General features: G+C 34.6%; 1 protein-coding gene across 4 annotated transcripts; it reads right to left on the bottom strand.

Moving 5' to 3' along the window:
• Positions 1-41,115: 41,115 nt before the first annotated feature.
• LOC124952317 (fez family zinc finger protein erm-like) lies at positions 41,116-68,352 on the bottom strand. Of its 4 annotated transcripts, none has more exons than XM_047501991.1 (2): positions 68,289-68,352; positions 41,116-44,119 (listed from the first exon to the last, which is right to left on the bottom strand). In XM_047501991.1, the coding sequence occupies exon 2, from the start codon at positions 44,110-44,112 to the stop codon at positions 42,898-42,900; it is 1,215 nt and encodes a 404-aa protein (XP_047357947.1). In that variant the 5' UTR covers positions 44,113-44,119; positions 68,289-68,352; the 3' UTR covers positions 41,116-42,897. The 4 variants fall into 4 exon arrangements, 3 of the variants coding, with proteins under 3 accessions (XP_047357947.1, XP_047357946.1, XP_047357948.1); XM_047501990.1 differs by lacking the exon at positions 68,289-68,352 and adding an exon at positions 67,435-68,280; XM_047501992.1 differs by lacking the exon at positions 68,289-68,352 and adding an exon at positions 44,198-44,237.
• Positions 68,353-72,089: the final 3,737 nt, after the last annotated feature.

Genomic DNA, 72,089 nt, shown 5'->3' with positions numbered 1-72,089 from the left:
ATACAATCTTATAAATATATTACTGTCTTAATAAAATGCGAAACCAGACTTATTAATTGATTGCCAGTCTTATAAAATGCAGAATATAGACTTATTGCCTGTATCGAGTTATCGATTTACAAAATGCAAAATCTGGACTTATTATTTAATTACCTGTTGCCTTGTACGTACGCAACTACGAGAGCGTGTTATGTTGAACACATAATATTGGTTAATATTTTGCATTGCAAAATCTCGCATTTCTTGCGTTTTTCGCATCGGATCAGCGATTATAATCAACAGAGGATATCCCATTTCTTTCTAGATGTCAAAATTATAAATCTACTGAATGAAATGAAAAAAGGTACAGCACAAGGCTCCGAATATATTGGTCGTTCTTCGTAATATACTGCTCGTCAAATACCCACAATGGGAGAATCCAATTTCTTTGAAGGATCTAAAAGAAAATAAAATGTACTAGGTGACTTTAACTTGCAACGATATATTTGTAGGATTAGGAAAATATTCATGTATGTGTGTGAATGTTGAAGGACTGCTGAGAATAGTGTTTGTAAAATAGAGGCATAATCCTAGGAATATAAGTGATATAAACGATATATGAACGATAGAAATGAATGTTTATGCACGTCCGAAGATTAGGCGATTAACTTGCAACGATATATTTGTAGGATTAGGAAAATATTCATGTATGTGTGTGAATGTTGAAGGACTGCTGAGAATAGTGTTTGTAAAATAGAGGCATAATCCTAGGAATATAAGTGATATAAACGATATATGAACGATAGAAATGAATGTTTATGCACGTCCGAAGATTAGGCGATGTCTAGGACTTTGAACGTGCTTTATCTGGACTGAATTCGTAGGTCTGCGTTTTAAAAGATATACATGGATGGAAGAAAGCGAGCGAAAGAAAGAAACGATAAACAATATAAAAAAACTATGCATCAGTGCAGAGAGATCAGAGTTATGCAGAGTAGAGATCAAAGTAGTACAGAATAGAGATCAGAGTAGTATAAAATAGATTAGGATAGAGAATAGTATAACAAAGTAAAATAGAATAAAGTAGTTGAGTATTATTGAGTATTGAGTGTTGAACGAATATATAGACGAGAGAATGTATAAGGAGAGAAATACAATAGAGAAATTGTTTATATCTTTTATTTTAATAAAAACATTTATTGTTTTCCAAATACTCTGGCCTTACTCTTCTACATATTTCAAATACTTAGATACAAATATCGAGATGTTCGTGTGTAGTTATTGTGTGCCGTTAGTTGTACTATTCTTTTGTAAACACAGGATTTATATGATATTTTAAAACCCACTTTTATTTCTAATGCAGAAAAAATGCGCATGAAGGATAATTTTATTGTTATGCAAGACAATTTTCCAAAGCATACTGCGTATAATATGAGAATGTGGATATCACTACTACTAACAACTATTACTAATACTAATATATAAAAACTTCTCCATAGTTTCCAGATCTTAATGCGATAAAACACTTATGGGATTATTTATAATTTAAAATTAGAAAATACAAAATTTGTTGTAAAAAAGATCTAAAAAATGCTTTTATGGTGGAATGGAATAAGATCCCATCCAGTGTTATATCGAATTTAGTTAATTGCCTAAAAGAGTTGCTGCAATTTTAAAATCGAAAGAAAATCCTACTAAAGTATTAATTACCAGCTTATTTCAATTTTTTATTGTCAGATTAGTTTAAGTTACGTTTCTTTGATGAATTTTTTAAAATTTAGCAATTGTACGAATACTTACGATACCGCTTTCATATTTCATACTATTATTTAATATATATTTAGAATATTATAATTAGAGGGAGAGAGAGAGAGAGAAAGAGAGAGAGAACACTGTATAAGATATTTTTTATATTTTATATATTACTCATAAGATATTTTCCTCTCTTTGACACTGGAATGGACGATGCCTTCGTTGCAGTGAAAACATTTGGTCTTTCCTCTTTCGAAGGGTATTTAGGGTTAAAGTGATTCGTCCCACCACAATTATAACATCGACGCTATTGCTCGCAAGGGCATGAAAGAGATCCTCTTCTGTCCGTGGTGCTTGAGTTCATACAAGATCTCTATGTCGAGTAATCGGGTTTCTGTGTTCGTTAGATCGAAATCGGTTCGAATAGCTTGAACCTTACCTTCCCAAATCTCATATCCCGTCGTCCCACCGTATCAGTCTAGCGCCTTAATGGCACGCTTCTTACGGGCGCCTCTTGAGCTAGTTGTTCCATATCATCTCTTTTTTCCCACTATCTCTAGAAGTTGGAGGTAGTACTGCATGACTTGTAACTATTTTACTTGTGCTTCGATGTCGGAACACCAAAATGTCGCTTCGTTTTCCATTGCCCGAGTTTTCTGCGTCCGTATTTGTCTCTCTATCCCAGCTGAGTCCTCAAAATATGTAGGATATTTTTCGAAATCCTATCTGTTAGATACGGACTGACTAACTCAGCTTGCTTACTTTTGGTTAATAAGTACTTTATTAATACAAATATTATACTTAGAGTGTTACAACTTAAATTCTATAACCCTTTTCTTTTTTCCTGAGTTAATCAAGGCTTTACTTGTTACTCTTTGTTAGTCCACTCAGGACTATACGCAGTACACTTAGCTGTGCTCTTTGATCTTTCTCCTTTCGTTGGTCTACTCAAGATTTGGTCCATTCAGGACCTTCGTCGTCGTTCCTCATTTGGTCTATTCAAGACTGTCTGTGCTATTTCTAGTTTGGTCTACTCGAGACCTGGACCATTCAGAACATTCGTCATTATTCCTCTTTGAGTCTACTCAAGACCGTCCGTGATATTAACAAAGAGTGCACTAACAAAGAGTAACAAGTAAAGCCTTGATTACGTCAGGAAAAAAGGAAGTGGTTATAGTATTTAAGTTGTAATACCCTAAGTATAATATTTTTATTAATAAAGAACTTATTAACAAAGAGTAAGCGAGCCGAGTTAATAGTTAACTCAATCCGTATTTAACAGGTAGGGTTTTGAAAAATATCCTACATATATATACTTTTAACTCTCATTCCAATTCACTTCTGTGTTCTTTCATGGTTACTGTTCTTTTCTTTTGAACAGAACGTTGTTTTGTACACATCTAGACGACTTCGATAGGATTGCGTCTTAGTTACGTCTGCTTGTATTCTTTCAAAAATGTTAATGTTTTATACGTGTATCCGGATTCTGGTCTACATATAATACACCTTTTTTTCAATCAATTATCTCAAAGTTTCGATAATAATTCGCGATATCACGATATTTCAGATGATTCTCGGCAGTATTCACTCCCAACAAAGTATATATCTCACTTTTGTTAATACAGGTAAATCCTTTTTGATCGTGACTTACTTTTAAGAAAACTGTAGTTTCTTGAGACGAAAAGTCACTATACTGCACCAGGTACATCCACACAGATCAATAGAATTTTATGGAAATTGTATGCAAATCGTATTCCTTAATAATTCTTGTTTATCTGCATTATTAGGAAATTCTTTATCTAAAATCACAATAATGAACTAAAAATATGCTCACAATTTATAGTAGAAATAATATTTGAAAGCTGAAATTTTAAAAATTTCTTACTCGTAAAAATTATCTTATCAGTTGCATGGACATAATATTTGGGTACAATGTAAACTCAGAGAAATGGATTATTTTCTATCCGCATGGATGCGAGTTCGTTGAAGATATACACAGTACTCTTTTCCGTTCTTTCTTTTAAAGTATTGCGAACTGATGGTAGGGCAGGTAAGAATTTTGAAGGATGCAATATCGAATTTATTGGCTTGTTCATATATGTTCCCGGGAGAAGACATTTATAGACTACTACAAAACATTCGTAAGGATTGATATCAACAGGTGGTGAAGCTATCCTCTCCAGTTTGCCGATTATCCCTTCTACATCTCTCACATCTCCCAAGTGCTTTGTAGATATCACCGTCACGAAGGTGTGACCGTGGCGTTCATAAACTTAATATATCATTTTAAACATAAAGGTATGTACAACATATACGATAATTAGATAAATATAAATGAGTACTAAATTTTTTTATTGAACAAGATATATAATCATTATTCTATTAGAATATCGTTTATAAATGATTATAAATTACAGAGTATATAAATATGCACGAATAAGTTAGATTTGCCGACATATGGATTAATCGCAGCGGTACGCGCGTATTGGTTGCATTGATTGTGTCCAGATTGTTCTATTTCCTTTCGTAAAGTTTATTCTGCTAGAAAAAGTTGAGTATGGAGAATGGTGGTGGGAAATTGTAGGTGGTATCATAGATGATGGACGCACCGCCTTTATCCCTTTTACTATGATTATGAATTATTAGTTTTAAATCTCGCAGCTTGGCTCAGTTTGTTGTATATCATAACAAATAAATTGTATAAAATATTTCATTCAGATAGTTTACTTAAAAATTAATGATAAATTTTAAATGTTCTTGTAATTGATCGTATTATTGGGTTGGCAACTAAGTGATTGCGGATTTTGTCGTTTCCTTCTTATTTGAAATCTGGTAATCACTTAGTTGCCAACCCAATATTATGAATATTATGAATGTTGCCAACCCCTGATTCAACATGAAACATAGGAAAATAAAAATTTTAAGATACAATTTTGCCCTATTAGGTTTTTTTTTCAAAAAAATTAGTTTTCAACAAAATTTACTTCAAAAGCTGTTTGAAATGTCTCATTAAATAAAAGGATAGCAATAAATTGGTTTTTAATAGGGAATCGAGAACCTTGCCGAGAGCTGACAATAAGATGGTATGCAATATCTTATTTAGTTCCAGAAGTAAATTGAAGTTATAAACAAATCATTTATTAACAATATTACCTGTCGGTTCTAATAATGAATATCGATGCCAAATGTGTGAGGGTTTTACGTTTACAAGTTTTTATAAATATAAAGTAGTATATGAAAATGGAAAATCGAACATCATTGGTTATTGCTAATTAAGCGCAAAAAATAGAGTTAAAGATTAGATTTATGATAATGATAGTTATATTGTGGGATTAATATAAGAAACTACTTTGTGTGCAATGACGAAAGAGAAGTTAAAAAGGGAATGGGAGATAAATAAAACATTAACAGAGGTAAGAAAGACGCTTGAATCGGTAAAGGAGACCCTTTAAAAAATTCTGGATTTGGCATATTCAGAATTGTGCATTTATAAAAACAATTTTAAAGAGGACATGAGTAATAATTACAAAGGAAAGTTTTAGAGTTAGCAGATGAGAGACATCTACAAATTGTTGCTATGGAATAAAGATTATAGAGTAAAGTGTGATGGGACAACCTTGATAAAGATGCAAAAAAATTATCAAATATGGTAGAGTGTCAATAAGTGGGGAAGATAATAGAACGTGATTTGTTAGTGAAAAAAGCATAGGAATCGACAATCATAAATTTCCAATTCAGAAGAGTATTTTAGTTATAGTACAGTATCTTGAACCGATAATATTAAAACCTACAACAATGATGGTTATTAAAAAATATTTATTCATAACTTCTGGGTACATTTATCCTTTTTATTCACTCATGCTCAATGTTTTTCTCGCTAATGGTTAGGAATGCATAACTTAAGGATCGACTTAGAACAGAAATTAAACTGATGTCTTTCAGTATTTCCTAACCAAATTCTCACTATCCTATCGCAACGTTGTCAACACTTTGGAACCTTAGGACACTCTTGCATTTACCTATCATCTCTAACATAAACAATTTAGAAAGTCTCCATTATCATTATTTATAAAAATGCATTTCGACAAATTCTTCGAATCTTACGTCAGCTGGACTTCACCTCCTAATAAAGTAATATTATTATCTAATATAAAGCAAACCTTTTATCCTCGGCAAGCTTCGTAGGTGAGTGAGTCTGAGGAGAGAAAAGGAATCTGTAAAAAAAAATCTGAAATTTATCGTTTTGTAAAACCGGTCACTAATTAGCCGATAAATCTGCGATTAAATCTTAAGTCTGTATTTTGTATTCGGTGAAGCCGGTAGTTAAGTAATAAATCCATATTCAACTATCTGTAAAATCAGTTCATACGTAATAACGCTGTATTCTTCATTCTATAAAATCGATAATTAAATCAGTAATTAACCAGTATTCTGGATTTTGTAAGAGCGGTAATCAATCAATAAGTGTATGATCCATATTTTATGAAAACAAATAAATTTGTGAAATTGTATACAAAAATTAGTAAAATTTCAATCACATAAACGGTCTGTATTCGTTTACGATTTCTATTGAATGTTGTCCGACTAACTTATTGAGATAAGAAGCCACTCTTCTATACCACTTGTAGAAAAGATAAACAGTTTGAAATGTTCATCCCAATACTTAGTCTACTTTCTGGTTTTTTTCAACTTATTTAGCTATCAGATCACCTCTTAACTCATCTTATCAACCCTGTGTTTTCTTTTCTCGGCGCTTCTGATAGAATTCACATCTCTTAAGGTCAATCTCTGGTAATCCTGACTCCATGGCCTGATCAAAAACTGATCATCTTGAATTATGCCACAGGACGTAACACGTATATATAGATATATTTAGCGGTATCAAGTTCTGAAATGTTCTGACATAAGTTTTTCAGATTCTCAAGTTTAAATTTAAATATTTCTTGAACTTTTGAACCAAATGTTTCTCCAGGCTCCTCCGAAACTATATCTAGTAGTGAAAGAAAAAATGGCGAGTGTCTTTGTTTCAACATTTTTATAAGGAATATCATTATTGTACCAATCACATATCGTGATTTTTACTGTTTTTGTCTTTTGCTACTTACATAATTCTTCGATATATTTAAATATACAAAACAAGAATGCTAATAGTTATGTGTATATTAAAAAATTGTTACTGTCATAATTAAATATAATGATATTAATACAAATAAATTTAAAATAAATGTAAATTATGGAAATATTGCGACCTGAAATCACCTTATTAAAGGATACCGTTAAAATGAATTTCAAATTTGATAATAATGTAGAGAAGTTCCAAAATCTAACCATGCGTGTGAATGACGTTAAGTACGTCACGAAAGGAAGAAAAACGAGGAACCGATACGTTTGTTTGAGATGTGAGTTAAGTGACATGGACGGCGAGTAAGAATGATACATTGTGTTTTAAGAAATCGAAGTATAACAAAAGATGATATTGAGAGTCAGTTGTTGTTGGAAACTATTGCGAGCGCATCAAGAATTCTATTATTTCGTTTTTCTTTTCTATAATATAATTTAATTTTGTTTTTTATAAATATACTCTATTAATATTGACACGCATTCTCGTTTGAATCATACATTAATTAGATTATTTAATTGAAATCAAAATTTTTTTAAGGATTTGTGACGGAAGTTAAAGGGTAATTCGAAAATTATGAATTTATCGGAAAGTTTTTTTACGCAGATTAGTAGACATAATGAAATGATGCAACTTTTTAAAAATTAATTTAAGATTTCTTTCATTGTTCTTGAGATATTTTACGAAAAAAAATTTTGTATTTTCTCCGAAAGGTGATTTCATCTCTTCAAATCAACTTATGGCACGAGAAAAAATAGGATTCTGTTACAGATGACTCTAGGATAATTGATAGGAATTTATATAAACATAATAAATAACAGTTTATTAAATGTGGCACAGATATATGTGTGTATGTATGTGTAGTATAATAGGATAAATATGTGTAGAAATAGTAATAACGGTATTAAATATTAGTACCATATGTATGTGTGTATTAACAGATTTACAGCGTCATGCCATAACGGATTCGATTGAAAAGATCAGTTTCAGAAACGTCCATTTTACTGGACTCTCGAATTCAGACTACTTTTTTCTTCTCCTCGAGCGATAAAATGTTTATCACCATCCTTGTGAAAGAAATATTGGGACAATAGGGAGATAAATGAAAATGCTTTATGTGATAAATTATATAAGACGTGACGACATCGCAGAAATACTGCATCTTCATCGGAGTTTGGAGAAACGTGCCACTTATATATAATCGAAGATCTCTTCCAAGATTATATAACATAGTTTACTTGTACCCAAAGTTTCAGAAGTTTTTGAATTTCCGAGTTACTTATCTTTCCTTGACAATAAATGAGGCCGCGAACTATTCGATCGTACAGCATTGATTGATTCAGTGAATATGTCGATTTGCATTTACATCTGTTTTTTCTCTAAACTTTTCAACATCAAAAAAAATTGCTTATATCGCATTGTTATACCTAACTACATTGCTAAGCTCAATACGAGAGCTTTTCGCAGGCGCATCATTCTCAAACTTTCTAGTTCGATCATTGTAGTGTTTCGCGTTTGTTATTCCAAAATTTTACTAGACAAATTTTATTGGTACAACAGATCTGTATACACTATCATTTGTTAGGATATTTAATTATTCTCAAATTTATATCGTGATAGAATTCCTGACTTTGGTAAGTCATATTTTATTAAATTTGTAGATCTTAATTTTATTATGTATATTAAAAAATGAAATAAAGCAAACAGAAAAATATTGCATGTTAAAATGTTTTATGACGCACTGCAACTTATAAAGGTGATATAATTTATTATTTAGAAGTCAAATGAAAATTGACATCATAGAGAATAAAGGACGGATCCATATGTTTAATAAACTGTACTAGAAACAGGCTAGCAGTATCTGTTAAATTCGTTAAATTATATTTGTATTCATATTAATCACACAACATACAGAATTTGCTCTATCCTACAAATAAATGTTTCAACCTTCACTAAATCAATTATTTCGAATTAAACATATTTTTTTAGTAGTTTTTTTCTACTATCAGAAGTAACTGCAATGATCACGCATCGAGTTTTAAATGATACTTGAAATGTATTTCTCAAACGTTAAAATGTTATTTCAATTCTCTGAATTATTATCATTCGTCCCGTTAATAATTTGTTATCTATGACAATAAAATAGAGATAATTTAGCTTATTATAATTTAATGGCATTATAGTCTCATATTCATTATATTTGTTATTATATAAAGTGAATTTTTGAATTACACTAAGATACATGAAACAAATATAATTGATATATCTCATCATGAACATAACTTCGCTACTCTCTTTAGTTAATAATCATATATATTCCTATTATTTTTCTTTCCCAAACGTATATTTTCACAAATTTTTAAAACATTATCATTATGTAGCATATTATCAGTATTGTATTGGAAAAAATATACATATATTGACGTTAGTAAGGACAATATGTTGGTCTAATCTAATTAGTTTTCCTTAATCATAGACAATATTTAATTTTTATCTATATTAATAAGTCTCACAAAAACTCATTTACTATAGATTCATGTTTCGCAAATAATTGGCACGACATTCAATGTGTTAATAAAGATGTACAATGTGTTAATAAAGATGTAAAAAATAATGTTAATTTTCATTAATCCTTTACTTTCAGTAGCAATAAAATTAAATTACATTAGCAATACAATAAAAATAATTTTCCATTTATTAACATACAAACGAATACATAATCTGCGTCGTAACTTTTACTTTATCGAGTTCACACATAAACACATAAAATTTTTATGATTTTTATTATTTTTATTGAACAATCAGAATGAACAATAAAAATACATACATAAATATTTTCTTTCTTATATTAATAGCTATTATTTGCTCAATGACATACATTTCGCAAAGGAATCCCAGAGATTTAATGACAATATTTTACATTCAATCTTACTCGGACTGTTGTATATATATATATATATATATATATATATATATATATATATATATATATATATATATATAAAGAAAGTATACTTTCTTCAGGTAGATTTGCCCCGCCCTTCCTTTGTCTTTTGTTATCTACAAATCGAGTTAAGATTTGGGAGAGAAACGGGCAATAAGAAATAGAACGTAGACGAGAGAAGTAGCACGAGAGTGTAGTATAAAATTTATCCAGTGTGAATAATAAACGTAAATTGTCGTTTCTTTGTTCACAGGTAAGACTGTAAATAGTAAATAAGTAGTAATTAACAAATAAAGATTTATAACTTTGTTCACAGAGAAACTTATTTTCGTTTATCACCTCACCTTATCTATTCGAGATATTATATATATATATATATATATATATATATATAATCAATCATCTTTATAATTTCGCCAAAATCATAACTTTTACTGGAACAAAGGATTTTATACACAGTGATTTCATGCAATCATAACCTACACATAGCATCTTTTAACAATAAAAGTGTATTATAAATGTGATTATAACAAGGCTTAAAATATCTCTTCTTATAAACCACACGAAAAATATTGATACAAATAATAGGATATAGGAAACGAATAAAAAAAGACACAGATTTATCTACACGAATAATAGAATCGATTAAGTTATCATTACAATACACATTCTTGTATATTTTTAGAGCGAAGAAAGAAATCGTCCATAATAATATAAGAAAAATGAGTATTTAATTCTGTGGGAGTATTCTTAACAATTATTACATTTGGATTATAAATTTTGTTAGTCTTAATATAATTAAGATACTGAGGACAATGTAATATGAGAAAAAGTGAAGTACCAATAAAAATTTTCTTTAAAATATCAACTGTATATCAATGTGTTAATAGCAAATTGTTCTATTTCGTTAATGCATCTAAAAAGCAGGACTTCGGCCGAAATTCTCACGAATACCTTTGGTACAAGAACTCATTTTTGATCGAAATGGCACGACTTTATCACGATCTACCGTCTCAAACCAATTATAATCTATCGTGTAATAGATTATCAAACAAGATTGCCTCCGCGCAGTTTTTGGTTTCCAAGATATACTCCTGATTATATGGACCATCTCTTTCTCGATCCATTTGCTAAAACTTATTAGTTTTCGAAGATCAAAGTTGAGAAGAACCTCCTGAGATGTAGTCGAAGTATTTTCTATAATCTGATTTATATCATTTCTGTCTAACTCAATCAATGAACAACAACGTTCTTTTTAATATCGTTTGAATCGGAATAAGGATGATCACTAATAGGTATACAACAAATTGTTGCTCGTTTTGAGCGCTGATCATTCGAATAATAATTCTCAGTATCACAGGATTGTTAACGATTCTCGACAAGATTTATCTCTGAAATCCATTTTTTGCAAGTTAAAGAAAATTCTTCTTGATTGTGACTTACTTCTACGAAATCTATTCCTTCGTTGGAGCAAAACGTCACAATCCTATCAGATACGTCAAAACGGATAAGTAAAATTCTTATATGGAAAAAGTATTCCTTCATAATCACTCTTAAGACAGTCTTCCTGTGACATCACAAAAATTAATTAAAAATATCCTCGTTTAGACACACCAAAAAATCAAAGAAACACAAATTGTCTATCATCCGAATGATAATAACCGGTAACAACGGGTGGTGAGATTACTCCCTCCGATTGATCCTGAATATCTTATATTTTATACCATATGATTCTACTCTACAGATATTAATGCCACAGCGGTTTGACCGCGGCATTCATGTAATTAAGATATCGTTTTAAGTATACATATGTGTATATATAAGACAATTAGATAGACATTATGAGAAGAAAAACGATCATTATTCTACTAGAATATCGTTTATAAGTAATACATTATAAATAATACAAATATGAATGAAAGAAAGAAATTCTTCCACATATAGATCGATCACAGTACTCGCGTATGTAGATCGTGACGCATACATAGTTTTTTTCTGGAGTGGGAGATTATAGGTGGTATTTTAGACGCACCTCTTCTATTTCTTCTATTACGAATTTATCTTATTAATTTTCAATCTCTACAGATGGTTGAATTCAAGATCAAATGTCATAAAAAAACTTTATAAAATATTTCATGTTTTTATAAACAAAATGTTAAAGATTCTTGTAATTGATTCTATTATTATAAACGTACTGATTCCACATGAAACATAAGTAAATAATTTAGAATGCAATTTTCACATAGTAGATTACATTTTTGAAAAAATTGATGCTTGAAAAAATTATTTTAGATGTTAGATTCCATTAAATAAGAAAATAGCAATAAATTGAATTTTAGAAATGGGTCGAGAAACTTGCCGAAAACTAACATTAAGATTGTATGTAATGTTATATTTAGTTTCAGAAGTAAATAGAAATTATGAACAAATCATTCATTCAAACACACTTCACGTCGTATCTGCCAACAATGAAACCTGCTTAACTGCCAGCGAATATTCTTATATGTCAATTTAAAATTACATAAAAGTATGTAATTTTAAATAACCGAGATGAAATGCGTAGGCATATGTAAAAATATATTGAAAGTAAAAAAAATCATTTCTAATACTTTTGAAAATTAATTTTAATCAATACACCTATATTTTAGACTTTTTCATTATTTTTTAATAAATGTTACTCTTTCTCATTTAAAATTAATTGAAGGTCAATAAGTTCGTATTATTGAATTTTTCTTTTTACGAGGTACATATATCACTGTGGTAATAGGAATATCTCTATCAATTTAACGAAGCATTTTTGAGGCTGTAAAATCCTGAAAAAATTGATTTGAACCAAATTTTATTGTAATCAACATATTTTCTGTCATATTTTCGTATTAGTATTATTAATTAATTGTGTTATTAATTAAATAACTTCCATTTTTTTACATTTGTTAATAACCGTTCAAAAAACAAAAACATTTCAGATACGACTGTTTAGTGGCTTATTTATTATTAATGGTAGTCCGTACTTGTATTTATTGATTGTATTTATGTATACTATTGTATACAGAAAGAGAAAAATGAAGAAGAGATGGAGAAACGATTTAAATTAGAAATAATAGATATTTATATTACTTCGCAAGTTTTTTTTCTTTTCTTTATAATAAAAATATTTTACTATTTATTGATTGTATTCATGTATACTATTGTATACAGAAAGAGAAAAATGAAGAAGAGATGGAGAAACGGTTTAAATAAGAAATAATAGATATTTATATTACTTCGCGAGTTTTTTTCTTTTCTTTATAGTAAAAGTATTTAATACTCCATTAAAATTTTGGAAAAATTTTTAACAACTATATATATCAAGAAAAAATTTAATTAAAAGACTTTTATATTTATGAATATTTTCATATAATACACTGCATTTAACCATATGTTTTACCAGTTAATAAATGGACTCGTTCAGAAGAATCCGTATTGAAAAGAGACGTTATTAAATTTTCGATGAATAAAACGAATACCGAATCATCCAAATGGAAATTCTCTATATGCACGTGAAGAAAGGAAACATTCCTGTCTCTATGGTCGTTCTCTTTATATGTGCAACTACACTAGTTTAATTTTGGAAATAAGTTTATTTATTGCATTCAACTGATTACAAATCCTATAAGAATTTCAATTAGATATTTTTGAATTAAGATAATCAGCATTTCTGTTTGATATACAAAATTGGTACTTTAATAGAGATTAATAATGAACATATAAATCAAAAAACTTTTTGAAATATCTTCCATTACACTTTTTATTGTATCGAGAGTATGAGGAGTACTTTGTGGTCGTGTTTAAAAATATATTGATGATATGTGACATATGAATTATGTACATTTGTATTGATTTTCACTATATTTATGTACATATATTTGTTCATCATGTATATCTTGCATCAGTATTCATCTATATCCTCTATATTTTGAACTGGAGTATTCTGTTTTTCGTATGGGTGAAATTTTCAGCAGAACTTCAACAGAAATCCAGTGTAAATCAGAAAAATATTAGTTTCATACGTTTGCTGAATAATAAAAATAATAATAAAAAAAAGCAATAGAAATTTTATTCATTTTTGTTCTAAATACTTGATATACTTAAGAACAATTAATAAAGCACAGAAAAAATTACAAAATATTGCTTATATAAAGAATGAGTATACAAGTATATATACGATAAATTTTATTTTTTTTTATTTTATATAATACAAATTTTATTAGTTTGGATTATTACTTCTTAAATGTTGCGAGAGGTTTTATTTTTCCTATTTATATATTATTAAACCATGAATATTTCTAACACATAATTGTAAAATATTTATGTAATAGAATAATGGATAATAGGTATGTATGTAAGATACGATAAGATATATGTGTATGATATTTGGTATATATATATATATATATATATATATATATATATATATATATATATATATATGGGATGGAAGATTCCAGTGTTAACTAGTTAGCTGTGCATATGTAACACATGATATAAGTAAGTCTATCGACAATTGATATAAGTAACACAGGCAGTGGAAAGTGAAGCGACGTTTCGATGTTCTGACACCGAAGCATAAGTGAAAGGAACACTGCAACTTCTGGAGATGATGGGAAGAATAAGCCGTGGTATGGAATAGCTAGCTCAAGAGATACCTATAAGAAGCGAGTTATTAAGGAGAGGGAACGTCAACTCTTCGCTGAAAGAGATCATAGAGATGTTAGATTATTATGAATGACGAGGTATGGGAAGGAAAGCTTCAAGCTATTCGAATCGATTTCGATCTAACGGATACAGAAGCCCGATTACACAACTTAGAAATCTTGTACGAAGTCAAGCACCACGACAGAAGAGGATCTCCTTCATGCCTTTGCGAACATCACACTGCGGGAAGAAATGACTGCGGTGGGACAAAGAAGAGATTCAGAGAGAACCACTACTCCAAATTCTCAAAAGCGCAGCGGAGGGGAGCGTCGAGGATACAACCGTCGAACAGAGGCGATTGCGGCAAAAACAAAGATAGAGCGACGATATTATAATTGTGGTCAGGTGAATCATGTTGACTCCTCCGAAAGAGGAAGGACCAATTTCGCTGCAACAAACGTGACCATCGATCGTTCCAATGGCCAAAGATGAGAAGACACACGATCCTTTTTTGCTAACGATGAAGGTGACTATTGAAGGACGAAAGATCAGGAAGCAGCTCAGCATCGCGGGATATCAAATATCAGCCATCATGAACACAAAAAGTGACATCACTGTTATGAGCAAAACACAGTACGCCAAGCTGAGATCATCACCTTTGAAGAGTTACGATCAAGAGATTTGGCATAAACATGAGAACGATGCTGGAAGAATTCCGCACCTCAATAGAAATGGACGATGAAAACTTCCCAATGACTATCCATGTGTCAGATAAGTTGACAGCTGATGATCCGTTGTTAAGCTTTAATTTTCTGAGTAACGTACGATACGAGATAAGAGACGACAGCGCTATATTCGACTAAAAGAAGATGTCGGAAGAACGAATTCCAGAAGTCTTAATAATCAACGTACAATGAAATGAAGTACATTTATCGTACATTTCCGATTTGGTCAAAGGAGAGAGGATCAAAGACGTCTACGATTTCGACAAAGATGAGAATCAAATGGAATCTATTTTTGGTGGTGTTATATCTTATAGAGCGGAAGTTGAAAAAGGCTGTGAGAAAATGAAAAAATTAGCGTCGAAGATGAAAAGTGCATTGCAGGAATTCCAAAATAAGGGTCAGGATCATCAACATCAGCACCAACAATAACAAAAACGTCAACAGATCAAAGGATCTATGAGTGAGTCTATAAAGAGAGATAGAGAGAAAGAGAGAGAGAGAGAGAGAGAGAGAGAGAGAGAGAGGGAAGGAGGGAGAGAGATAGAAAGGGAGAGGAAGGGACAGAAACAGAGAGAGACAGAGAGAGACAGGAATAGAAGCAGCAAGAGGAGGAAAAGGAAGAGGAATAGATTGATAATCGTCGAACAGCAGAAAATATCAATATCAAAGACGGTATCGGTTGTATACCAAGGACAATAAAAAATTAGAATCTGAGATATCTGAACATTCATCGGTGGTCGACGAGAGAAATCAGCGAACACAAAACAGCGATGACGATACTAATAATTAATTTAAACCTATCTTAGAATTAAACAATCTACATCTTGATGTATTTTTGACCAGAAAAGTATACTAGCCTAACAAGAGGAAGCAGCCACAATTCAGTAATTACAAGAAAAAAAAACTTACGACAGGAAGCAAACGAGTTTTCGTCCGTACTAAACACACGACGGTGTGTGTAAGATAAGGATACATTGTAATTATTATTATACTCGGAGTATAATGAATATGTGAGATAGATAATAAGCGATTACAAAGTGTAACGTGTAATGTGAAACAACATGTTGGCAAAGTGATGACAGGTGATTAAAGAAGACATTAGACGAACGTGAAAAAAGAGAACATTCGAGGACGATTGTATGTGCAGAAGAAGTGTGGGATGGAAGGTGCCAGAGCTAGTTGATCATGTGTGTGTGCATGTGTGAGGTAAGCTGATTGGTAGTTAAGAAGAGCGTGATTTGTCTTTTGGAAGGAACGTTTGTTTATGGAAAGAAATGAAGTTAATTTAAGAGAGCAAGTGAATGAGTGAACAATTATACGAGTATTGCGTACTGTTTTGAGTGGATCAACAAGAATAACGAAAAGAATAATACAGAGAAAAGAGTAATGAGTAATGTCTTGAGTAGGACAGAGTATGAGAAAAGGGCTATAGTTTCCAAGTTGTTACATCCTAGTTATAGTATCTTTGACAATAAAGTTCGTATTAACTAAAAGTGAGTAATTCGACTTAGTCAGTCCAGGTAGGTTTTCAAAAAATATCGATTCAATATATATACACTTGTATATACACACATATATATATATATATATATATATATATACATATATATACATACATATATCGAATATGAGCACACGTACAGACCTTCGGATATTCATGGTGCTATCTACTAAGGATCATATAGCATTATTGAGAATATCTATTTTTGTGATATTGTTGGTGAATATCTAAGAAAATGCTTTGATAAAAAGAAATACGTTTCTTACGTTTCTCATGATTCCCACCATTTTAGACATTATTAATCAAGCAAGTATTCTTCGATAATATGGTAAGACAGACGATAAATGAGCAGTAAAATTATATTTCTAAACAAAGCAAGCCTTGGTTATCTGAAATCTACCTTAAAGATATCAATTCAATATTCAGATATCAATATGGTTACCAGAACAAAGAAACATACATGAAATTATTTAATCATTTTCAATCAGCTATTCTAACATGCTCACGACCAATAGGCATAATTTCTTCCATTTCCATAGTTTTTTACTTGAACTCCTTCGTTTCTCTTTCTCTTTTTCTTTCGTAAATTAAATATGGTCTTCGTGGATAGTTCGAAAGAAATCATGATTAATTATATCAACACATTTCGAGCTAAAAACAGTAAGACATCCGTATTTTAATAGCACTACTGATCATCCCTCAATCAGAGATAGCCGATACAACTAAAGACACACAACAAAGAAACACGAACATATTAACATTTGTATTTAAATATTTCAAATATATCGTTACAAGTAAAATTCACGAAGTGCCTTTTGTAACGCATCTACCTCACGATTTCCACAGAATCTTTAAAAAAAATTGCATTTTAATTTGCAATTTTAATTTGAAATTTAAAATAAACTTTCCAATTAATTTACGGTAACGCGGCGAGCGGAATTTTGCGGAGAACAACCGACAGATTCCGGACTATGTGTAGCTATCCTTTTTCATCGCGACCTCTGAATACAATGTATGTGTGTTTGTGTGTGCGTTCATGCGTGCATAGTAAGTTATTTTATTTAACTTCTTACGAATATATCACTTCTTTCCTAATGAAAGAATTAATAAAACATTTATTTTACATTTATTTTAGATTTTGTACTTTAATTAAATAATAATATATGGCCCAATTTTGCATTTTACGATTGATTAATGTATCCAAAGTTTTTTATTTTGATTCCAATCATATTTTATTTTTAATAAAAATTGTATACATCCACGTTAACCGATCTAAAATTATCCTGGCTTTTTCGATTAAAAAGCAGTGTTTTGCTAGAACAAACCAATATTCTGATCGCGAAGATTGAATCTTTTGATTCACGTCGAAAACTTCGAATGGATACATATACGCTTCTCTTTTTGATTTTTTTTACGACTACACGTTAACTGACTGTGTTTTAGAATTTTGTTTACATTTAAGGTTTCTATTCGATTTATTTTAACAAAGAAAACGAAGTTAATCTTACTTACATTATTATAGTTTGAATGCATTAGAATTCATTCAGTAATGCAGAATTAATTAAAGATTTTTCCTATTATAAATAAAATTTAAATGTTCGTGTGTTTTAAAGTTAAAAAATAGTTCTCGATGAATTCTGTACAAAATTTTGGACATTTTGTATATTGTTTTTTTATATTTTAATGTATAAAGAGTATCATAAAATACTAAATAATTCGTCTGTATTTTGGTGTTTAAATATATTAAAAATGAATATATTAAAAATTTCCATTCGTTTCTTGCTATTCCTTTTTATCAGCAAACGAAAATACGGTAAATATCGCTTTTTATATCTTGCTGCATTGCTTACAATGTGGTTCTTTACATTTCCATCGACACATGACCGCTCATCTAATACAAATGACGTATAAAGAAAAGTACGAAACGTTTTTTTATTTTCGTCTGCTACCATTTCTCCTTGTTTTACTACCTTATGATTTGTTTCCATACCATTTCTTACTCACGATCAGACAAAGCTAATTTGTCTTTACTATTATAATATAAAATGTATTAATACGTTGCCGCAAATGACGGCTATAGCCGTCCAATTTTTGGCGATATGTAGGCAAATGACGACTACAGCAGTCTTACACATGATGACTGACGTTCAATTTCCTATGGCAGTCATAAACAATTGAAAAAAAATGTGTTTCTGAGCGCGATCGTCAAATTAAAAGTGTTCGGCAACGTGTTAAAAAATATCTAGATATAAGTAATATTTAAGTAAATTTTTATTAGTATTATTATTATTGTATTATATTATTGTTATTATTTTTATCAGTAATAGTATTAATAGTAGTAGTATTAATAATAACAGTATTAAAACCACGTAAAAAAAGTGCTAAGAGTTCTACTTTATAGGTAATGTGGAAATGAACTCATTTTTTAATTTGTATTAAAATAATATAATATATAAATATTCAGTAGTTATTTTTAAGAAAATATTCGACAAATTCTTATTTTTTGTCGCAGATTTATATATTAATTCTTATATGTGTCAATTATATTTATTATTTTCTATGCATTTATCGTAAAACAAATGCGTATCGACATCGTATCTACCATGCATGGTATCCTTAAAGGAAGATATACATATATCTGAAACTGAAAAGTGTGAGTTCACAGCTACTAAACTACTTACCCTACCTAACGAAATCAATTATTATGTATGTGTGAAAGCGGAATAATTACAAGCTTATACACCGATACGATCATATAGTGGAGCAGTCTTTCCTGCTTGATTCGTAGTTCATATTTTGTCCATATCTGTCGCTGAAGTCACACATGCTTCGAACAAAAGATAATGAACAGCCTTAAAAATATATTGTCGGCATTTCAAATTACTTTATTGAGGGAATATCGGTATTTCAGATTTCTTTGTTGATTAATGTCGGTATTTCAGATTGCTCTCTTAATATGTTATCAATATATCAGATTATTCTATTAATTATCCAGATTATTCGATTATTTTATAATGACTATATCTTCAAATAATTTTTTTGATTAATGTCGGTATGTTAGATTATTTGTTGATATGATATCAATATTGTAGATTCTTCACTCTAGTAAATTAATAGATGGCGCTATACGGTGATAATGAATGTATGGATTTATTCAGAAAACGTAACTACTGGGAATAACTGTTAGTTTACGATGATTAATACTATTCATACAACATAGGTCAATGTACTGAGTAATTAAATTTAAATTTTTTAAATAAATATTAATATCGATAACTTACCAAATAAAAGATCTAACCATAAAGTTTTTTCATATAAAGAAGTTTATTATCATTAAATCGTTATATTAATGGAATTAATATTGTGAATTATTGATGAATTAACTCACAGACACAGTGTTGTAAATCATGGAATCGTTTTATCTATAGACACGTTGCAAATTATTGACATACTATATAATCATTTATTCATATCATTTATCGTTTAGATTTATTTTTAAATGATAATAAAAAAAATGACAAATTCAAAAAGTATATCTGTTTTCTTCATCCCATGAATTAAAAAATATTTTTATTAGAATATATATAAGTAGCTTAAAATCGATTTCGCAAAGATTTCATCCGTAGTCTCTTATTCAAACAAGTCGGTTGTCGGTATAAACTTAGGGGTTGAAATATTCGGTAATAGGGGTTGGCTGAAAGTTTATATCGGAAAGTAGTTACATATTTAGGTTGAAGAGAAAGAGAGAAAGAGAGAGAGAGAGAGAGAGAGAAAGAGAGAGAAAGAGAGAGAGAGAGATGAAGAGAGAGAAAGAAAAAAAAGAGATAGAGACTCGAGAGCGGGCTCTCGAGATTGAAGAGGAAAGAGAGCTGGACTTACGTAGGGGTGAGGGTACGCTTTCAATTTACGTGATGGTCGCCATGGCTTTTGCAGGATAACGGTAATCTTTCAAGTTTGGAAGAGACGAGTAAATTTTATCATAGTCTTACGGCGTCGTCTGCTACTGATGATAATAATGGTGATGGTAGTGTTGGTGGCGGCGCTTGCAAAAAACGTAGATGAACAGAGAAATCTTGAACCAAAGGGGCAACTCAACCTTTCATATTCATGTTTGCACTGGTGGGTGAAGTCAGGAGGAACGGTCGTAGAGGTCCGCAAGGACGGAAGTAAGTATACATTCGGGTTTGACTACTACCATGAGCATTTTATCATTGCTATTGTCGTTACCTCTGCTCCTGCTGCTGCTTCTGCTACCATCACTACTACTACATCTACCTAGAAACCTTCCAACCTTCCAACCTACCAACCTTTTCAAGGCGTAATTAAATGGCGCCGGTGGTCTCTTTCGCAAGCGTGTGCGTGTCGTTCGGCTTTTCTCTCGGATCTTCTTCTCTTCTCTTCTCCTCTTTTCTCCTATCCTTTTCTTTCTTGCGTTACAATCTCGTCTCATTCGGTTGGACGAGGAAAAGTGCGTTTAATTTCATTTTAATCAAAGTGTCGACGCAGTACTTTCACTACCACTTAAGAATCGACAGACAGATAAGATCTCATCGTTTTTCTTGGAACAACGTTTTTTTTCCAACGTCACCGACTTGTCCAACTCGTTGAGAGAACTGCACCGAACGTAACAAGTAATATAATAACAAACGTAAGCCGTTTACTTAGCGTCGGATATTCGCTAACCATTTAACTATTCTCTTTAATCACGTTTGTTACCTTTATCTAAAAAACAATCTAAACGATTTTCCAGAGAACAGATTGCTTCCGTCTGAACTGTGATGTGTTTATAAATCATATAAAGGACAAAAATAAGTACAGAGACTGTCTATTAGCTGGTAAAAAAAATTCTGAAGAAAATTTGTTAATGAATATCGTCGTGCATCAGACATCTTCGTTCATCGTTGTTTCTCTATTAAAGAAGAAAAATTTGATATTTATTAAAGAGAGAAAGAAAGAGAGAGAGAAAGAGAGAGAAAGAGAGAAAGAGAGAGAGAGAGAGAGAAAGAAAAGAGAAAGAGATAAAGGGATACAAATAAAGTTCGTACTTTTACTTTGCCTCCATCGTTGATCTCGAAACATTAAAAGAAAGGTCCGCGCGTCGTTAATGCAAAAATGCAAAGGTATACAATACGACGGGATCATTATTTGAAAAGTGTACAGTTGAGCCTTCGGCTTTCACGAGAGTTCCGATGGCCGATGTTGTTTGAGTAATAAAGAGAGAAAGGTTTGTAGGGGCTGTGAGGACCTCGGCTTGCTTTCGTAGTCGAGCCTTTTCTTTGATCAACTCACCGGCATCCCCCGACTAAACGCGCGCTGATCTCCCATGAATATGGAGAACCTACAGGCCGAGCGAACTTTCAACGGGGGCCACGCCATCTAATTGTCGTCCCTTAAGTCGGACCCAGGTGTGATTACGTCTTTCTCTCTCTCTCTCTCTCTCTCTCTCTCTCTTTCCTTTTTTCTTTTTTCATTTTTCTTTTCTTTTTCCTTTTCTTTTCTTTTTCATTCCTTACTTTTGTTTCCAGAAAATAATGACTTTTTTTCGTTAAGTATTTCACATGAGGTTCATTACCAGATGAATATACAAGAATACGTAAAAAGAGTGTTCGTAGGAATTTGAAGAAATCTGCTTTCTAGAAAATTTTTAAGTCTTTCTTATTACTCTGTGCTTATTGAAAAAAATTGTAGGTATGAATTTTACATTTGAAAAGCCGATATTGAATATTTGATACAGGCATACATACATAGAATATAACACGATGATTCGTCGAATTTCGTCGAATTTCGTTTGAGCCAAGTTCGATCGAATCGATACGAGAACTTTCCTGTTTTTATATATGTTCGATAGTACGATTTTCTTTTATGTTTTTCCGAGTCAATTTAAATACCACACAACACATTTTAAATCGAAAATAAATAAATGTTGCTTAGAAAAAAATCACATTTCTTTCTATTTTTCAACATTCTTCTTATGAAACAGACGAGGTTTCAAAAAATCTCAAAGTCACCGTCCAAATTTCCATAAGTAGAGACAGTAATGTTCGTTTTGATGAGCCAAAGACGAAATTGAAAAAGAAAAAAAAAAAAAGAAAAGGAAGGAAAAAGGAAAAAAAGAAAGGATGCAGCGTTCTTTTACATGGCAGCTTTGACGGTGGGCCACTCGACTTTCTCCTTCTTAGTGAAGTGGTTCGAGGTGGAATGCGAAGGACAATTGCGCATTGCGGGCGTCATTCCTTTGCCGACGATGACGATGTAACGCGACGAGTAGTAATGCCGAGGAGAATGAGGAAGAGTGGTCGCGGGTCTCTGTTGAATCCAAGTCCAAGTGGGTGAAAGAGGGTATAGTATGATAGGTATATAGGGTGATGAATTTAAACTAGAACAATCAAATATTTTATTGGTATAGTTTATATATAAATAAAACGTATCTATAATTTTTATATCAGTATAATATATTCTAAAATGATAAGAAACGATTGTTATCGTAGACGTGTTTTCGTATTTCTATTATACAAATACTTTCGTCTCTGATTGTAGGTAGATACGAAAACATCGAGACATTCCTATTTAAATGTTCCACCCTATATATAGAATGCACGTATGTACGGGTATCGGGGGTAGTTTCCAGAGATTTGCCGGCACAGATCAAAGCTCAGAAAGGGAGGTGAGGAGGTGGTGGTGACCGAGAGAGTGAGCTTACCTCGAATCACGTCGCTATACTCATGCAATCCCTCTCGCTCGCGCTCTTTCGTAAGCATTCGCTTACACTCCAGCTCGCTCAAGTGGCATCGACTCTCGAGAATCGAGAAAGGAATAAAGAACGAGCGCGGCATCATGCGTAAAACGATGCCACTGCAAACAATCCCTCGATTTATTTAGGTATAACAATCTGTCCTACCCTTCGTCTCTTCGAGAGTCTACCGTTGAAGAAATAAGAGGAAGAAGAGGAGGAGAAGGAAGAGAAGGTGAAGGAGAAGAAATGAGGAAAGTGGAGAAGGGGGAGTTCCTAGTCTTTCAACAATTCGTACCATTATCGTATAAGAGCTGATTAACCAACTGACCGAACGATACTTTCCTTTCATTCTCTTCTTCTTCTTTTTCTTATCTTCTTATTATTTTATTATCTTACTGAAGGATTTATCAAACGTTTCTTGAAATGATTTCATATATATCGTCTTCGTTATTTTATCCCTCGGAAATCTCCTAACTTGCTTGCACCGGAACAAGGGTTGTCCTACGATTAGCTGTTAACACTATAATAGGTGACACGACGTGGATATGAGGTAGGCAGGCAGAGCCCTTCGTAGGGATCTCAAAGGCCATTGTCTTTCGATAGGGTATCCTTCTCCATCAACACATTGTACCATCGAGGACGATATCGAAAGTGGTATAGTTTTGATTTAATCGACACGTCAAATAGTTCTTTCTCTTTTCAAGATATTTATAAGAGGGATAAGAGAAAAGAATTCGAGGAGAGTTATAGCGATTAATGATGAAATTTTCGAAGGATTGTTATTAGTTCTAGAAGCAGACGCGAATAATTCGAAAGGGAGATTTTTACTCACCTGTAAATTAAACGTCTCCAATGGAGTGGATTTGAGGCGAATTTTCTTCTTTTACCTTTCCTACGAAATAAATCAAGTCGTTGTCGTAGTCGCCGTCGTTGTCGTCGTTGAATGAATAATTCTTACTTGACCGAAGATATCCAGGCTCAATTTGAGTAAAGATGAAAAGAAAAGTATCGCTCGTTTTAGTTCTCTAATTGCAACGCTGAGTTAAGTGAAAAAAAAAGAAAAAGAAGATAATAAAAATATTTTCTCTTTGTACATTGGTAACATTAAACAAAAACATTATTTCTCTGTCACTTCGGCTAAGAGAAGAAGCGAACTTTCATCTTTCTCTTTCTTGCCGTATCTCACCGAAGGGTGTCAACCAGAGTTCTGAAGGATCTCTTAGCTTCCCTAGTGAAGTGTCAGATAGAGAAAACAATAAATCAGCGTAATACTTTGGTGGATAATCAGCCAATCGCTAGAGTCGCTTGCGATGTCGACGTTACTTGGTGCATGGTAATGGTGTTGCTGGTAGTGGTGGTGATAGTAGAAGTGATGGTGGTTCGTGATCCTCTTAAGGATCGGCTTTTCAAGAGTGAGCGAAGCTCGTTATCACGCCTTAATCCGCGGAATCCTTTCAACTTACCATCGCCGTGCCTCGATTCTCTTTCTACTACTCTCTTGGAGAAGAATTCTTTTTCAACGATATCTGTTAGTCCGGATATTCCCTACTCCTACCACTGCTCCATTTCTCCTTTTCCTTCTCTCAATCTGTCTCTGCAAGATCGCCATGAAGCGTATTAACGTCGATCAGAGAATCGAGAGGCTCGTTTACTTTGAAACTCCAAGATTTTATTCCAACGCATCCTCTTCTTTTTCTTTTGATATTCGTACAGTAGCAAAAGAAGACTCCGCCTATGTATAGGTATATATCTATATATGTATACACACGTACGTACACGACACGCACACGCACACGCACACGCACACATGTATGTACGCATGTATATAAGAACGTAGACGCTTATCGCGAGACACGGGGTTTGATTCGATCTTGCTTACCTTCCTCGTGCGAACAATCTTATCGGACGCGGGAAAAAGGGAAATTGTTATTCTTTTCGTTAAAGCCATGCTCTAGCGAGAGTGTTTCCTTATAGTCTGTTTTCTCTCTATGGCTCCTGGTAGGTAGATAGGCAGGTACTTTGTATGCGTTCTACTTTGAAGAGAGGCGGAGAACACATCCTTTGCCTTTGCTCGACCAACAGAGGTTAAAATGGAGGCTGTGGTGCGAAGAAACCACACGAAGAGGAATGGAAGGGGATGTACAGTACGTTGCTCTGTACTGGTAGTAACGCCTGGAGGGTAGACAGAAAGAGAAGAAGATGTATAGAGAAAAAGAGAGAGAGAGAGAGAGAGAGAGAGAGAGAGAGAGAGAGAGAGAGAGAGAGAGAGAAAGCGAGAATGAGATGAGAGAGGGGAGCTTGAAACGAGAAGGGATAGTAGGAAAATGGATGGAGGATGTGCATGGGGGATGAAACCACGGGGTTGGCTAGATGGATGGGCTGGAGAATGGTTGGCTGCTTGGCCAGTAGGTTCCTCATTACCGAGAACGCTCTATTCACACCTTGTCTCCTCGAAATCTAGGGGCAATAGCGAACAACGTTCGAGCCTGAACTCGAAAACTACTTTTTAGTCTCTACGATCAAATACAATGATTTCTCTTTTAAACGTAAATACGAATGTATAAAAAATGTAAAAATCATTTTGAATTTATTTTCATCTATATAATTTATCACTATTTCGGCAAGATTTGTTTTTATTATTTTTTTTCTCTTTATTCTTTATTTTTTTTTTTTTTTTTTTATATGGACAAGAAAACAAAAAAATTTGAATTCTTTTAATATCGAAAATTTGGATTATTTTCTCAGATATAATCTACTGTTATTGTTATTTTACATTTCTCAATTTTTCGGTAATTCTTTCTGATTATAAGAAAACGGTTATTTCCTTTTCTTTTTCTTTAAACATAAATAAAAATGTTCAAAGTGTACGAATCACATTGAATTTAAATTTATCGATAATCAATCACGGTTTAAGAAATATTTTAAGTTTCTTTTTATAATAGATAAAACTGTAACGAGATTTTAATCATTAATATAATATCGAATATTTAAATAATTTTCACAAATTAGAACTTATCACTATAATCTTATATTTTTTGATTTATCAATAGTTTCTTCGATTTAATGATCTCAAAAAAGTCATTGGAAAATCATTTGATCATTCGTACGTAGGATCAGAGCCATCACTAGTTAAAAGCTTTCGACACCCGACGCAACTTTACCATTTCGCACCAGCCTTCTTCTACCCTGTTTGACGAACCAACGTCTGAACGGTTCTCACTTTCAACGGGAGTATTTTGTGCACCACCTTAAGACAATGCCAAGGTTTTCAATTATTTGCGTACTTCGTCTCGCGATGTCAAGTAATCAACGTAGAAATCCTTTCTCTCGTAATCCAAACAGTTAATCGACTTAGTTAAGTTTTTAACGTATTAAGACATATGTAAATATATATATACACACTGTATTGATTCATAAATAATACTATCATCATAAATAACAAATTTATTACAATAAAAAAGCATATTTATGTAGATACCAACCCTATAAATACGATATTATGTAATTAGAATTTTTAAGTTTATCATTTTGCAATTCGTTAATAAATAAGTTTAAATGCTTTTGTAAGTAAGAAGTTAATTACAATAAAAAAGTATTTATTTATGTATGTACCATTTCGATAAATACAATATTTTACAATCAAAATTTGTATATATTGTATATTTGTTATAAGTAAGGAATTTATTAGAATAAAATCACAATTATTCATAAATTATATATATTTTTTCATTATTCGTGGCTATTAAAGTATCGATTAAATCATTTTCGATAGTCGATAGTATAATTAATGTTACGCGTGTAAAAGCGTACGTAAGTCATTGCTCGCTTCATACCCCATTTCTCTCACGCCCGGTAGTTTGAAACTAGGAGGGTTCCTCCTCCATGGGGTCGTCGATTCGTGGTCATCTGAACGAAAAGAGGGGTCCGACTGAGCAAAGTAACCAGATGAGCGTAAAGCGTGTGTGCCAGAAGGCAAACATTGACATATGCCTCCGTTAAATCTAACCGCGAAACTCAAATCGAAGCTTTCGACTTTCCTTGCGTTCTATCTTGTTAAACGAGAAAGAGAGAGAGAGAGAGAGAGAGAGGGAGAGAGAGAAGACAAACTTTCTATGAAATTATGCTCGGAAAATAATTTAGAGTGAGTTCTCGTTAATACGATTCGAGATGAAATTAAACATAATTGCTAGTTAAATAACAGATTTTTTATGTTGTTCTCGAAATAGTTATCTATCTAGAAATGTGAAAAAGAAAAATGAAAAATGTTAGATGGATCGCTGACTATAAAGTTGTGGGTTGGTTACAATTTATACCAAAATCTAGTAAGTAAATTCTCCTTTAATACCTAAAGAGCAAAGGCAAAGTATTAGTGGTATTAGAGCAAGATAATCCGTGTATACTTTAAGCCTTGTGACGGTATCCCAAGCAAATCTTCTTGTTGTTGTCATTTGTCGTTCAGGATAGTCGGTACTTTTGGAAATGGAGCCTGTAAAAAGGGTTGTACCGTGAAACGAACCTAAATCGGATCGAACTATTCATCCCCGATGGAAGATATAATAATACATACCGTCGAAGACCCCTCGAAATTTCTCGTTTTCTCTCGGTTATTATTATCGGTATAGTGAAATCGTTCGAGCATAAAACATTTCATGTAAATCAAAACATCTAATAATCTACCAGAAGAAAAGATTTTCTTGAGATTCTCGATATCTATAAGAACGATATTATATGAACCCTCCTAATTCGATTCACATACGATCTCTTACGATTTTCTCGGACGTATCATATTATTTAGTTTATTGACTGGAAGAATCCAATAATAGAAGCACTCGAGTGAGTAGTGGATACGCGTAGGTGACTCGATAGAGATGTGCACCCTATTATTCTTCACGTGCCTCCAAACGATAGTAATCTTACAGATACATTGAATTCTATCGGGAAAAATATTCGAAATAATATAAATTCTAAACAATAATCGAGATAACAATCAATGTTAAACTAAAAGCAAGTTTAGTTTAAAAGTTAAGTCTCGATTCTCGTTGGAAGAGATAAAGGTCCCGAGTTAAAGGTCGGCTCATGTCTGGCATGAAACGCGAGCAGACGTTTACGAACTTGTGTTTGGAAAGACTGTCGGCCCTTGTCATCGTCATCGAGGATCCACGCCGTAGGGAATCACCCTCAGTTTCCTACGAGCATTACACCGGAGAATTCATGTAGTATACTATATATATCTATATATCTTCGAGCACTTCTATAACGTCGAGAGATTTCACGTTGGAACGTTGATCTCTTCTCTAACCCGACGACACATGGTTCGTCGCAACTCACGCACGTATGTATCTAAATACGCACGTTCTCGAGAACCACAGGAAAATCGTTCGGCCGTAATCTTTACCCACGGTAGCGCATCGCCTAAGCTCAGCTTAACCGTTTACGGACCGTTCGCGTTCCATTGGCATGGCGCTTTCGAAATCCCTCGTTGGACCTTTGACGCGAACGGGCGAGAAACTTTCAAAGAGAAAAAAAGAGAAAGAGATTTCGAATAAGCAGCATCATTTTCCTCTTTTCGATTTATTTTCGACCACTTCAAAATTCACCGGTGATAATAATAATAATAATAATAATAATAATAATAATAATAATAATAATAATAATAATAATAATAATAATAATAATCATAATTTCGATCATATTATCAATCATAGGAATCATATTATAAAACAGTCATATACCTGTACATTACAACTATACTCGAACACATACAGACAGCTGGAAAAATCAGTAAATCTTGATAACAAAAAATTTCCTGAATGCATCATATTCAATAGCTATAGAGAAAATATGCTTGACTACGGTCCGCATGATTTTCCATTGTTAACCATACACAAGGAAAATACTAAAAATAAAAATAATAATAATAATAATAAGAATTATACTGAAACATAACATTAAATACGGATAAAACAATCGCCTATAACAGACCAGATATCACTTTTTAGAAGAAAATATACAAAATAACGTATCTGATTGATATAGCGGCTTCAAATGACATGAACATACAACAAAAAAATATAACGAAAAGAGAGAGAAATACACACCACTTGTAATAGAAATAGAAAGAATATGGTAATAACGCAAAGTATACGTAATATTATTAATAATATCCACAACAAGCATCATACCTCACGCTTTCTCTACATATAAAACAAATAAGACTGAAAAAGCACATACATCAAGAAATACAAAAGATAACTATACACTCAAAACGTGTAATATCTATAATTCGTGCTTTTCTAAGATAAGATGAAGGAAATCTGAAAGTCTTGGCAGAAATAAAATAAAAAATCTCTATGAACGAGAGATCAAAAAATATAATAATAATAACAATAATATATTTGAAAATCATTTATACCTTAAACACAGCCGCACACACGGCGTGTCCTTTAAAATGGAATTTTTCGAGCCCGAGATTCGTTATCGAGGTGTTGATTGATAAATGGAGAATGGCAAAAGAGAGAGAGAGAGAAAGAGAGAGAGGGAGAAGGGGGTGAAATTCATACGCGGTGTTTATGAAGCATCGATACCTGTCACGCGGTACACTCCGCGTTCTATTTTATTTTCATAGGGTTCCTTTTTTACTTTCGAGCGCGGCCATGTCACTCAAGCGCACGTTTTCCGCACTCTTTAATCGCGGACAATCGGCCCTGTCACGGCAATATCACTGCGCCGGAATTAATCGAGATTGAAAAAGTTCGATCTCGCTTTTGACGTAGATATGTACTATACCTACCTATAGAGACGCGAGTTCTCGAGACGACGTAATATTGATTCGTAATCGACGAAGAAGTGGGTCATCGTTCTTGTTTGATGATCTCACTTAAAAAAAATTATATCCCAAATGGATGTTTAAAGGTGAACATTACGAAATTATTTATCGAACGAAAAAATTTCGATAATTGACTACGTGCTAACGTTGAGAGGATAAGAAAAAAAAAATGATCAGCAACCATTAAAAATAAGACACGTTTTATATCAGCAAAGTGGCAAGCTGTTTCTAACTAAAAATGGTCTTGTGTATAACAAAAGTTAACGCTTCAAAGTATCCTCATCCTTCGTTGCGATTGAATCATTTCTCTCTCTCTTTCTCTCTCTCTCTTTCTCTCTCTCTCTCTCTCTCTCTTTCTCTCTCTCTACTCTGTCTCTTTCTCTCTCTCTCTCTCTCTCTCTCTCTCCTCTGTCTCTTTCTCTCTCTTTGTATAAACAAACCCACATGTATCCAATGTATAAAATAGCTCACAATACCATCATTATGATGTTTGGAAAAGTGCGCAGGAGCATGGGTTTTTCAGTTTGTTCGAAAGATTTCCTATCTATACCTTCCTTTTTTTCTATCTTACAAGAGATTTAAATGGATAAAAGAACTCATCTATGAAAGGACTAACAATTATCATCAAATATTTAAACGTTTAACTTCTTTTTACATATCTACCTTAGATTATCATTAAAATCAATACCTTTCTAAGGATATTGTTAAAATATATTAGTTTTTTTTTATTTATTTATTTATTTCTTTCTTTCAATTTTTTTAATAAACGAAAACATTTCAGGTTTTTGTATTAAAATAGTGAAAGACGACGAGAGGAAACTCGCAGTTTTAATTCTGTTGCCAGTACACATACACATAAACATACACATACACAAGCAGACTTACTCACTCGCTAACATATACATACATACGCAGAGCGTACCCCTCTAGAATTGGCGAGATTTAGTGTCTGCACCCCCGGATCCACCCCCGATTCCTCCTCCGTTAGAAGAGAAGCCCGTCGGGCGTGTCACGCATGCTGTATTGTCGTATTGTCGGGTGCAATCTCGCTAAGCGTTTCACGCCGGCACAGAATCCCTCGAACGCGTTAACCTGTCCACCCACGTCACGTACATCGAGTGAGCGAGCAAGCGAGCGAGTTTCAGCTCTGCTTTTAGGAATATAGTGGGTACGTGGTACACCGCCCTCCCTAGAAACAACACACCCTTCTACACCCACTGATTCTTGTCTTACTACGTGCTCCCGCAATCGACGATAAACCCTACGTTTTTTTTCTTTCTTTCTTTCTTTCTTTCTTCTTTCTTTCTTTCTTCTCTCTTTCTCTCTTTTCTCTCTCTCTCTCTCTCTCTCTCTCTCTTTCTCTCTTTGTCTTTTTCTTCTTCTTTCTTTTCATCCTCCGTTCTGGCTTCACCAGTCTGTCTTGTGTCTATGCAAACATTTGCTGCCCCTCTTCTACGTACCACCCCTTTACACTCTCTCTCTCTCTTTCTTTCTCTCTTTCTCTTTCTTTCTCTCTCTCTCTCCATCTCTCTCATACTCTTTCCTCTTTTTTTCCTTCCTACCATTTCTCTCGCTCTTTCGTTTTTATTCCTGAAAAGATCCACAGCTTGGCACCGGGGGCGAGCGTTTACATGAGTAGGTACGCCTCCGATGTTCATCAGCGTCGATGTAGCTACCGTAGAAACGTTCTCGATGTGACAATGAGAAAGAGAGAGGGACACGTATTTAAGATTGAGACTCTTAGGATTATTGTGCGCTCGTGGAATCGTTTAAAACGTCGTGTGCCGGCCGCTTAGAGTCCCGCGAATTGAGGGAACGATTACGGTGTAATTTCATTTATGTCTTCTTCTTCTTCCTTTTTTTATATAAAGTTGACTATTATGAGACAATATGAATTTCTTTATTAGTAAATATTAGATTTTACGGACTTTGACCGTGCATACACATTTTGAATCCATTGAAACCATTTTATTTACTTTTCTTCATAATAATATTATCTGATTTAATTGAAAATGAATTATAAATTAATATACATATTGGGATCATTAGATCGATCAAAGTTAATATAAATTGCTTAAAAATAATTTTTATAATTTATCTAACTTAAAGAATAAAATTTTTTAAATCCATCAAATTGATGTGGTTCCTCAAATCAATTGTTAATTATGTTTTAATTATGATTATTTTTCTTTCGGATGAGATGTCTTTTAAGCGGACTTGTCGAGCATTGTCAAGGTTGATTGAAGTAAATCGGTACGCCTTGTATATAATGTATATATGTACATACGTGTCACTCGCAGGAAGCACTAAATACCGATCGACGGTCTTCGCCCAATTCACCCCTTCGATCTTCACTGATCTCCCTACGAAGCGACGCTTATCCCTATTAAATTAAACTGCACCCTAACTCGACCGTATTTTGTACATTGATAAAAAAATAGAAATAAAGAGAGAGAGAGAGAGAGAGAGAGAGAGAGAGAGGAAGAGAAAGAAACACCTTTGGTTTTTTTTCTCAAAATTAATATATAGCTATTCTCGATCATCAGAAAGATTTAGCAATGATTAGCAAAGAAAATTCGAATAGATAAATCGATAGAATTTTGAAACGATGAATATGCTCTGCACTTGTTCGTTGTATTGTAGTTTCTCATACAACTCAATAAGATCTTTCGGTTCATTTTGGTCCATCCGTTTTAACAAAACCGATCTCAAAAGTTCGCTCGCTACTGCGGAGAGATGAAGAAAACGTGGCCTAACGTGAACGAGCCGAACTAAACAGATAATCGTTAATCTATTAGATTATTATGGGAATTAGCGAAACGAACCGTGACACAATTTATTGCTCGTAATCTCAGCTACCGTCTCCATTGTCATCCTACGCGTTTCCTTACACGAGTTGCGTTGAATTACCACGTCATTGTTGTTATATACCTACCGGCAGAGTCCTTTAATCCTGAAGTCTATGTTGAAGTCTTTGTAGAGGTAGCTAGAATAAGGAGGAAGAAGAAGTAGAAGAGAAACACGTCGTCGGCATCCTTTATAATTCTAGGTCTTTCTCAATGATCGTAAAGCAACAAAGTTCTTTCTAGCTTACTGGCTATGCTTTGTGGATATTTGTATAGTAGCTAACCTCATTCACGAAAGGAAACTCTTAGCAACGATACTACCAATTCAAATGCATCAGGTATCCCGTACTTATCTTACTTCTCTTAATTGATGTTAAAACCCAAAAGGTCTTCGAACTCAACAATGCTCTGATTTAACCCTTTTCTACATCTTTTTCGTTCGTTTGTATATTCGTTTCAGTTATTTCTTTTCACTTTTGTTTATTGTGATTCATATATAAAGTATAGAGAAATACTAACGTGATTGTCATTACATATGTATGTGAGTGTATATATGTATATATCTGTATATATGTGTAAATATATACATCATATATATATATATATATATATATATATATATATATGTATATACATGCATATAAATATACATATGTATATCTGCGTATTTACGAATATATTGTATATATATATACATACATAGATACGTCGGATATAAAGTTTTCGAAATATTTATATTCATTCGCGAATGATCTTCTTTTTCTCCTTTTTCATCTTTTTCTTCTTCTTTTTTTCATCTTTTTTTTCTTCTTCTTCTTTTTCATCTTTTTCTTCTTCTTGGAAGACCGACGTAATAATGACGATCGTTAGCGATTTTTGAATATAACGGAAGAAAGAGAAGGGAAAAGAGAACACGTCTGGGATGATGAATCCTGGCTTCCTGGATCGTTGCTCGGCCCATTGAAGAAGATTTCCAGGATGTTCGCTCGAACTAGAGGCAGGTATGCACCCACGGACAGACACAATGGCGACTGTTGTTGGTCGGTCTGCTCGTAACATCTCAATGGGAGCCTTATTATCGCCACTGTCGAAACAAGTTTTCGAAACACATTCGTTCGTCATTCATTCGTCTGGCGAACGTTTCATAATGCCGCCTCCGCTGATGAGGAGAAAAGAAAAGAAAAGAGAAAAATAGTTGGCAGAGGGAGCGGGTAGGTGAGTGGAGGTAGAGCATGAGGGGTGAAGTATATCCAGACGAGACCATGATGTCTCGTAAATACGTAATTTCCATGTCGACGAAATAATTGAATCGTGCTAAGTCGTAGTAGGTAGCTCTATGTATAATCTGCCAGACATTATTCCCTAAAACCAGATGAGAATTGTTGACGCCTTGCGTCATAACGAATTACCTATGTATCGTCGATTTCCATGTTACGCTGTATATAAGCAAAAAAGATTTACGAAATCGTTCTATTCATTCGTTGACGACCGGCCAGTAACGCACGTAAGCTTTCCGTGAACAACGTCGAATTCGAATTTTCGCGAATATTATGACTGATTCAAGCAAAAACGCTTTATGGTCGAAAAGTTATGGAAATAATTCACAAATTCGTTCGTCATGTTAAATTCGATTTACCAACGTTATTTCTATATTATATTTCGTACAACAATGGTGGATTTACGCAAAGGTGTTGGAGACGATCACTACATGTTCTGTAAGACAGGAACTCCCACATGACAATGTAAATTTATATTATATTATATAATAAATTTAATTTAGTATCTGGTTAATAGTACATAATTTCTATTTCTATATTTGATAATATAATCGAATGTAAGTAGTATTTATGCATAATTGATTTATTTTAATGTAACGCCAACAATTTGAAACTTCCCAGACTTCTTGAAGACTAAATCGTCCAGTGATTGCTGTTGTTATTTATTTTTGTTTCTTTAGATTTAACGTGTTTGATCCTATCTGTTCACTACATCGCAAATGAAGTTTGATTGATTTGAAGATCGTACGATCTATCGGAGAACAAAATTTCCAAAGAATCGAAAGGTGAACTCTTGAAATTATCGAGTAGAACGATTATAACGTACCCTGGAAGAATACTCTGTATGCTCTAAAATTTCACACGTTCATCGACTTTTGAAAATTATTTTCTTCCTGTCTTCGTGGAATGTAAACATGAAAGCAGGATAATTGGCATTTCAGACGAAAATGTACAATTCTTTGGGGCACGAATTTACGTCCAGCCACGTTCGTTCATTCGTTCGTTCGTTCGTTCGCGTATTCTCTTGCATCGAAACACATCGGGATGACGATTAATTATTCGGCCCTTCTCTATCTTCCCCTTTTCGTTCCAACGACGTCCATTCCTTCTCCCAGTTCGTCACTCGTCGCGAGACTATTTCCGGTTCGACGATCTTTATGTCTTCACGTTGTTGATAGCTCTATTGGTGGTGGTAATGGCGACGATGTCGGTACGGATGATAAAGGGGTAGCCGGTTAATTATCCAACCTGAAAGTAGACTAAAGAGAGTACTGGGGTTGCCTGGTGTTCGTGCATTCACGGTGATTGGAAAGAGAAAAAGTGAGAGAGAGAGAGAGAGAGAGAGAGAGAGAGAGAGATTCAGCTCATAAACACTTGGAGTGTGATGTGATGGTGTTGTGCACACACATCAAAGCTCTTCTCGTTGAAGTAGAGAAGAGTGAGAAAGGGGTGGTAAAGGGATATATAAAGGGGTGGGTTAGGGGAGAAGTTAACCACGTACCAACCACAGCTTCGCTGTTCCTGTTCTTTGGCAAAACTGAAGAGACGAGTTTGTTTGTCGCTTTGTTTGATTTTACATTCACGGAGATAGCTTTCACTTACGCACCGCATACCAAGATTAAACAGATTCGAAAATGTCTCCGGCACCCTCGGCGATCTCTTCTGTTGGCACGTAACTCTTTTGATGATGTTCAAGAGTTACCGTAGCGCCCCACGAGCGAAAGTACCCAAGATACGTACGTGATCTCGCACCGACCTGTTCCTTCACATTGGCTCTTTTCTATCCTGACCCGAATCTCCTGACATTTCATTGACCTATTTCCTCTTCCTATCTTTTTATCTTTATTTTCGATTCTATCTATATACGATTTTGCTTTCAGCAGGAAATCGCGGTCGACTTTTGGGGAGATTTGTCAGAGAGACGAACTCTTATCTTATCTGTTATCTCTTTCTTTCAAAATACAATAAAAAGAATATCACTTCAGTTCAAAGACACATTGCGTGGAGAATTATCCGTATTCGTTTCGTATAATGAGATTTAAACTAGACTACGAAGTTCTCATAGCGGATTGTTAAAAATTCTTACTGAACACAAGTAAACTATCGTTCACGTTGATACATACCGAGGTGTATCATCTATAGGTATCAAGGATACGACCTTTCCCGATAGTGATTATTGTTGGGAGCAGCCCCTTCGTGCTTCCATTTGATTCGCGTCAAGGTAGAAGCCAGAGACGGGTAATGGGGAAAGATGGGTTTGTCGAGGAGGCAAAGTAGGAGGTGTAAGAGGAGGTGGAGCATTGCTGAATCGATGTCGTCGAGAAGCGAGCAAGCGAGAATCGGTAATCGAGAAAGAAAGAGTGAGTGTGTGTAAGAGAGAGAGAGAAAGAGAGAGAGAGAGAGAGAGAGAGAGAGAGAGAGAAATAAAGAGTATCATGGAATGAAAAATGGAATCCTTCACATTCGCTGTAGTCGCACCAAAAGAAAAAGGGGCTGGAGAAGGGATGGAAAAAGAGAGTGGTGGTGGTAAAAAAAGACGTAGCAAAGCCGTAAGCGAGGGAGACGTCATTATAATACGTAGTACACGCCGTGCTTTTCTCCTTCGTTTCTCTCCTCGTTAGGTTCGCATGCAAGAACTCGCACACCACTCAAACACTTTCTTCTTCTCTTTCTCCTTTTTCTCCAACCTATTCCTCTCTCTTCTCTTCACTCTACGAACGTTTCTTCTAACTTTGAACTCTCCGCTTCTATCTGTCTTTTTCTTTTTCTCTCTCTTTTCTCTCTCTCTCTCTCTCTCTCTCTCTCTGTTTCTCTCTCTCTCTCTCTCTCTCTCTCTCTCTCTCTCTCTCTCTCTCTCTCTCTCTCTCTCTCTCTCTCTCTCTCTCTCTCTCTCTGTCTCTGTTTCTGCCTCTCTTTGTCTCCCTAGTTCTTTCTTTTTCTCTCTTTCTCTATGTTGTGTCATCCAATTTGTTCCCTCATCCTAACACAATAAACTTTGATTATCATGTTCTTCGTACTTCTATCTCGAATGAGGAAAAAGCGTAATTATAATATCGCATTCCCGTTCCTCGTTATTTTCAGATTGCAAACTTTCCGAGATTTTGTTGAAACTCTCGTTGAATTTCTTCTTCTTTTTTTTCTTCTTCTTCCTCGTTGGATATTTTTAATCACCGACTATCATCATCGTTACCATCGTACGTTCCAAATATGTGCCTCGGAAACAAGTAGAAAGGAAAAACGAACGAGAAAAATATTTATTTATAATAAATATCCATGTAGCTTCGTTCCTGACGACTTACCGACAATTTTCTATTCTCCCTTTGACATTATATGTTAACGTACAGAAGTATTCCGTTTAGCCAAATAACTCGAAACGAACGAACCGAATCATCATTCAGTCTCTGCCCCATACTAGCCGGCTTTTACCAAGGCGTCGAACCGTGCATAACGATCGTTCTGAACACAATGACTATCTTCGGATGGAGAAACATCCCTTAGTTGACACCTGATCCCTTCTTCGCTGATTCTCAAAAATGTCCTATTCAATCGGTCTCTTAAGCAAGTACTTATATCTCTATTAAATAATAACAAGATTTCAAAGATTTTATTGAATTTTGCATTCATTTTTTTCGTTTTCTTCTTTTTTCGTTTCTAATATAACGGTAATCTTTGATTAATAAGCAATGTAGATAGATAGATGATGAAGATAGATAAATAGAATAAGATAGATGACGATAATCTATAGTAACTTTTATACTCGCGGATCGTTTCACAGAAACAGAATTATTTTATATTCCATGTAAGCCGTGATAAAAAAAAAAGAAAAGAAAAAATCACGTTCGACCAGATCGACGAGAGAGGATTGAGGAATATGGTAGAAGGACACAATGGCGGGTATGCCATTACGCTAGCGTGAGCACCTCGATAGCGGCATTCTATCGAGGGATGAAGAGGGTAATGAAGAGGTGTTGAACCGTATCCCATAAACCCTCGTCGCCGCGAGAAGCAAGGGTCTCCTCGCATAATAACTTACAGTTCGCTCATCAGTTACGGGTTTTAACCAATTACGAGGATATTAACGGGCAGGAACCTCGGGAACGAGGGAGGATCGAGACACGTTCGAACAAAACATACTATGGGATGTGTTGCCTCTGTCGCGCTTGGCAACCAATCATTTGTCGCAAATTTCTCTTCTCTTTTCTCTAGGGATAGTATTCATTCGTGATTATTATGTATTATTCCATCTATCTTAGTAGTGATTGAGATATTACATCTACATACATATATAATTTGATATTAAAATGAAGTTTTTGTTTGTGACATCTATTAGTTACGTAAACAACATTTTTATACATCTGTGAAAGTTGATAAAATCAATAACGTCGATATTACGTTACATGATTGATATATCAGGGATTTTGTACGTACGAATGTATAGAATTTATGTACATAGATACATACCTCTCGAGAGTATTTTGTTTGATTTTGTTTGTCGAAAAGGAAGAAGAATTTCATTTGTTTTCTCTCCGTTATACTATCCCCATATGGCTCCACATATATGTATGTGTGTATGTTACACCCGTTAGTAAATTGAACGGAAATCTCGACGATTTTGAAACTACTCTCTCGGTTCAGCAAGTTTACATACGCATAGGTATAGATTTACAACTCTATTCGATTCGATCGTTAATCAGGATTTTGTAATTTGTTGGTTTTTTTTTAATTTGCATAATTTATAATGTTAATTTGATTCATCCTCGTAAAGTTGTCGTTTTTATTAATTTACGATAGGTGCACCTTCTCCGCAAAAAATTGAAGCAAGTTATACGTGTGAGAATTAATCGACTCTCTTTTGAGATTTTTCCCTTCGTTTGAGATATCGAAAAGAAGATGCGCTTCAAAGGATTTCACGTTTCTTCGCATCCAACATAAACTTAGCTGTTTGCTTTCATCGTCGAACGAATTCACAAAGCGGAATCGCGCTAGAGCGAGTTCACATCGAGAGTTACCGAAAGAAGGGAAACGAAAAGAAAAAAAAATTTTTGCACGTAACTTTTCGGACCTTCGTCGTTCGACCTAACCTTGTCAATTCGGTAAGCAGCGTGACGCCGTCTCCAGGTGTTAATAATCCACCCCTAATTGTCCCAGTTCGTCGAGGATAATTCCTATTAAACGTCGACTAAATACTTGTTTGTACACAACCCCTGCTGCTAGCAAGGGAAAACTTTTACACTTTCGTTTCCTCCGAAGCCGAAGATGGACTTCCTGCTGTTTCGAAAAGGAGGCAAGCAACCTTAGTAAAATTCTTTTAGAAAGAATTATAGCTCGTAAAAATTCTTTCTTTTCATGAGGACAACGATGGTATTTCGATGATTCGTTTAACACAATTTCATTAAATCTTTTAGTATCATTTTTCCTTTCTCTCTCTCTCTCTCTCTCTCTCTCTGCTTTTTTATTTTCTTTTACTTTTTTGTCATTTTTATCCTTACATCAAAAATCAAAGTTAACAAAGCTCTAATAATATCTAATCTAATCCCTGTTGGATCAAATTTAATATATAGATATAATATAATAATCGATGAGATTTAATTGTCGGGATAACGATGAAAAATTTTGAATCGATTCGAAGAGATCGCAACGTTGTGTCGTTGTGCTGACCTCTGGAAAAGAGAAATCTCTCTCATTGACACGTAGTAGCTCGAGCGACGCTCTCTAGAGGGTGCGCTGTAACAAGCGACACCCATTTGATAAGGGACACATCGAGGGATAGGAGTGGATGAGCTTGGATTTAATGGATAGAGGACAGATTCTGAAGATACATCAGAAGGTCCGTACGATATCTCTCGCAAATATCAAGAGAGAAGCACGTCATCCTCTCTTTCCTCCGACCCTCGATGTTTCAACCATCCTCTTGTCCTATCGGCCTCTCTCTTTCTCTCTCTCTCTCTCTCTCTCTCTCTCTTCCTCCCTCTTTCTCTCATGATACATCTCATTGGCTTGTTCGGCCACACAGAGAGATCGCATCGTGTCTAATGGTAGATGATATGTCTCGTTCGCTTTGTCCACTGTTCGTCTTCGCTATGTATACATTTATATATACATAATACATACTATATATACATGTGTATTTATATATATATATATATATATATAAACAGATAGATAGAGATATATGTATACTATGCAGATAGCTATTTATATACCTACCTATATACTTCGGTTTCCAACCCTATGAAGAAAAGATCGATTCGAGTAGAGCAATAGACGATGTGCTTAAGGGTTCTTTCGTTCTCGCCTATCGCAAGATAAAGAATCGAGCTCGAGCCTGATGATGCTCCCGAGAGATTACTCGTTACCCCTCTCAGCTGATTTTATGTTTTCCTCTTCGTTCTTGTCTTGATCGATATATTATGTATGACCGACGCGAAATAACCCGTTCGATATATCGATATATCGATTAATATTCCATTATTACTTTATATTGGTGCTCCAGCAAATTGGATAATCGACTGATTTCTTTGTTTCCATTAGCATATAAATTTTAACCACTCCATATTCCTGATTATACATAGGTACATACGAGATAATTAGTAGATATTTGCTTTGAGTTTGATAATCGAATCTATTGACTTTACATGAACGATTGCCAAACTGAGAAACGTTGGAATTTTGTTCTCTGGGATTATCGGGAAGTGAATTTTCGGGACATGTGTCGATATCATTAAAATTTATTGCATTGGATAGATTCATATTTACAACAGGGAACACATACATATGCATTTTCATCTACACTTTATCGATTATCTACATACATTATTTCTTTTTTTGTTTTAGATTTCTTTTTTGTTCCTTTCTTCTTCTTCTTCTTCATCATCATCATCATCATATTTAATAAATCTCGTTGACAACATCTGCAATATTCATCTAATTCGTAAGGTATAAACGCGTACATACATTCATTTTCGCGATCTTCTTTGCTAAGTTCGACACAATATTGATGATCAAATTAATAGAAAACAGAGATAAAGAAGAAAAAACGAATTAGACGAAGTATGCGTATTTGATTTTGAATAGAACGTTTCTTTGCTGTTATGTATGTTATGTATGTATGTATGAATATGTAAGTAATATCGGAAGACGTAAATAAAAATGCATAAATAGGAGAACTAGGTACACGATCTCGTCGTAATCATAATAATACTCTCTCGTCTTGATTCTATTGCAAAGCCGTTGTAATCGTGTAATCACAGTGGCCGTAACGATCGCGACGTAATTCTACGTAATGATTACAACGATCGATATAATAAAGGACCAACATTTCATTTGCTATCTACGATCGACTTAAAACTACTATCACACCGATTTATACAGTTCTCTAAATGATAAATATCTATATGCGATCAATGGTTTAAGTTGTTCCATATGTTCATTGAAACTTTGTTTACTTTATTTAATCTTCTCTTGAGATCCATATGAATTAATTAATCGTTTCGAACGATTCTTTAAAATCGTCTCACCGACGATGTCTACGTATTAATTACAAATTATATACTTATAATCGTTTTCACGTTTCTCTCTCTCTCTCTCTCTCTCTCTCTCTCTCTCTCTCTCTTTCTCTCTCTCTCTCTTCCTCTTTCTTTTTCTCTCAGTCAATCACTCACATACACATGTACATCTATTGCATATCATACCATGTATTTAATTTGCACATACAAATATTTACAAGTATTTACACCTACGTGTAGTCATCGATAAGAAGCGTACTGATCGAATCATCCATTGATTTGCTCGATATATCAGTTTGAACGCTCGTAGTGCTCGATCTTTGTCTGTTGTATGTAAAAAAAGTCCATACACCTTTGATTAATCGTTTATGTATTCAACACTGATCTCTTTTTCTCGATTAGCAATGTTTCTCTAATCTTGAAGAAATTCGAATGATGATATCATCATGTACAATGTTAGGTCAACAATACATGAAACGTTATTCACCGAGCAAGAACGAGAGGACAATTTTCGAGGGCTAACGTTCGATCGAAATCTGTCAGTAACGATAAACGTTTTGGATTTTTTTTCTCGCGGGAATTACATAGATGTATTAGCCGAAACAGGTGTAGATGTTCCCATTGGACTGCTGAACTCGAGTAGATTCAACGGAGTGTGTATGATACGTTGCGGACATAATTCGCCTTTGACAAAAATGTCGAGAGCAATAGGCATCCTTCGGTAATCGGGATTTCAATGACATTTCATTTCGTAAGTCTTCGATGAATTCGAGAAAACGGGAAAACGTATTTGTTTTTGTTTCTTTTTTCTTTTCTTTATTTTCTTTTTGAACGATCAAATATCGTCGAAGAGAGCTTTAAGATTTGTCATTTCAGTCATGGTCACACATTGGTTGTCGTTTGATCCGTTTTCACTTTGAAGGTTGGGCCAATTGAGCGATGTCTCCGGCGTAACAAGGAGGAGCCAACATCAATGGGCATTGAGTTTTCCTCGGGTAAGGAATGTTCTCACTATGTCACAACATCTTAGTGAGATAATTGGTCGAATTTGGAGGTGGTAGAAGGAATGGACTGACGAAGGGACGTCCATCCGGTGGCTGATGCATCGACGCGTATCCTGGTTGTTGATTATGACTTTGACTCGAAGTACCAAGTCCAGCGAGTACGGGTAAACCAGTATCGTGAAGTTTCCTCATGTGTTTTTTCAAATCAAAATTCCTGCAAAAGCCCTTGCCACATATCTTACATGAGAAAGGTTTCTTATCATTATGCGTATGCATGTGAAAAGTGAGATTGTAGATCTGATGGAATGCCTTGTTGCATACAGTACATTTGTATGCCTTCTCGTCACTATGCGTCAACTTGTGGTTCTTGTAATTTCCTTTCTGATGGAATCCTTTGCCGCAGAACTCGCATATAAACGGCTTGTAATTAGCGTGTATACGAGTGTGAGTATTCAACGTGGAACTCCTGTTAAATGCTTTACCGCATGTCTGACACTTGTGCGGTTTTTCAGCAGTGTGTATGATCTTGTGCCTGCAAAGAGTACTCGCTTGACGAAATCCTTTACCACATATCTTGCATACGAATGGCCGAGCTCCTGTGTGTACGGGCATGTGCCGGGTAAGATTGTAATGTGCATTGAAGACTTTGCCACACTCGGAACATGTGAAAGTCTTTTGCTTGTTCGTACCGTTTAGCTCATTCCGCGGCGCCGGACTTTTCTTTCCACGTTGACTTTCCGGTGAGATCGTCATTAGGCTTAGCCTCGAGGAAATAGAAGTGTCTTGAACAGAACTGGGTGGTGGGGAGGTTTGTGGAACGCTTTGAGTTGTCGCTGGTGAACTTGGAAAGGCCCTTAACAATGGACTCGGATGATAGTAGAGGAGGGGATAAAGATTTTGATGCCTCAACGTTGGCACGTATTTCTTGAAGGCCGACTCTAGATGGGCTGAATAACGCTGGGTAAGCGCCGGAATATGCGATGCCTGATGAAGTATACCAGGTGGAGTCGTCGTAGGAGTCGCCGTCGTTGTCGATGGCGGTGGTACGACCGCTGCTTGAACTGTTTGAGCTACGTTCGCTTGCTCGGTTAGACGTTTGTCCGGTTCCATAATCTTCGCTATGGAGAAGGTCAAGTTCCGAGAGGGTGGTGGCGAGCTCACCTTCTCCGGTGGCAGACTGGTCGGTGTCTCCGTCGCCATCGTGTTGCCCGTCGAGAATGGTTGCATGATATGTCTGAAACGTAAAGAACGACACATTAGATTTTCCTTCGAAAAATTTCAAAGTGACGATCATAACAATAATCGAAATTACAATCGAAGGCACGTTTCGTGAAGCTAATTCAACTAGTGTTTCTCGAGCGAGGACGTACTGAAGTGTGCCAGGCATTGACGGTCGAGTAAATAGGAGAGAGAGAGAGAGAGAGAGAGAGAGAGAGAGAGAGAGAAAGAGAGGGAGAGAGAGAGAGAGAGAGAGAGGGAGAGAGAGAGAGAGAGACAGGAATAGCGAAATCACGACGATCAATTAGATGACTTCGAGGATCGTCGTTTATTATTCGTGCGATTTACCCTATGCAGCCAACACGGACCCATTCGTGAAAGCACATGCGCGCGCGAGTTCTCGCACACGTACAGACGCATTACCAGCATAGCCCACATGTCGGCGAATCCGAGTGAAACATGTGGTACCGCTATTATATCCACTCAATTGGCCCTCGTGTTGACATAAAAAAAGAACGCTCCGCATTGAACGATGGGGGCTGGCAAACGTCGAGCAGCTTCGCGTCACAAAGGAATCCTCGCGTACGTTGTTTCGCACTCTACGTTGCCTTTACGTGTTTCGTGATAGACATTACCTCTAGCTACTCCTTCTCATCTCCTTTCTACGAATTCCTTTTCGCCATTTATATTTTTTCAAAATGCTCGTGATTGTCACGATTCATTCTTATTATACTCCTTCTTACTTTTTTCTTTCTTTTTTTTATTTGCAAAAAATTACAGTTAAACTATTTATTCGTAGAATATAGTATATGAAGCTGTATAAATGCACAGCTAAACGAGCCATTAAGTATGTGAATCGTTAGAGGGGATAAAAGGTGGGGGATGAATAGCAAGGCTGAATGAGATGCGAAATGGTCAGCACAGTTGAAGAGCAAGCTTTCCGGGAGCAAGGTTTGCACATCGAAAAGTAGAAATGTTTGCTCCCTCGGATGACGAGTTACTTTTGGACTTGGAATGACGGCTAGAATTGGTTCGGGTTCTTGCCGTTGGTTTCCATGAAATAGTCGCTACTCCGCATCACTGTGACGACTGTTGAATCTTCAATACGAAATTTATGATATACGAGAGCAAGGGTTGTCGAGTAATCAGAGCATGCTGGATATATACTGGAGAGTTATTCATCCGAGTTATTAATTCCCTCGTTCCTTTTTCATCGAGTTTTTGTCATACTACGACATAAAATTAAACAATGAAGATGATAGAAAAAAATTCATACATATAGGATATGTATGAATGATTTAATCGATCAAATGATTTTACGATTGTAAGATCAAACTGTTAGAACGGAGACAAATCGATTAATATTCTTCAATATCGCTGTTGATTTTCGATGAAATTTTAGATGACGATATCTAATACGATAAAGTAGCAAAGCCCTAATTAATTTTGAAACGTTTGAAATCTCGCCATCTTCGCTTTGGTGCGACTTTCGAGAAAGTAGGAAACTGGTGTCAGGGTGGAATGCGACGGGTATGACCCTCCGTCAAGCCCCGCCCATTTGTCGGGTACCTACCTTCGATTGTCCCTGGAGGCAAAGGCAGCCCTAATAACCGTGGGGGTCGATAAGTGGAAAAGCGAGGCCGTTGTGAGAGAGGAGAGAGATTTGAGGAGGGAAAACGGCTACCTCGCACCCCCGAAACGCCCCTATGACCTATAGCTAAAGAGAGGGAGAGAGAGAGAGAGAGAAAGAGAGTGAGATAGAAAGAGAGAGAAAAAGAGAGAGAGAGAGAGAGAGAGAGAGAGAGAGAACATAGCGTTGGCCGCCATGGAACGGCAAACCACCACTGTCCAAAATTTAATATCGACAAAGGCCACAATTATTCCACACTCCAATCCCTTTTTTACAACGGATAAAAGTTCAACACATGTCTTTTTTTTCTTTCCCTTCCTTCATCATCGAGAAAAATTTCTCGAGAATATTTTCTTGATTCGATATTTTTTAACAGTTAGTAAAAATATTTCTACTTCGTAGACGAACTAGATTTATAAACATACATCTTTTCTATATTATTTTTATTATAGTTCTATTCTATTTATTTTTAATGTCTCCTTTTTATGTCTTTTAATCGATCTCCTTTTTTTTCACTTTTTTTCTTTCATAAATGCACATGCTTCCGTACATACATTGTAATAGTTTTCTGTCTTTGCGCTTGAATATTTATTCATTGGAACACTATATGTTCCTTCTCTGAAAGTCTATTCGTTGTTATTAAAATCAACAGACATGTGTATATTATCTTTTTCACTGGTTTCAATAAAATTTCAGTATAAACTTTTAGCATATTCGTCTGGCCGTAAGCTATCCTCTATAGGTATAGTTATTCGGTTTCCGTCTGTGGTCGTTGTCCTCTTCTTTTCGTAAGAGAGAGAGAGAGAGAGAAAGAAATAAAGAGAGAGAGAGAGAGAGAGAAAGAGAGAGAGAGAAGAGTAAAAAGCATAGGGTAAAGCCGCACAAGGTTGGTAGTAGTGGGGTAAAACGATAGACGATTGGCTAGCGTAGGTATCGGTCGCGCGAACGCGCGTGGAGGAATGGACTGGAAGGAGAATGAGGGGGGGAGTGGTAGCTACAAGAGATATGGTGGGGGCTGGCATTGTTACAGTGCTTAACGAACGGCCAACGTAATCAGTATCGCTCCCCGTTCTCGCGGTACGCAGCCACCCAGCAATTCTACCAATTTATTTCAATCTCAGCGAAAGCATGGCCGACGCTCGAACAGGGACCATTTTGTTTTCTTAATTCGAGCCGATTCGATCGTGCGACCCACGCGACCGACTTTATCCGTTTCCCAACCTGAATATTTTTAAGTATTTCTTTTGTATTTATTTTACTTTTTTAATTGGACTATCTGTGTATTTATAGTTGGACTATTACTATATTTTTAATAATACGTTTGAAAATAATTATAATGATTTGTAATATTTTATGAAAAATTTTAATATCTATAAGAATTTGAATCTATTACTATTTCTATGCTGAATTATCCTTAAAAATTTATCCATGGGAAATGTAATTCTCGTAATTCAGCTTAATCGTTATTAAAACGAACTGAACATTTATCTAAGATATACCGAAGATACGATAATAGAAAACGATATTAGGTAGGTATCTCGATATAAAAAAAATTAAACGAAATCGAGAACGAAACATCTGTTTTAACGTATATTTTATGATTGGCATTAAATGTACAAAGTTTACCGAGATTTGATTACAAATCACCGCGCTAAGAATCAAATCAGTTTCAATAGATTATTAAGGAAAATTCGAACGGATATCTTGGAACTTAAAGAAAATCGAAGGAGCTCGAAAGAACTTGAAATGGCTTTGTAAATTTACTCGTCGCGTTGCCAACTCGCTAATTACCTTTCCCCATTCCTTATCCTCGCCCAACGATAGACACTTCATTCTCTTAGTCCATTTATTTTCGATCGGAATCGAGGATAATTGAAAGCACGGAAAGAGAGAGACTGAGAGAAAGATAGATAGATAAAAAGAGAAAGAGAAAGAGAGAAGGAGAGAGAGAGAAAGAGAGAGAGAGAAAGAGAAAGAGAAAGAGAGAAAATAGAAAGTCTAGACCGTAAACGAAACCTTATCGATATCTTTACTAGTAATGAGTTAGAACAAATTCGTTTGGATAATAATCGATTGTACGATTCTAACGATGCTAAGGAAACGAATTTTTATGTTTTGAATGTTTAAAGAAAACCTTCGATTTGTTTTTAGACCAATTTAAGTAGATGTCGGAAAGTTTACGTACGCTATGTGGAAAATACAACTACATTTTAAAATTACTGATGATGAATAATTCGACATAGATATGACAAACAGAAGTACCTATTACCTTTTTGAAATTTCGAAAGGAGAAGGTAGTTGAAATTTCGAGGAGAAGGGATAGTTGGTTAAAGGATTTGCGTGTGTAGAATGCATCAATCACGGTTTCCTCTTACGTGTGTACCTCGGCATGCGTTCGGACGCCTATCGCTCTTCTGCCTTAAGTGGCGATAAGGAAAATAAGGCACACCAGAGAATAGTACCTTCGTAGGTTGTTTAACTTTTTCGTGCCGTCTACGATCGGTCTTTCCGAAACTCTAAAATTTGAAATTTGTAAGTAGGTAATTGTATATAAGTAGATATTTGTATTATTTCAAATTATGCATGAAATTTTAAAAGTTTTTTTCGAATCAACATCTTTAGAAATCTAAACGTTGACATTCGTAAAATAACTAGGTAAAGTATTTTTTTTTTTGTTCTTTCTTTTTCATAATTAATTTGACTATTTTTCATTTTCCTTTTCTTATCTTTCACAGTCGATTTCTCAAAATATAAGTAAACGTCGATCACAGCCAATCCAAAAGAGACGTTTAGGATGGCCGACATTGTCCTCGTTTCTTGATCGGCCCTATTAGCCTTGCCCTCACCATTGTTCCATCTCCGACAATCGGCCTTTCGTGATACGTCGTGTGAATGCTTGACATATAATTAGCATTTGGGGTAAGAAAAGCCTCGACTGAGGATGACGGGAGACACAATACACAGCCCCACTTGCTTTTCCTAAGTCCCATAACTCAACCATGTCGCATCACCCTCGTCCTGTTTTCTTCGATCAACGAATACTTGGACGATGATGCGTTAAGCCGATTCTAGATTATTATTCAGTCGGAATTAATGATCGAAGAAAAATTCTTTTAAACTTCGTTTAGAATCTCATTGCGCCTATGGCTATCGATAACATTAACTCATTAACATTTTTATATTATTAATTTTTAACCTGTAAAGGTTATCATCGATAAAATATCATTCAAAAAAAAACAATGTAAATTACGGAACGAAGTGAATAAAGTATAATAAATTAATTCGTCCTAACTATATATATTTGTATAATTACTCAAAATATGAATTTTCATTATTTTCATCTAATATTAAAATAATGAGAAAAACTTTGAATTTGATTGACAACATCAATATCATTTTGATAAAATGATTGCTTTTAAATAATGTCGTGTTAACACGAAATATTTAACTTGAGGTCCAAGAGAAAGGAGAATTGAAGACTCTGAGAAATCGTCGTAACAGCAGTTCAACTAATAACGAGCATGGGTTTGCAAAATGGCAACGAGTCCTGCTGAGCTCGATATATCTCGAATTCACATATTACTGAACAGAGTTAGCGGGAGGTTCACAGCTGCGCAGTCCGCAGGGGGTTTCTCCATTCCTCTCTTGCCAGTTTTAACCCCGGTACCGTGCCACCTTGAGCTCTCTCGTTATCACCGCTTCTTTCCTTTCCTTTCTCCTCTTTAACACGAGCCACCCTTGAGTTTTACTAGCATGTCGTACCCAATAAAAAAGCATGTTCTACGAGCTAAGTTCTATTTAGCATCATTCGACGAAACAAATTCGAGTTTATTCTGATACCTCAGACGTTTACTTTTACAGGTCATTTCGCACTGGTCGATAATTTAATTCGAGATATCTTTATTTATAATACTTATTTTTATTTATTACTAAATTATTATTAAGTTTTTAATGAAATTTCCGCATTCAAAATTAGACGTTAAATAGTCGTTTCAACAAATTCGTTGACTTTCTATATTTAACCCAATTTTTTGTCATATCTCGTACTTAATGTGAAAATTTTTATTTGTATAATCGTATTATATTAAGTATAAATTATAAAAAATATAAATTAAAAAAAAATAACAATTAAGAATTTGTTACGACAAAATAAAATAAAACTGAAATAATATAGATATACTTGTAAGTAGATAAATGTATAAATCTACTATAACTACTAACGAAAAGATATTTTCTTGAAAAATTTGAGATCGTTCTCATTCGAGAATAGAAGTCGTATTCACTTCCTAAGAACAACGGGGGTTGCCGACGGCCGACAATTTTTTTTATTCTTCAGCGACATACCCCAAACCTTGTCGAAAGGTAGACAGGACGCGTGTGCCTTTTACCATACGTGCGTCCAGAAACAGCGGGCGTCTCTGCGTGCCGTCTGCGAGCGTTCATTTCGCATTTTCAGCATACATAGTTCGCGTTTAGACACAAAGGGCCGCGGGTAACTCGAGATCGTTTGCCCTTCGCCAAACATAATAACGATCGCCAACGATGACGAGATCGTATTTTATATATATATATATATATATATGTATATGTATATATATAAATGGTAAAATAATGAGTGGGATAAAAGTCATAAAAACAATCGTAGCTGCCATTGTCATGAACCTTTCAATTCCCATTCTGGTACGTTTTGAGCTTTTGAAGAGACGAAAAAAAACTTATGGGAATCGTTTCTATGTAGATAGATACGAAATTAAATCAGAAACTAAGAAGAGGGCAACTGAATTTTTGTAATATTGACATTTATGTTGATCGATTTAAACAAACTAATTTTTTTGTATAAAAATCAACATTTGTTTTACATCCAACGATCTAACGAGTTTCCTATCCTTGATTTTCTTACTCGAACCATCTTCTCTTTCTTGATATATGAATCGAATAGATAAAATGAGAATAAACATTTTAAACATTTTTCATTTAAAAATTAAACGTTTCTTCTATCTTTAACGGTCTAAGGAGTTCCTTTCTTGATTTCCATATTCGAAAGGCCTTCTTAATGGATGAATCGCATCATAAGAATGATGATATACATATCAATCTTGTTTTCAAAACTTTTAATATAAAAATTAAAAAACTTTTAATATAAAATAAACTTTTAATATAAAAATTAATAGTTATTGTAGATCTAACGATTTAACGAGTTACTCTTTTTTCAATCTTCTTTCTCAAGCGATCGTTTCTTTCTTGATATATGAAACGAATAAAAAAAAAACAAGAATAGTTAGGCTTAGATTCGTAACGTCCGGTTTTAATCGGCAAGCAGGCTGTTGGCACGAATCTATTTTCTTGATCGTCCCCACCCATCGTGATAGACAATGAGCATAACAAACGGGGTAGGTTTCTCCCTTTCTCGGGGTGTAGAAAAAAGAAGACGTAAAGAACACCCTCGCCTTGAATTTGGCCGGTGTGGCGGGCGTGCGCGTCAACACGCTTCCGCCTAGGTTCCATTCACTCCTTGATCTCGATTCGAGCAGCGAAAGAAAGAAGAATAGCTTGAAAACTCGATACCGGCTTGCTGCACGGACAATGAGCTTGGCCTCGCCTTGAGAAGGGTGGCGCGAGCAAGCGGAAGTCTCGCGTGCCATTTGCCTCTCCTTGTACGTTTACGTACGGCATACTTATCCATGTCCTCAGAAATCATCGCGAGATGAATGGAGGAACCGACTCGAGTGGCGCGTGCCCAGACGATCGGATTCGAGGATATCGGATCGCGGTAAACGATCAGATCGAAGAAAAAAAAGCTGAAGGAAAAAGAAGGAGACCAGCTGACGAAAACGGAATTTTCTTTGAGTTTCTTTCTTCAGACATAAATTCGTTACTTTAAATGATACGTTTTATTCATCAGAATTGCTTATCGCAAAATCGAATACAATGGATTCCAGTATTCGTATTATACGATTCTTATAAATCAGGACTCCTCAAATATTTTTCATTCACGACCTTCTTTTCGTTCCAAAAAATATTTACACGATCCCTGATAAATAAGTATGTATGCATATAAAGTGAATAAACAAATCAACACCTAGGATTTATTATATTTTATATTGAATTAATTTTTAATCATTAGTTGTTTCGAAACTTTTTATTATTGCTAAATTTTTCGTGATCTCCCATATGGTTCATGATAAGTTAAATAATTTTGATATATGTAAATCATACATTTTACATATTGCAGTATAAATATATGTATTATGAATACGTATGAATGATACGTTTATGAATACGTGCTGAAACTCTTTACATACGTTTGATAAATCTGATCTAAAATCTATTTCTATCATAGTTAGAATTTATAAAGGACATGTACGCCAAGTTAAACAAATTCTATTGATAGTAGGATACACAATACATACACTCTGGAAAAATACGAGTAAAAATAAATATATATATGTGCGTGCTATATTTGGGACTCCAGAGATTTGGCTAAATGTAAATTAACTAGATAGCATCAGTTGTGTAATGTGTGTGTATGCATTTATAGGCATAAAATCCAACTTGATTCTTTTTCCTTTTCTACCGTATAGGTAGTTTCGTTCTCCTTCGTTGTTCTACAGAAAATTATTTCTTTCCGAATAATTTGTATTCTTTTGCGATTTTTTTTTTTTCATCTTTTTCCTTTCTTACATTGTGGATGGTCGTCCTTTGCTTATAATCTCGTTCAGAATATCTCAAGTATAGAGATTATGTGATAATTTTGTATATACACACGTACTCATTATTTTATATTATTAAGTAAGTTATTGCATTATTGTGACATGAAAAAGTAATTTTAATATACTAATACGTATGTACATAGATAAATAGAATACTACACATATCATTGTATATCCCTCTTTCGAACGATGCAACTTTGTCCTCGAGATATACTTTCGTGTCATAAAAAACAATGAAAATATTTATTTATAAAGTGATCAAATTAAATTAGGTATCTGTATATCGTGTTTTACGAACACGTCACAATTTTTGCATTGTGTTTTATAAATCCATTTTATATTGATATCTTCTATACGTTGTTTGAGGTCAAGTGATAAAAATCATCTCGTGTCTTGAAACGATTACAAAGAAACGACGACTTCTCAGATGTATTAGTAGAAAAGGATATACGAGATAGTCGCATGCAAATCACGTCACAACTATTGGTTTCTTATCAGATATCAGTTATGTGCTCGATTTAGGGTACGTGCAGTCTATTACATCTGCGATCTATTGATAAGCACGTCAAATCCGCCAACAACATATTCCTCGACGAACGAACCATGCCATTCCAAGAAAGATAAAAAAAGAGAGAGAGAGAGAAAGAAAAAGCAAGAGAACAAGCAGTCCCTTGCGAGGGTAAAGCGCTTTGAACACGAACATCTTTCGATGATTGAAGTAACTTTAAAAGAAGTAACATAGATTCATCACCTTCGACTTTTGCTAAGAAAATAAAAATTGAAAGAGAAATATACTTTCATTTCGAAAAATAATTCGATCTCTGATATAAACAATGTTAAGAAAAGAAGTTTCAAGGAAAATAAAAGCATACTAAATTTTTAAACTAAAGGAGACATTGATCACCGCGAGGGCGACACTCAAAAGTTGGTCGGTACGTCTTGCCCGTCACTTAATCTTTCTGTCCCTTTTCTAAAATAAGTGGGTATCCGCTCCAGTAGCATTCCGTTGGGGCAACGCGTTGGAAAGAACTGGTCCGACGACTGCCATCTGCCACCCCCAATCCCTCGAGGCTTTCTGCAGATCTTGGTATAGAGAGAGAGAGAGAGAGAGAGAGAGAGAGAGAGAGAGAGAGAGAGAGAGAGAGAGAGAGAGAAAGAAAAGGAGAAAGAGAGAAGTATAAAGAGAGACAGAGAACTCTCGCGAGTGGTTGGGACGTTTGAATGCCCTTAACCATCTCCTGGTTACCCCCGTGAAACTTTCTCGTTCTCCGTATTCTCTCTTCCTTTCTTACTATCTCTCTCTCTTTCTCTCTCTTTCTCTCTCTTTCTCTCTCTTTCTATCTGGAACCGTCTTTATTCCAATGCAGACCGTCATACAGCGCTTTTCATCGAAGATTAAATAGGATATTACGCATTAAATGTCGCAACTTGCCCCCGTGGTTCCAACCCCCTTTTCGTCTTTAGCAACGTTCACCTTTAGTGTGCTAGGATGAAGACCTCAGTCGTAAGCGAATGATGATTTCTCGAAGAGATTTATAGAGGCGTAAAATCCAACTTCATTCTTTCTTGCCTTCTTTTCTAACTTATAGGAACTTTCATTCTCCTTCATTATTCCATAGAAAATTATTTCTTTCCGAATAATTTGTATTCTTTTGCGATTCTTTTTTTTCTTTCTTCTTTTTTACATTATCGATAGTCGCCCTTCGTTTATAACTCGTTCGAAATATCTCAAGGATAGAGATTATAATATAAGTTTAAGATTATTTTATAATTTTGTAATGAACTTATATCTGAAGCTTTTAGAAATATTGGAAAAAAAATCTCGTAGATGAGATACGAGAGAAAAATAAAAGAAAAAAGAAATTATTTATCGGGTGAGTTAATCATTCCTTCTTTCCCATACTTCACTAAAGTTCTTCGAAATTTTGAAATCGTCTACATAGTCGAGAGCAAGAGAGCAAAAGAGACAGCTGGCAAAGCGTTCACGTTGAATTCCATTTGAATAATTTCATCGGTAGGGAGCGTGCCAAAGCGTTCGGCGAATCTTCTCTTGGAACGAAGCAGCCGATTGGTCCATCTTCGTGGATAGACACGTGGCCGGAAGTTGGTGTACCTTCCAAGCGTTTCCGCTCGCTGATGAATAATACCGTCTACTCCTCCCACCGTGAAGTTTGCCTTTAGCGATCAGCCTTTTGTTCGTTCTTGCTCTTTCTCTCTTCTCTTAACCGTCTACGAATAAAACGTGTATGCATGTATGTGTGTGTGTGTGTATGTGTGATATAGGGATGGTCACGTTTTTGAAAGGTCAAAGAACGAGGTAGAATAGAAAAAAAAGCAGAAAAGAAAAGAAATACTCGATCAACAAAATTCGATGAGTTTGCGAATTTGAGCGTCTTCCTATAAGTAAAAGTACGACTTTCGTAGTAGGTACGACGTTTCCTTTGTGGTTCAAATTGAATCCGCTGAACTCTAGAATGGGAGTCCGAAGAGAAATCGGTGACTATCAAAAGAGAAAGATAGATAGAGAGAGAGAGAGAGAGAGAGAGAGAGAGAGAGAGAGAGAGGAAAGAGGGAGATCGATCGTGTAATCAAAATGACCACTCGACAATTTATGTGATAAATGTGACGAGGGATCGAAGAAGAAGAGAGGTAGTGGTCGCTGATGTGATGCTGGTGGAGGTGAAAAGTTTATTTAAGACCAAATCATCCTTCCTCGATTAAGGTAAGAGAGTGCGTGTGGCGTGAGAAGTCGACGACGACGATGCCGACGACGACGACGACGTCAACGACGTCGATGGAGAAGTAAGGGAAGGTTGGGCGTCGTAGAAGGCCTGGCGATGGTACGTGTTATTGCTTGTATTGTGGTAGAACCCCTCGATTCAATGGTGTAAGGGTGGCTTTTACTTGACAAACTCTCCCCGGAGAATTCGACCTTCTCGCGGCCCTTAAACGGAACGAAGGAGTCGCTTTCTCGCACACCAATAGCAAGAGGAAGGAAGAGGAAGGATGAGGACTGGCTCACGTGAAAACTACTTGTTGGGCAATACGGTTGCCAAAATCGTCGAATTATAGCTGAAAACACTCAATAACCGTCTTACTTTTATTTCCAGTTAACGACAAAAAAGATATCGTGATATCGGTGGTTTTTAACCTAATGTTTTTAACAAGTACGATAAATTCGATCGTTCGATCATAATTAAAAATTTTTCACCATAATTCACTATAATATCGTAATTAAGATTGCATTGACGATTAACTCTAAAAAAATCTTGAAAATTTTTTCGTTTGTTTATATTTTTTTTTTATTTTATATATCTATATCTATCTATATCTATATGTATTAAGAATGCGTCAGAGGGATGAATGGGATCATAAATATTTTTCCCAGCACTCGTTTTCCGCTTCGCGCCTTTGCTCTTAGGAACCTCATAAAAACCGAAATTTCCCTTCAGGCTGATTCCATGCTCGCACAGGAATTACCCCTCAAGTCGTTCCGTCTTGTCGCCTAATTGCGGACGTTCACGCATGTTGCGTTACGAGCACGCATACACGTAAATATACATGCATACAGATATATGTATATACTATGAGGACGGCCACAGGAGTTTGTAGCTATATCGCCTTATATCAATCTTCCTAAGTGAGCAATGCATATGCTTGCGCTTCACGCTGGAAAGTTTCTCTGCCTTGCGAGTTTTTAAGAACAAAGGTAAAAAGTGTGGCGGGGGTGTAGTTCTATAGTGTATTGCCACTGGGCAGTATTCTTTTTTATGCATATATATGCATATATATGCACACGGCGCGAGCACCGGCCGGATATAACCACCTGCCTGTCTCGTGAATGCGAGTTCGCGCGCGCGCATTCACGATCACGTTCACCTTTAAGAACGGCCTTTTAAAATCCAACGGGGGAGTAGCTGGCAAATTTATTGCCCGAAGGTGCCACAACGGGCGTTTATGATGCCGGTGCGAGTTAACGATACTAATTAGACGCTAACAAAACAGGAACGGACTTTATTTATAATCTCTTCTTATCTTTTATTTTTCTTTTCTTTTTTGCTCTTCTTTATTTTTTTCTTTCTTTTATTGTTTTATTTTTTTTAATAAAATTATTCCATCTATTTGATTATGCAAGTAGAAAAAAATAAATAAAAAGGGAAGAAAGAAAAAAGAAAGAAATAAAAAACGTCAAGACGTATCAATCACTCTCGATTTTAAAGACTATATTATTAACAATCTCGTCTAATCTCTTGATTTCCTTCCACGAGGATATCGAGCACTAGTTAATACTTGTCATTTTCCGCTCTTCGTTGTTAAAGGAGATACGCGGGAAAGCAAATAAGGTGGGAGAATGCAAGGAGCATTATCCGAGTTTTGAATAAGCACTCGGTTCTTGAGCAACCAATCTTATCTGATGGCGAGAGCTGATTGATATCGTCGTACAGCTTCGAAGGGTGGTTCGAGCCTCTCGTCCGCCATATAAACCACCCCCATTGGCTTTATGAAACGCACGGGTAAGATAGACCTGAGAAAAAGAGAGAGAAAGAGAGAGAGGGTGGAACCGAACGTTTAATGCCTTCGAGGTAGATACACATTTAATCATAATCTAATATTTAAAAGGTAATTTCACGGGCTGTTTACTTCGTGTAATCCAGCCCCTCCCCCACCCTCAGTACATGTACGCTTTTCTTCCCCTTTCGTGCGTTCGTATTCGTTCAAGCACGGCGAACTATGGGAATCGCATTTTCATGAATAGAATCACTTCCTGCCGCGATGCGTCCGCCATCGTTTCTATTCGCTTATCCAGCCGTGCGAACTTTCTACCACCTAACTCTTTACTTCCAAAACGTTTAAACATTCATTCGTTCATTCGTTCGATCAGTCAAGGAAATTGTTTGGGGTTTTGTTTTTTATGGGATTGAAGGGTGTATTCTGGAAGTTGTTAAAATTGAAGGGTTCTCATCATTTTGGTACCTGGAAGAGCCAGCTAGCTAATTGCCAGTATCTCATCAAGAGAGAGAGAGAGAGAGAGAGAGAGAGAGAGAGAGAGAGAGAGAGAGAGACAGTGTTCAAACGTCCACGTGGCGTGCTAATGAAAAAGCTAATATATTCGTTTAGCCCTCGTAAACAAGAGCGAGCGTCGTTATTATCGCGGCGAGAGGTCATTGCGATTAATCGCTCTCGCCGTTGATTCATTCCGCTTAATTTATACGTAAATTATACCCAGTCGCCCTTTCGGTGCTGCTCACAGTGAATAAGCATGAACTTCCGGTCTACCGTGCACCTCTGCTTACGTTTCTCTCTCTGTTACATTTATAACTCCTGGCGAGCTTCGGTTAGAAGCATACTTTTCCCTATCTCGCGACTCGCACGACAGGACCCAGGAGAGATCTTCGTTGATCGATAACGAAATAAAAGGGAGAGAGAAAAGTCAGACAGGAGATCGATCGTTCTTTCATCGAACGGGATCTACGAGAGTTGATAATTCGAAGAAAAAAGGAGAGACAACAAATCGAGAGCACATTGGTATCGAGATAAACAGCGATAAGATATAAGTATATGAGATTTGTGTAATTAGTTTCTTGCAAATACCATGATAATGGCATAATACAGGATGGCCACTGAAAAACATATATTTGTAAAAGTTATTTTTGTTTTATATTATTCAGTCTTTCAGTGACCAACCTGTACATATCTAAGTATCTATGTATGTAAGCATTTATAAAGCGAAATTTGCGTGTCAACGAACAAACACTTCCATCATACGTTTATACGTACTCTAGCATATACGCATATATGTAGGTACTTACGTACGTACTTGCGTATTTGTACACCTATAACGTAACTCACGTATGTAGGTAGATCGATAGAACTCGTATAATTAATGATTGTGTATCTAGTCTCGGCTTCATGACGTTCAACATAATACGCCACAACGAGATTAAAACAAAAATAAATCCCGTTCTTCTTCGTTAAGACGCAACACGAAGAGGACGACAGACATGCAAGATACTTCATGGAGAAAAGAAACGTCCTGTCTACAACTTTCGATCATAGTCTATCTAAGAGATTAAAATGGCAAATCGACGACACGTTCCCTCTTTTTTCTTTTCTCGTTTATATATCTACTTATCTATGTATATATCTAAGTATGTATATAGAAAAGAGTTTTTCATATGTAGGCACACAGCGAAGTGGTAGGTTAATTAAAATAATCGAGATAACACGAATAAGCATCGAGTAATTAGTAGTCTCGTGGCGAATGAGATAACACGATCTTCGAATCGGCCCCGAGGACTTTCCGACCGTGAAAGGAATTTCACGCTGTAATTATCGTACCTACGTCTTGAATTTTACACGTTAATTATTTCTTCTTTTTTCTTTTTTTTCTATTTTTTTTTCCTTTTCTTTAGTTTCATTCTATTCGAAATAATACTAAATAGTATTATATATAGGAATTATCTTTGTTAAGGAAGATAATTATATATTTATTTTTATCAATAAATTCTCTTCTTATTAAAGATGATACCTAATGTATGTGTCAGAAAAGTAATCATTTTTATTAGAATAATTAGTTTCCAATAAAAGATCATTGAAAATTTTATGTTGAATTTTAAGGATTATACCAAACATCATTGTAGATAAAACGGCTTTAATGTATGTTAAGCTGGCTTTCCTCCGCGCTTATTAGTCACGGCATGCTTGAGCCACATGCAACGTCGAAATGGCCATCGTGTAATACGTCATAATTTCCATAGCGTGACTGAACACTCCTACAACGCCCCGAATCCGATTTCTTGTTGGCACCTATACGTAGAAATATATACATGTGCGTTTATGTATGCGTGTGTGCCTGTGTGCGTATATATGTGTGCATGTATAAGTGCGCGCGCGCATGTGTGTTTGTGTATATATTTTTCATTTCTTTAACGGAAATAGTTTGTATAAACGCGAGTACTCGACAGGAAAAGATCGAGAATCATAAACGGAGAAATAAATTATCGGAGTACCCAGTAGGAACGCTTGACCAGGAACGATGCGCGTTCACCTGCCCGAAACTCGCATATTTTTCCAATAAAAGTGGATTCATGAATTAGGTGTACCCTATTTAACTCAAGACAACTCGATATATTTCATTCAATTAATGATTAAAGTTTTTATTTGTAGTTTTATTATTCGTACGATACAATTCAATTAGTTATTAAGTTCTCTTCTTCATGAAATTTATCCTCTTTCCGTATATCTTACCATTTCAAAATTAATTCAAATAAGATAAGTGATAATAATTAATTCAAATAAGATAAATGAATAATTTTAGAGAATATTATATCGATGATTCACTACGTGTCTGCGAATAATATAATTCAATGATTCACACCGTATTTATGAAGTAGTATGCTAATAATTCATAATCTGTGAAGTGATATTCGTCAATGATAAACTCGTACATTGATCAACTATTCCATAGACACACTTCAAATTATTTAATCATTTTATTCGTAGAAACAAATAAGAATCAAAAATTCCAAAAATTAATTTGACTTTTTTACTTTATCAAAGTAATATCTTCATGCAAATTGTAACAAAATAGAAAAATTCCTTCGAATAATAATAATAATCACAATAATAATAATAAGAATGTCTAATAATAATAATAGTAAACGAATTACAAAGACGTCGATTCGAGAAATCGAGAACGTCAAAAATAATCGATAATAATGTGATGTTTGTGAAGCGATCGAATTGACTTGTTCATAGAATGATTCTCATGGAATTGAGTCTTTATTGACCGGTCAAATCGAGAATAATTAATTTTATATGCGATGGGTGTGTTACGTGGCGCATCGCCGAGGGCCCGATAAAACCCCGTTGACCCTCTGCCACAGGAGCATGCGAACCATTTTGTAATAATACGCAAACGTACGGCGCAAAATCGGATTAAGTTCACTTCAACGATATTTTCTACTCCCTTCAAAATATGCCTATTACAAGGTACGATGTTATTCAGGTAATAATTCATACAATTTTGAAGGACCTTACATGAATTTATCGATCATTTTAAAGTCTGAGATACTTGACCTTTAAAAAGAAATATTTAAATATAAAAATTAAATATGTATCAAATATCTAAAAAACGAAAAATCATTATACAATATGATAATACATAATTATTAGATACAATAATATTGAAATCTTACGTGAATATATCGATCGAGTATAGACAGATAATGTATTGAAAATAAAATATCTGTCGATATTAAAAATAATAAAAATAAAAAGAAAAAAAATATCATTAGAGAATGGGATAAATTTATATAGAATTAATAATATAATTATAATTAATACGATTTTCAAGGATTTTAAATGGATAAGTCGAAAAAAAGATTTTTATACTCTATCTGAGATAAATTATTGAAAATAAAATACATGTGGATACTAAAAAGAAAAAAAAAGATAAATCATTATACAATTGAATAACACGTATATCTCGTAAACCGATAGACGTATCTTATTTGAAAACGATGAATAGGTATCTGTATACTCAAAAGGCATCGTTGATGTGGCAGCTTAAAAGAATTATTCGATGCTAATCGTCATCGAGTAGGAAAGCTAATTTTTTAAAGAGCACAGCGAAAAAGGGGGTGCGAACAGACGAAGCAACCCACTCACATCTTCTTTTTCTTTCTCCCTCTTCCTCTCTCTTTCCCTCTCCCCCCCCCCTCTCTCTCTGTCTTTCTTTTTCAACTCGATCGTACACGCAAACGAAGAGAGGAGCTTCACAACCGACTCGTATTTCTCGCCCTCCAACAAGATATCAACCACCTTCGACCCCATCCTCGCTTCGACGAGCTTCTACACGCTCGCATACACGCGCTTTCTCGTTTGAACCGGCAACCACCCCCGCCATTGCTCGGTCGGGCCGGTGCAAACGTTGTAACGCCGCAAGTGCTATCTGACTAACCATCGCTGATTCTAGCCGACGACGGTTTAGGGGAGAAGCTCAGGGAAGAAAGAACATGCAGAAAGGGTAGACTAAAAGTCACAAGGATAAAACTGTACGCAAAACTAAACGATATCTACTTTGTGTACCTACGTATATGTTTATATACATTTTAAATTGCTATGGCTATTTTATCATTTTGATATTATATTTTGAAAGTCTTTCAAAATTTATCACGTAGATATCTTATCACGTAGATTTATTGTATAATTTTTCTCATATTTATAATCTTATAATATTAGACAATATATATATATATATATATATATATATATATATATATATATATATATATATATATAATTCCGGGTGAGATAGCCTTGCGGGTGAGACAACTCGGTCGTATATTTTGTAGAAATATTCCGATTTTCAAACATGTTTAGTAGTAGAACTGTCATTTATTAAACAACTATACTCTTTATTTCTTTTCAATTAAGAAATTAAATACTCTCAAAAATGATCAACTTATTCTTTAAATAATTTACTAATAATTTACCAAAAAACAATAACGTTTTCTAAATGCGGTGCATTAATTATGTTTATAATTATACAATGAGATATTGTTATAATATTATTAAAAAAATAAGTTGGTCTCTCACTATCACTCTCAATTTTTTCGGGAATAATTAATCCATCGTAAAATTATACGTTTTTACGTTCTTATGACTTAAACTTAGCTACTTACGGAGATGGTGGATATTAATTTTTTGTATTAATCATTCTTAACGACAAAAGTCTATTATATGCTTTGTTAAATGAAGAACAACCAAAACAGCATGTGCTTTATGTACCTAAGGAAGATACAAAAAAGAAAATAAAGAACTAGAACCTATATCAACTGATTGTTCATAAGCAATTAATAAAAAGACTCTTGCAACCCAGACGCAACCTAGACAATGCTAAATAAAATTAACCCAATCTTCAAGTACGTCGTCGAGTGTAGTTCAACAATTAGGAAACATAGGAGACATTTCAAGACAAAAGTAACAAAACTATTAAAAATTCATGCAAATCCAAACGTAAACGTCTTACATACAGAAAATATATCTTCGAATGAAAATTGTTCAGATTTTGTAACCTAAAAGAGTCTAAAGAAAGTTTTGAGGAAAAAAATAACACTGAATGCGTTGGGCGTAAAAAGCAGTACAGCTGTACGTTGAAACAAGATAAATGGATTCAATGTGTGAGATGTAATAAAAGATTTCACAAAGAATATTCAATGTTTTTGTCTTTTGATCTCAGTAGAGAAATTGTATGCAACCAAAAGAAATAATTTTTCTTTCTGTTATGTTTAAAATATTGTTCAAAATTATGTCTAAAATTTTTGTTTATTTGGATCATAATACTCTGAATCATGAGACATCTCATCTGGACAATTCGAATAAAATGTCCTTTTATATGGATTAATTTCTTAATCTAAAATTATTTTTTAATTTCCTCTTAATTTTAATATACATATATATAAATATAATTTTTTCATGTATACACTTTTACAAATATAATTTTTATCTTTGAATATCAATTAAATTGACAATTTTCTGAAATTTTGAAAAAAAAGTGGGCCATCGCTATGTATATACACGAAGTACATAATAATATAATATAATATATATTACATATATTGTAATATATATGTATATAAATATATATATATAGGTTTATATATAAGTATAATATAATGTATATCGATCACTAAACTATTCTGAAAATTATACTTGTTCAAACGTCCTTCTTTCGTGTTATTTTACGGTCGAAACGATCACGATAAAAAAGTGAGGGAGAGAAAGAGAGAGAAAGAAAGAGAGAGAGAGATAGAGTGAGAGAGAGAAAGAGAGAGAGATAGAGGGAGACAGACAGACAGAGAGAGAGAGAGAGAGAGAGAGAGAGAGAGAGAGAAGAAATGGGCCCGGGGTCATGAACGAATATATCGACGATCATGATGCAACGTTCGATTCGAGGATAGTGCACGGTCTCCTCAAATATTAGCGGAGGATCGCGGGCTTCCCTTTGAACGAAAATCCCCGAAACTTCAATAGCGAATAATCGGAGACAGCTGGCTCGATGCGAAATCAAGTAGCGTAATAATACCTGGGTCTCCGACATTCAAACAGATAAAGGAAGAGAGAAAGAGAAAGAAAGAGAAAGAGAGAGAGAGAGAGAGAGAAAGAGAGAGAGAGAAAGGAAAACGGTGAGGACGAAGAAAATGAGGGTGGTACTGTTCGCTTCGAAAAATCTTTTCTTTTCAAAAAGATATCGCGACGTATATATATGTACATACATACATACAATGTGAAAGATCTAGAATATAAATTTGGAATAACTTTTATGAGAAAAATTCATATGAAAAAAATTCGGAAGAAGAAAGAATTTCTAAGAATTTTTTAATATCTAGCAACATATAAAAAAATTTTTCACATTTACATAAAACGTATAATTTCAAAGTTATTCGAAATGTATGTGTTAAGTATCTCAACTTATAAGTATAAATATTATATTATAAAATATACGACAACTTATAATTCTTGAAAAAGGAAGAGAAAGAGAGAGAGAGAAAGAGAATGTTATTATTTTATACTTCAATAACACTTTTTTATTCCAGTTTTTACCAAGAGACGAATCCAATGCGTAACATAAAATGCCGTGTTTCTTTTTTTCATTTCCTCTTTTTCTTGTCTTTTTGTTTTTCTTTGACAAATAAACATCGTAAGATTGGAACAAAATTGAGATGATCCATATCATCGCCGTTTGACAATCCTGTGATCATTAATAATGAATTTACTATAAAGGGAAGCTATAGACGTTATTTATATGAAAAAGGCAATTCGTTCGATATGACGTACTAATAAAATTTAGGTTTAAATTTGACTTTTAAAAGTAAGAAACAGCTTTTCATTACAACCGGCTGCGTAAGCCAATAAATCGATATCTCGTTTTTGGAAACGCATGGCCATATCTCTGAACGGAGAGTCGAGAGCCGTCGGCAATTAATGTCCCAGTTCTTTCTTAACTGTTCCCTCTTTTGCTTCTTCTCTTAACGTTGACGCCTTACAAATAAAAGATACAACCTGAGCGATAACGCATGGTAATCGCGTGACTCCTTCAGAAAATTAACACGCGCTCGTCAGCCGGCGCGTAGATTCGTCAGGTGCCCTCGTAACGTTCCCTGACAAATTTGACGCCTCCTCGTTACCCGTCGCTAACGTCCGCTACGATATTTTTTTCCTGTCGTTCTCGAATATTTATACTCTCCTTCCCTCTCTCTTTCTTTCTCTCTTTCTTTCTTGATTACAAATCGGTCGATTTGTCAAACTTGATTTCAAAACTGGAACGAGCTATGAAAGATTCTTCTCCATATTTTCGCTTATCCATAGATACCTACCATATATAATAATACCTATACTATATAGGTATAATAAATATTGTTTGTCCAAAATTGTCAGGAAAGAGTTTTTGAGACGTTAATGAGATTAGAACTATTAAAAAGTAAATGACAGAATTTGAAAAAAAAGAAAGGAAACATTGATAAAGATTTGATTAAATATTTCGTTTCATTATAATACATTAAATTAAAGGTTTTTAGTTAAACGTGTTATATGTAGATAATTTCCATATATACATATTTGCATAATTTAATACATACACATGTATTTATATATGCGAGCGGAGATGCGGTACAAACATTCTAGACAACTCATCTATTATTATGGATCACTTATTCTATTTATCTAGTTAATTATATACCTAAATGTCTACATAATGTTAATTACTTGATTTCCTCTCCCCCCTCTTTAAATCTCTCAGAATGAATATAGTTTTAAGAAAATGTAACAATATTTTTCTTCGAGTATTATATCTATCCATCGCAGTGAAACAAAGAATAAAAAACGGAATCGTTCGGTTCGTTCGAGGGAGCATCGTTGGTGAACGAGACCTTATTGGGATATTAATCGTTGTACCAGGCGAACGCCCTGTCCCCAAGTGTTTGCACGAGCTTTCAAGAGGCTGCAACACCCAAGCCATCTTGCAACTAAGGCCTCCTGCCAACCCCTTCCCTCCTCCTTCTCTTCCTTCTTTGAAACGCATCGAAACACTACAAGAGAACCCCTTCTTCGAACCGTTCCCTCTCCTTGCCCTTTTTTTCTTTTTTTTCGAGCAGGCAACACTCGAAAGACCTACTACCCTGAGCTTAGTATACTGCTTGACAATGACAACTACAACGACTACGACGAATATACCGAATACTACTCGGATACTTTCCGACGTACTCGACGACAGCCATTCTTCGAATATGCATACATATAACAATATATGTACATATATATATATATATATATATATATATATCTATGTATATGTATGTATATATACCTGTGTATATGTATGTACGCATATATACATATACACGTAGTTGTTGTTCTATATACGTATGTATGTGTACATATAATATATAGAAAATGTATCGGTGTGAAGGTAGTTCAAAACTTGCTAGGCGTATGCTCGATGAATCCTTCAAAATAATGGTTCGTCGATGGGCATCGTGTTTATAAAACATCGCCAAGCCGAACTAATTGTTCGCTAATTTCCAGTGCCACTACAGAACCGCCGTTCCATTAACGATCCTCCAAGCACCGTTCCAAGTATACCTACATACATATGTTGAGCATTTCTCCTAAAGAGAAAGAGAGAGAGAGAGAGAGAGAGAGAGAGAGAAAGAGAAAGAGAGAGAAAGAGAAAGAGACAGAAAGAGAGCGATGAGGATGGAAGTTCCTTTCTATTTTAAACGTTCCCTTTTTATTTTTGTTTATTTTTTTTTTTTGTCTTTCTTATTTTTATATTATATTGTTATAAGATTTCGTTAAGAAAAAGAAACAGAAACGTGAGATATATAACGTTCTGCCAATTATTTATATTAACCAACAGAATGTAATTATGTTTTATATATATGGTATTTTTATTATTTATAATGAAGTTGACGCATCCGTTAATATTAGTCTTAATGGTTATAACTATACTTTTAATTAGAGAGAGAAAGATGTATTAACGAATAGTTCCCTGTCGATTCTTTTAAAAGTCTATTCATTTTATTGGCAAAGGATGAAGAACTCTTTGGACCATTCGACTTTGCCAAACGCGTCGGGTGATTTAATCCCTTTTCTCGATTTACGGATAAAAGGAAAGGCTCTGTTATCCCTGTTATATCCAATTAAGAAATCTGGCTAATTTTGCTAAGCTGATGATCTCATAATTCTCATTTAATTCTTCTTACGGTAGCTTTGTGTCTGAAGATTCGTAATGGCTAACCTTCTTATTTAGCTATTGGCTTATGGCCGTCGATTCTTCAGAGAAGTTATCATTCTCTTTTGACGTGTCCGTACAATGGGAAAAATTATAAAAGTATAATATGAAGAAATTATTCTTAATATTGTACAAATTTAATTACTGTTTCAATTTGAAAGGTCAGCTTAATAAATACATTCTAATGACGTCATAAAAAAACGATAAGACGATTTTTTCCAATTTTATTTTAAATCTTTTTTATCATTTTATCCACCGTGCATCTTAATTAGATATCTTCTAATCATCTGTATAATAATCATAAAAATATGTATGATATTTTTATATAGATACCAATTTCACTAATTTCGCTAATCAGTAGAACTCATAACGTAAGTAGAACGTAGGTAAATAGAATGTAAATAGAAACAAACAGTTATAAAAGTTTGCTCAATTTACATACAAGTGAATGATTCTTTTCTTATACAATTATATACCTCGTAAACAGATATACGCATTTTCGTAGATTAATTTAGTTCAGTCATCTTTTAATGAAAAGATAAATATCTAATATCTTCCTTCGATGCTTTTATTAAGATGCGTCTCAATGAAACTTGTACTTTATCGAAAAACAAAAACAAAAAGAAATAAAAAAAAAACAAACAAACGAAGAAATGAACAAAAATGAAAATAAGATACCAATCGTAGGTACTTACAAGATCAAAGAAGAACCGGCGAAGATCCGACGAATTTCGAGCGCACAACGCCGTGATCACAACACCATTCCTCTCTCCCCTAACGTCGGACACTTTCATCAATCCAAAAATCGCCTTAGAACGGAATTCTCAATTCCGTCGAAGAGTTGTAGTTGATGATCCCAGAAAGATAAAAAGAATGTATCTTCTTGTTGAATAGAGACACGAATGTTTTGGAAATGGAAGGTAGGCCTATTTCGAAGAGTTAATAAAATAATTGCACGTATTTCACGACATCTTCGAAATGGGATTAGCATGAGCGTTTGAACGTTCGATCCCGCACGATACTTTTGAAACCTTTTCGATCTTTCATCGCCGATTTTTCACTTTCTATTAAACAATGCAAAGGTCTCTTGTATCTATCTCTCTCTCTCTCTCTCTCACTCTCTCTCTCTCTCTCTCTCTCTCTCTCTCTCTCTCTCTCTTTCTTTATTTATCTATCTTCCTTTCTCTCCAGTTTTCTCTTTTTCACAATTTCACTAAAGATTTCATTACAAACTCTTCCTTTTAATGACAAAAAAAAGAAAAATACTAATAATAATAATAATGATAATGATAATAATGATAATAATAATAATATAATAATAATAATACTAATAATAATAATAATAATAATAACAATAATAATAATCGACGATTATCAAGCTTCCACAAATAGTTCCATACGAATATTCAATCTTCTTTTCACCGATTATTCGAAAAAATAATTTCGATATTCTTTCTCCCCTTCAAGAATCTAAAAGCCGAACGCGGTTGATATCCGTGATACGAAAGATTGTCGGTGATCGCCGGTTAGAAGGACGACGAGTAAGTACGTGTATGTGCGGTCGCCGCTGCCGAGAACTCTCGGACGAGCTTTTCCCCAGGCTGGCTGTGCCACCGCCGCTGTTTGTCGCTGCTGTTGGTGGTGGTGGTGCTGCCAAAAGGGAGGCCGAAGATCGCAAGGAACACAAAATGGGGCGGTGCAACGGGCGGAGCAACGAGCAACGCCAGGACAGCACGCCTACCCGTGGTTGCTCGACATCCGTCTGCCCTGTGACACCCTGTTTCTCTCTCTTTCCCCCTCTCTCTCTTTCTCACTCTTTCTCACTCTTTCTTTTTCTATCTTTCTATCTCGTTTGCCTCCTTGCCATCGTCGCTTGTTCTTTCTCTTTCTCTCTCTTTCGTTTGCCTCCTTGCCATCATCGCTTGTTCTCTCTCTCTCTCTTTCTCTTTTTCTATCTATCTATCTATCTATCTATCTATCTATTTCTATCTCTATCTATGAAAACGAACTCGAGGTGACACCGAACGCGCCGACGTCAAAAGTGCAGGCAACCGACCAAAGTCTTATCATCCTCTATTCTTTTTGTCTCTCCAGACTTTCCACCATCCTTCTCAACTCTGACACAATCCAAAGCCGTTTTCTATTCACCGTTCCGATCTTATCTCTTCGCCTCTTCTCGAATTATCGATCACACGACGCTAACCACGTTTTAAGTTTAAATTACAACTATTTCAATCACGTTTCTACGTAGATACACACACACACACACATAATAAACTATATATATACACATATATATTATTTAAAAAATGTCATGTGTGTGTGTGTGTACGCATATATATAATATGTGTGTATACATATATAATATATATATATGTATATATATATATATATAAATATATATATATAATACACATACACATACATATCCCTCGTAAGGATGTAAAAAGGGAATATATATATAAATATATATATATATATATATATATATATATATATATAAATATATATATATATATATATATATATATATATATATATACATATATATAAAACCCAAAACAAAAAATTAGAAGTTGAAATCATTTAACAAAATGCTGCTAGTGAAATCTTGTTATTTCAGAACTAGGAAGCAAGTTAACGTACATATGTATGTACATACTCGCGCGAACGTGTACGCTTATTAGGAAGATATTTACTTGGAAACGTCGGGTGAAAGGTGAAAGCCTTTGAAAAGGCGGCTCTAAGGGGCGAATTGCGTTCGCGATGAAGAGAAGGGAAGAGAGAGAGAGAGAGAGAGAGAAAGAGAGAACGAGAGAACGAGAGTGAGAGGATGGGAGGTAGGGAGAAGGATAAAGAGAATTAAAAAAAAGAGGAAGAGGAGGAAGAAGAGGAGCAGGAGGAGGTGTAAGAGGAGATGATTTCGAATCGAGAGGTCGACGAATGGGATCGCGAATGAATAGAGAGTATGGATTCGTGAAGAGCCAATGGGGCTGCGCGATGTCCTCCCTGCTTAGCGACGACCACGCCAATCGAGGGCGTTTTCCACCCCCAACGACTCGTTCCTAGAGGGTGCTGTTCCTGCTGGTAATACTTTGCCAGTAGTGGAGGGTAGTTGCGAGGCGTAGTCGCGTTAGCTTTTGACGGCTCTACCTGCTCACTCCCTTAAAGACGACGGAGTTCATTAAATATGAGAGAGAAAGAGCAAGAGAAAGAGAATGAGAGAGAGAGAGAAAGAAGGAAAGAGAGAAAGAGAGAGGTCTTTGGTAACAGATCAGAGACAGCCAACTTCGTCGCACCTTCTTCTTCGTCTCTTCTATCTTCTCTCCACTTTCATTCACTTACAACCACTCCGTGACAAGGATGCAGTCGATGCTCTGACGCCTTTTCTTATCTTGGATTACGCAAACCCCTTTTTCTCTACTCTTGATCCTACTACTCTTGATCTCCTGACATCTATACTTTTCTTAATAACCAACCATACTATCTATGAAATTTAACGAATCAATTAATAACATTAAGAAATTGATGATTAATAATATTATATTTTTTGCGTAGATAAGTAAGCACTTGTTATTTTTGAAATTTCTAATATTCTTTCTCTCTCTCTCTCTCTCTCTCTCCCTCTCTCTCTCTTTCCCTCTCTCTGTTTATATATATATATATATATATATATATATATATATACATACACACATATATATGTGTATATATATATTATATATGTTTAATTAAACTTTCCTTTTGATACATATCGTTAAAATCGATCATTAAAACAACTTTGCCTATGATGTAGACTATCTATTTAATAATATTTTATTGTCATTACATCATGTCAATCAAAGTTAATATATCGCGAAATATCCTCGATCCAATCGTATTTCTTTTAATAGGGTGACGCCAACAAAGAAGGGAAGTTTTGTTTGAGATAGACAGTCCTCTTAGAGAAAGACTTGTTTTATCCGTTGTTTGTCCCGCGACAAATTTGGCGTCGATGCACGTGCCCTGCCATATGACAAGCGTGTTCGATACCTATGGCATCGCACGCAACCACTCGAAAAACAATTCAAACTTCTAAATTCAAACTTATCCATGTGGAGTCCACAATGAATTGGATTAGACTTATTTACAGTGTGTATGTATGTATTTAACACGTCAAGTGTGTATGTGTGCATATATATTTATATACACACACATTTATATATATATATATATATATATCTTCATCTAGTAATTGATTTATCTCTGCATTAACCTAAACATAAATTACTAGATATTAGTTTTTTTTTTTTTATGAAATCGTTCGCGAAAAGAAAACGCGAAAAATAAAAGCGCCAATGGAGATATCGGTTTCAAAAAATAAATAAATAAAAAGAGAGAGAGAGAGAGAAAGAGAGAGAGAGAGGGAGTAACAGAGAAAAAACGCAAATGATGTATATCTAACGATGGCGCGGAGCAAACAGTAATCCACTCAATTTTTTTGACTGTTCGAAATACTGGTTTTTCTCAATATTCGTAGCCGACACAGTTTCTTCTTCATGGGATGGATTAAATCCCTCAAATTTTCTCTTATGAGAATTTTTACGTAACTATTACTATTATATGTGTTAGATATATTAAGTCTTGTTTGACTAATAGTTTGACTTCTTTTACTCATTTTATGCATTAACTACGATCTCAGATCGTACGTTCTCAGATCTGCGAGATCAGATTTTAGTCTGACTCTATGTCAAATTTTAATATTTCAACGTTTATACTGAAACAAATAATATTTTGAAATAAATCAGACAATTTGTTTGAAAATTGAAACGAAATATCTACATATCTTGTAAAAGTGTACTGAAAAATTTCAATAAAATTGGTTCGATCATGTCGTTGATTTTTAATATAAAAAAGTTTATAAACAAATTTGCTTTCTCCAAAAATTTTTCAAGCGATCGATTAAAAATTTTGAGTACTTGTAATGATACATGAATTGTGTATAAAATTTGATTATATTTGATTTTCTCAATTTATTGCTACAGTAAAAAAAAATATTTATACGCACAGACACAGATATTAACATATCTAACATATTAACATCTCATCATTCTCAAATCGACAGTTCCTTCGAAAATTTTAATTACATATTAATTCGTTTAATTACATCGTATTATAGGAGAGCTTAGAAAAGGCAAAAAAACATATAAACAAAACAAAAGAAATGGTTGTGCGCTCTTGGCTTTGAGCAGTAGAAGACATTTACTATTCTCCCATACGATTGTCTAATATTCGATAGACTAAACAGCTTTCCAGAAGTGTTCGAGCCCGCTCCTTCTTTCAAATTTATTAATACAATAATTTTTACGAA

Source organism: Vespa velutina, chromosome 10 (genome assembly GCF_912470025.1).
Source record: "Vespa velutina chromosome 10, iVesVel2.1, whole genome shotgun sequence".
In the NCBI taxonomy this organism is placed as follows: Eukaryota; Metazoa; Arthropoda; class Insecta; order Hymenoptera; family Vespidae; genus Vespa; species Vespa velutina.
The sequence above is the reverse complement of the archived record's forward strand: the minus strand, read 5'-3'. Positions and strand labels throughout refer to the sequence as shown.

Bases quoted from the DNA above. Each gene is read 5' to 3' on its own strand.
- LOC124952317 (XM_047501991.1), bottom strand. From the start codon at position 44,112: ATGCAACCATTCTCGACGGGCAACACGATGGCGACGGAGACACCGACC.